The sequence below is a fragment of the Cornus florida genome, unplaced genomic scaffold (assembly GCF_030987335.1).
Source record: "Cornus florida cultivar Cherokee Brave unplaced genomic scaffold, ASM3098733v1 CherokeeBrave_3.0.0_Hap2_Chr07, whole genome shotgun sequence".
Classification (NCBI taxonomy): domain Eukaryota; kingdom Viridiplantae; phylum Streptophyta; class Magnoliopsida; order Cornales; family Cornaceae; genus Cornus; species Cornus florida.
In genome coordinates, this window is record NW_026775577.1 from 30,609,997 (window position 1) to 30,682,085 (window position 72,089).

Genomic DNA, 72,089 nt, shown 5'->3' on the forward strand with positions numbered 1-72,089 from the left:
TTTTAATTTAAAATTTAATTCAATGACATATATTACATTAAGTTTAATCAATGCAGGTCCCTTTTGGCTAGTATTTTTAAAAGTCAAACATCAAAAAATATATTTGTTTAAAATCATCCGAAAAGAAAAGAAGTAGAAACATTTTACATGTAAAAAGGTTTTCTTGAAAATTATTTAGCTTGAAACAAATTAACATAGCCTTTATATATATATATATATATATATATATATATATATATATAATATAAAAGCAAATTTATTCACAAAAAGAAACGAATGTACAAAGGGAAATATAGTGTAAATTGCTCGAATTAAACAACTTATTGTCATACTAGCATGAAACTTTATGCCACGTAGAGTCATGTAAGGAGTCTACATTTCATAAAGTTTCGGGAACACTCGTACACTTTGCATAGATGTATAGGATCAAGATCGGATGCAGGGCTCTGGTGGGGGCTTGAGCCCAAAAATAAAAAAATAAAACCATCCAAAAAAAAAAAAGAAAAAAAATTACTAGTACTAGACCACTTCAAAATATATTAGCCTACCCCAGAATATATTTCTAGATCCGTCCTCGTATGGGTTTCTCTTAAATAGTCTAAAATTGTACATTATGTAGATATGTTTAGCATTGTAGAGATATTCTTTGGAGTATTCTCAAACCCAATTCTAAAATTCTTCCGACACGTCTGATGTTGGACATGTAGATAGAGTCGAGCTATTTGTGGTAAGGCGGTTAATCTATAAATAAGGGTGGTAGCACATTTGCTCAAATAGTTTTGCGATTATCGCAATTTGTTTAGTGTGGGTTTGTTGTTTATTGGATCTGATCTCCTTTTCCGGTGTGTTTTTGCGGATTGGTGGGTGTGGGTTTCTTTTTTATTGTTCTTGTGGGTTTTCTGTACCATATCGGTGTTGGGTGGGTTGTTCTGTCATTGGCCTATGGCGTTGATCTATAGCTACTCTCGATTTCGTTTTTCCCTCGCTAACTTTACCATCTTTGTGTGGTTTTGGTGGTGTTTTCTTCCATTGCTCCGTATTTTGGTTTATTTTTCTTCTACTTTTGGAGTTTGGTTCTCTACTGTGAGGAAATTTACCATCTTAGTGTGGTTTTGGGGGATTTATGGTGTGTTTCTTTGTTGCTTGGGTTTGGGTTGGTTTTGGGTCTAGACGGGTCTTCTTTTGGTTTTAGGTTGGATGCTGCTGCTTTGTTCTCGTTGCCGTGATGAGTGGAGGTGGTGGTCTCCCGATAGTTTGTCATGGAAGGTGTTCGGAAATGGTTTGTGAACGGTATGTTTTTGTGTCTGATTATGTGTGTGTCTCTGTTCTCCGATGGTTGGTTAGGGTTCTGTTTGTTTCCTTGTTTAGGTAGTTGTCTTGGTGGGTTCCATTGACACCGGACAGCGGTTATCCCGTTGTTATGTAGTTGGTCGAAATTTAGTGTTCTTGATCCTCCGGTAGGCATGTGTGGTGAATTTCGGCTAGGTTGGATGTGGTGGTCCGCTTCGGTGTGTTTGGGGGCCGACTTGGTGACGTTAGGAGTGACGTTTTGTCCAGATATTTTTACAGCTATGGGTTGCGTGCGATGGGGATCTGTCTTTGACTCTCTTTCATCATGGTCTTTACAGGTGTTTTATCATGTGATGTCATGTATGCAGTATCTTTCTACTTTTTTCATTGCTAATGTGTCCTTGCTGTGGGGTCATATTTTTGACTATACAAATGTTGTATCTAAGTCGGTGATGCGCCTCTGTTTCCAAGGATTGAGTCTTACTGTGTTGCAGTCTTCTTTTTTCCCAACTGGTTTGATGTGTATGGCTCTCCTGGAATGGCGTCTTGGGCACGCTTTCGACTTGGGTACTTTGGCTCTTATTTATCGGTTTTATTATGTTGCTTTTTGTGTTTATCTCGGTGTCTGCGTTTGTTACTTGTTTCAACTTGTGTTTTTCTTTTTGTTTTCATCTTTTGAGTCTTCGGTTTGTGTTTTTAAATGGAAAGGGCGTTATCAGTGGGTGGCTATAGGGTCTAGTGTGTTCTTTAGTTTGCTTTTTGGTTACAGGTTCGTGATGGAATCAATATTCTCACTCAGTTTAAAGGTTTGACTTTAACTTCGAAGGAACGGGAGCCTATTCAGTTGACGTCTTGACGATGGAGGATATTGCTCAGAGTGACAAGCTTTGTCACTCTAGTCTTTTTGGGAAAGTTTGGGCTTCTAAAAAAATGACTTTGGCTGTTCCTGATGTGTTTCCATCAGTTGATATGGATGCAATTGGTGTTGATGTTGGCCTGCGGTCGGAATCCTCTGGGGCTCAGTTGGCGGACTCTTTTACTTCAGAATCATCTCAATCTTTTGCGCCTCAGCTAGCTTACTTGTGGGAGTTGTTAACCCCACACCTACTGACACTTTTTAAAGTCTGTTTGTTGTCAAGACTACGATCTTGACATTCGTGGCAGTTTGTTTTGCTAGCTTTTGGTTTGCTTGTGGTTCTTGTTATGTTATGTTGGCTGTTATGTTGGATGATCCTTGCCTTATAGATGCCGTATGGCTTTGGTGTTTGTTCTTGCCAAGTTAAAAAAAAAAAAAAAAAAAAAAAAAAAAAAAAACACATTTGCTTAGATGACCAAGTTGTGAGAGTTGTTCCACACCAATCCAAGTATTTCATTTCGTTATGGGTTTAAGTATCCAATGTGAAAACCATGATACCAAAAAAAAAAGTTTGAAAAAGAATTGTTTAAACACTTGAACTAAACAATTCTCTTAGTGACGATCGCAAGGCTCCTTGTTATAGGATGGTTTCTTTTAAATAATTCAAAATAGAGGAAAAAAAAGTATGACTCGAAAGATATAAGGGAGATCCAAACATCTTGAATTATCCCAATATAAAAAAAAAATAAAATAAATAAAAACAATTGTCCTCATTATTTGTTGTGCTAATTAGATAACATTGTATTAAAAAAAATTGGGTTAACTTCGGTTACACCCCCTATAATTTGTCCAATCTTCAAGGAGACCCCCCACATTTGCAAAAATTCAGTCAGACTCCCTATCAGACATTGTCGGCTGACAAAAACAAATAAATAAATGTAATGACTAATTTATCCTTTTTTTCGTTTTCGTATATACACTTGACCAAACAGTCAATCTCTTGAACCAAACATGTTTTATAACTCTCGGTTAGCTTTATCTCTTAAACCAAACAATTAATCTCTCTCATCCCTCGTATCTCAGTAGCAGAGTTAAGGTTACAAAAAACTGGGTTTGGCTCGCCAGAAAGCTCGTCGTCGACGAGCACCTCCATCACAATCGTATCCTTGCATCACAGGTGCAGTTCATCTTTGCTGTCGAGTTGTAACGACCAAGACAATCCATCATTAAAGAACACATTTGAGCCCTCTTGAGCCATTGTGCCAAACCTAGTTCTGAAAACGAAGGGTACTTCCATGCTGACCATGATTATGTACAAAAGCCCTACACTGATCAAAATTTGAATCGATCTCTGCCGACTCAGTGACACGAACACGTCTAACTTGGCTCTCTTCATCCCCAATTCTCCACAAAACCCTAAATTTTCAAAAACCCAACCTTAATTTGACTGCTCCGTGATCACAAACAAAACATAACTTTGTAGAGAGAGAAAAGAGAACCGTTTCAGCCCCTGCCGTTGCTGCCCGCCGCTGCAGCTCATTGCTGCTGCCTTCACTTTACCGCCGTCATCTATTGTGCTCGTTGGGCAGTAGCCCGTCATTTTAGTGACTTGGTCGTCAGCCTTTTCACCGTGTCCAGCTCATCGCCATTCCTCACCGACCTCATCACTGCCGCAACCGTAACATCCTCACAGTTCCTCATCGCTATCCTCTGACTCGCGCCAAAGCACCACCATCCTCACTGCCGTCATATGACTCGCGCTTCATGCGTCCACGCGCCACCTCTACGTCGCTGCCCTTTGCCGCCGCGGAGCAGAGCATCTCCGCCGTGGGTGGGTTCATCACCGCCGAGCAAAGCCTTGCTCGTTGTTGCAGCTATTTCACACTGCTTGTATTCTTCATCGATGACGTCTTCGATCCGCCGCCGATCGAAATTCTTGAGGGGAGAAAAACTTGCCTTGGGCTGTGGTGATTGGAGTTGCGAATCAATTGCGACTTGGCTTCGGAGAGAGCTGCCCGGAGAGAGGCGGTGAGGGTCTGAGAGAGAGTTTAGAGAGAGAAATGGGTCTGCAGAGAGAGAGTTTTGGGGTAGTGTTTGGTTAGATATAACCGTTGAGGGAAAATTTGGGCATTAAAATTTAATTTTTTGCTGATGTCGGCAAAGAGTGTCTCTGACCAGCTTTGACCATTGACCCGGGGGGGGGGGGGGGGAGATTGATGTGTGTCAGAAAAAGTAGGGTGTCTAACTGAATTTTTGCAAAAGTGGGGGAGTCTTCTTGAAGATTAGACAAAATAAAGGGGGTGTAACTGAAGTTAACCCAAAAAAAATTTATTTAAAGAATTGATATAGGGTCACTGGTGAGGATTTTATAATATATCTATTGAAAGAATTTAAATATCCTTAACTAGAGTATGAATATTTTGAACTACAATTTAAAACATACAAATATATCAAAGTTGAATTACTTAGGGGTGCCAATTCATGTTCGCGGGTCATAATCGTGTCGTGTCGATGTAAGGGTATTCTACTAAACAGTTTAACCCGAACACGACCCGTTTAATAATCGTGTCACGAACCCTCAACACTAACCCGACCTGTTTAGTAAACGGGTTACACGTCTAACCCGTTTAATGACCTATTTAATAAAATTAAATGTTTTATTATTTAAATTATTAATAATACTCGATAAAACATTAACTACTAGAAAAATATAAGTATTAATCCAACCAAATTACTAAATAATCTTTAATTTACAAAAAGAATAAATTATAAGATACAAGTTTAGATAGTTATTTTAGAACTTAAATAGAAATTTGCTTATGACACGTATAGTTAAACGGATATAAACAGGTTATGCGGGTTGAACTTCTTAACCCAAACACGACCCGATTAACTAAACGGGTTAATAGTATCGAACCGTTTACAACCCGGCTCCGTTTAAGGTCAACACAAATCCGTTTAACTCGTGTCGTGTTCGAATTATATTGGCGAATCGTGTCAAACTTTGACACCCCTCGAATTACCTATCCTCCTCTGATTGTAAGGCAAATGCAGCATCCTCTTCAGCCAGCAACACACTTTTTCGAAACTACTCATGTCATTCATTGTTTGCTCAGTCCAATGGACCGTTTGCCGACTTGTAATTATTCTCCTTCTTCATATATATATATATATATCAGTTGCTTGAAAATTCAAAAAAAAAAAGTTGTGTGCTCATGTGTCCATAGCCAACCTTGTAACTTCTCTTCCACGATGTAATTTTTCCATTCAGTCGAGCTCTCTTTTATTCACATGTCTAATTAATCTTTCTTAAGTTTTACTGTATTACTGTTCTCTTCTTATTCAGTGGAACATAACAACTTAGAACTTAATAGCACGACAAATCTTTGAAATATAGACATAGTATATGAATAGGAAATTTCATATCTTACTACATTCGGTATTAGATATTAAAGTTTGTCTAAAATAAATGGTTAAGAAAAAGCTTTTTTGGTTTAGAGATTGGTGTAAAATTTTGAAAAATGCATATTACTAACCTATTATTTGAAAAATGCTTATTATGTGGATTGTGGATGCCTTTTTGTTTCAATAAAATAAGGTTTTGAAAGATTTTATGAGTCTTGTCTTAAAAACGAGAAATATTTATTATTCTTATTTTATTAATGATATGATATAACGACATGTATAAAAAAAAATGTGGCGAGCCTTCATTTTTATAGCAAGCCAAACAATCCCGTGTGGAGCTAGCCAAAACACAGACCCACACAAAACTAGCAGAGAGGCTTGTAGTGCTCTCGAATTTGGCCTTTTAGCTGATTTTTTTTTTATTATTTTATTTTTTTTATATATATATTTTAGAAAGGTGCCGTTGCAAGTCTCTTTGCCACAAAAAAAAAAAAAAAAAAAAAATCCCAAAAAGTGACCAGCTCAGTCAGCACCGTACCTACTGGCTAGGCTAACCACATATATGAAGCTCCACGTCAACCCACATTGGATGCCCTAAGCATACTTATAAAATAGGATGTTAAAATATTTTTGGGATCATATATATATATATATATATATATATATATTTTCTTAACAAGAAATTCATACACTCATTTGTTCCGTAAGAATTTAAAATATCATCAAATATTTTGAAAAGTAAATAAGATAATCACCAAACTATAATGTTCTTAATGGAGCTCCATTAGTGTATCCCTTCTTTGTAGCAAGAAACTTTTTTTTCTTACTCTTCTTAATAAGAGTACAAAAGAACCTTTCTAGGAGTATATATCTATTTATTTATTTTTCCGTTAAATAGGAGTGTATATCTAGTTTTATGTGCATCTAATTTTGCAGAAAAGATTGTCTTATTATTTTGCTCAAGGTTTTTTTCGTCTATTTTATTTCTTTAAGACCACGTCCTGCAATTCAATCATTAGGCATACATACAATAAAATGAAGTGGGTCACTTATCAAATCTATCTTAATTTAAATTGAAACAGGGTCAAGATTCAAGGCTCCCACAGGGCAAACATAAAATCGGATCATCCAATATTTACAAATAAGAACATTTCTTTTCTTTTTTTCTCCTTCTGCTACAACAACAAACAACGAATAAAGTGATGGTTTTTAACCATGAATAATTATTTGGACATAAGTCATATAATTTTTCTAAACGAGTGATGTTCTTATCTTCTACGTGCTCTTCTACTCTCACGCTCTGCATGTGCTTAGCTCTTGGTACCGGTGACTTAAATTTTATCGCTTTCACGCTGTGACTTAGATTTGGACCAATTTTTGTATGAACAATCCAGAAAAGCTCCTATCGAATATGTGGGAAACAAGTTTGTCTTGAACAATGTAGTAATAGACAGAACGACCAATGTGTAGAAATGTAACTAGAGATGCCATTTTCTAACTGATAAAAAAAATAAAATAAAAAATAAAAAACTAGTTTGATCTAAATGGCTGCAAAAAAATAAATGACTCTTTCCTAATTATTTTAAGTACAAATTAAGGTGGTTGTTTATTTAACGATATATATAATATAATTTAGGAAAGGACTTCTGAGATTGCAAACTGAAATCAAACAAAACAAATGTTTCAGGAAATTTAATGGGAAATTCTATATTGCTCTATCAATAAGTAGTATTGGAGTACCATTTTCAATGTTATGTCCAAGGAATCTCACCTTGGTTTGAAATAGTTATGTTTTCTTGGCAAGTACAAAAGGCCATTTTGTTTGATAATATTCAAAATTTTATTCAAATGTTCCCAATGTTGTATTATTTAAAAGCAAATGGCATTACATTCCATTCACAATGCCCAAAAGGAACGGTAAATGCAGTTTTAGAGTTTTATATCTATCATCTACTGCAATCTGGATTTGCCAAAAATCTATATTTTGATATCGAATTTAGAGTAGAATTTAACACTGTATAGTGTTCCTAAAAGATCATTTCTAAAGCTTTTGGATTCTTGCGAGAGAAAAGAAAGAAAATAATAATATTAGTCATAAGAGAAAAGAAAGAAATGAAATGTTAGGGCCTGTTTGGTTTGTAATTATGGAAATAGTTTTCTGAAAACAAAAAACTATATAAAAAACTTTGCTTGGTTCAGTTTTCGAAAAATTGTTTCCCGAGTTATAAATCAATCATGCCCTAATATTATTGTTTGGATAGATAGAGGAAAGAAAAGAAAAGAAAAAAAATGATTGTAATCGAATTACTATCATAATTTTGGCATTATGATAATTTTAGTGACCCACTCTCCTTTCCCTCCCAATCTTCTCATTTTTTGAGGGATACAATATAAGAGATTTATAGGGATAGGTATCCTTTCAAATCCTTTCTTTTCTCCTCAAATCATCCCATCCAAAGGCACTATTTCTTATCCTTTCTTTTCTTTTATTTCCCTATTCCCCAAATCCTCCCATCCAAACGAGGCCTTAGGGATTAATTGTATACTAATCTATTGTAAAACCCTTTTTTTATTTTTTATTAGGGTTTATAATTTAAAGCCAGTCTTGGAACCCCCCTTTCAAGCTCATCACTTTCGTTCACATAAAATGCTGGACAACTTCAAGGGAACAATTTTTACGAATCAAATTTTTATCCAATAATTCTTGAATTTCCTCCTTACAATATTCAAGTTATAATTTTTTATTAATTTGTATGGGCCTAACTTTTGTAGAGATTTTTTATATATATTTTTTTTGAAATCTTTTTCACCTCCTTTCAAAAAAAAAAAAAATGTACGAGTAAATTGTTTCTATGTTTATGAAATGTATCAAATTGGCCATGAATTGTTGGATTAGTAGTAAAAGAAACAAACAAGAATCTTCTTGTGATCTTTAGAGACTTTAATATTTTTCAACTTTTCACCCGCAGGATTGAGGCAGAGAGAATCCGTTTAAAGGGGTCATGGACCGATGGTATTGCTAGTTGTCAAACGCATGCCAAAATCCTCATGTGTTGTTTTTAAAAAATTTGTACACGCAACTTTAGTATAAAAAAATATAGGAACGAAAATAAGTAACAAAAAACAATTTTTATTAATTATTAGGAAAAAAGATACAATCTTTTGTAATCGATTCTATTAAAACATAGAATCTCTCTCACATTAAATCTCCTTAAAAAAGTCTGCATAAGGACTACAAGCGCTTGATTTTGAACTGGTAGTTGAATGCTATTTAAGTTTTTCAATGTTGAAAAAGACTCAAACGAATTTTTGAACGAGGGTCGACGAAGCTTGATCTCAAATGATGTGTTAAAGGCATTCAAATAGGTACGATGCATTGTGCTTTTTGTTCTTAGGCTTCAAAAAAATTCGAAGTGTTAGTCGAGTCAAAGATTCAGCATAAGTTTGATGTTTTGTTCATCTCTCTATATCCGTCTATCCTAAATGTACAAGCTATTTTTTGGCAAGTTTACTCAATTCATTCACACTTCTGCCTAGGTCAATTTGAAAATCATGTCTCATCCTCCTGCAAATTAAACAACCCAACGGGTAGAGTTTCCAATTGATGAAGAAGAAACCTCATCTTTATAAGCTAAAGGATGGGATGCTCAATTTGACAACTCCCCACTAATTGTGTTAATTTTCATGAATAAAATAAAATTGTTTGTTTTTATATAAAATAAATTCAAATTCAAATTTGAATTAATCACATTTTTTAAAAGTTTTAACCTTCAGTGTGTGTGTATATATATATATATATTACGTGTATCAATTCCATAACAGACACACATTTAAGAGTGTGATTCGAAAGCAAAATCTCAAAAACTTATCTCTTGAATTATTATTAACACAACTATCCCTCGTAGACCTTCAATAGTTAGATACATGTTCATAGCCCACATTCATGATATTTAATTAATAAAAGTCTTCGACTTTGGATGGTGATCTTGGTTGTAAACTCAGTATTATTTTTTTATTTCCATCATGATCCACTTGATGCAGTATTATTTAAATGGCATTTTTTAGTTGGATGGCTAAATAGTCCACCATTTAATCTCCTTTTAATCTAAATTTTAATTCAATGATACATGTTACACTGTGTTTAATCAATGCACGTCTGTTTTGGCTAGTATTTTTAAAAGTCAAACATCCAAATATATATATATATATATATATATATATATATTTTAAATCATCCCAACACTATAAAGGAAAAGAAGTAGAAACATTTCAGGTGTAAAAAGTTTTCATGGGAATTATTTAGCTTGAAACAAATGAACATAGTCTTTATGTGTGTGTATATATATATAATATAGTGTTAATTGCTCGAATTAGACAACTAATTGTCACGCTAGCATAAAACTTTATAACACAGGCATAAATATAAGAGTCTACATGGCATGAAGGTTCGGGAACACTCGTACACTTCGTAGAGAAATGTATATGATTCTCTAAAATAGTCTAAAATTGTACATTATCTAGATATGTTTAGCATTGTAGAGATATTCTTTGCAGCATTCTGAAACTATCCAATTCTAAAATTCTTCCGATCGTCTGATGAAGGATATGTAAATAGATTCTAGCCATTCGTGATAAGGTCCGTTAGTCTATATATAGGGGTGGTAGTTTATTTGCTCAAACAACCAAGTTGTAAGAGTTGCTCGACACCAATCCAAGTATTTCATTCAGCCGTGGTTGTAAGTATCCAATGAACAGAATTAGTTTGATTGTCTTCCAGCAAGAATACGTAATTCATTTTCGTCGATACTAATTAAGCCATTAATGATAGTTATTAGTTCAAAATTTGAATTTTAGTTTTTTTTTAGTCCAAAAGCCCATGTAATTATCCCTATATTTTAGTTTCTTACAATTTTGAAAGAAAAAAATAAAAATAAAAAACACACACACTTATTCATACTAAAAAAATATGTTGGGCAGAAACTGAAAAAAATAATAATAATTCGCTCTAAATTTATTGGGGGTATGATATGTATGTGGTGAGTCATTGGTTGGTCAATGCATATTTAAAAATATATATATATATATATTCAAATACAATGTTTGTAATGGGGCGGCAAGTCTAATTGCTCCGTCAAAAATAATAAGTAGAAATTAAAAATTAATATTAATAATAATTCTCTCTAAGGGTCAGTTTGGTAGAGTAGAAAAGGGAGGAAAGGAAAGGGAAGGTGATGGAGGGGGATTAAAAATGTGTGTTTGGCAAAAATTGTTGGAAGGAAAGGGAAGTGAAGGGAAGGGTTTGGAGGGTTAGCTTGTGCCTTCAACAGTAGATTTCTTAACCTCCCAAAAATGGGAGGAAATGAAGGGAAAGGGAAGGAGAGGCTTGATGGGTGATTTCAGATGCCAATTTTACCCTCAAGATTGCAGAGAGAGAGAGAGACCGCCGGTGATTGAAGCTTGGAACGGCGACCCGAACTGGAACAGCAGCCATGGAAACTGAAGGATATGGGTTTTGGATTTTCTGAACAATCTGAAATGATACATCGATACGGGTTTGAACTTTTGATTCTTGCAAACAGATAGATAAACTGGAAATATATGGGTTTTGAATTTCTGATTCTTGTAGAGAGAGAGAGAGAGAGAGAGAGAGAGAGAGAGAGAGGCCAAGTTCAGTGTTGAGAAGGAGTTGCAGAGATGGAGCGAGATTGGGGAGGCTTTGTCCTATTTTTTTATTTTTCTTTTCTTATGGCCTCAAGTTAAAGACTTTATATATATATATATATATATATAATAGAGATGGAGGATTAGGGAGGCTGAAATGATTTGCCCTAATTTTTATTTATTTATTTATTTATTATTATTATTATTTTTTGGCAAGTACATGAAACTATATATATATATATATATATATATATATAATATAAATATAAAGGGGTATAATAGTCCATATGTTAAAATAATTCCCTTCCATTTCTTTTCCTTTCTTTTCCCAAACATAATTATTGTCCTTCCCTTTCTTTTCCTTTATTAATCAACCAAACGCAATGGAGGTTTAAAATTATCCTTCCTTTTCCTTCCCTTCCCTTTCCCTCATAACTAACGTTATCCTTCTTCTTCAAGCCCGCTGTACCAAACAAAGCCTAAGTTTATTGGTAGTATAATATGTATGTGGTGAGTCTGGTCAATTCATATTATTAAAAAAAAAAACAAATATAATGTTTATAATGGAGTGGCCAAAAAATCAAATATAATGTTTATAATGCAGGTGAGATTTTGTTATGAATCCTAAATTGTAGCCAATGAACAACTGGTACAGGTTTTAGCCACCTGCAATACAAGTCGCCAAAAGGGTATATAGTGAATGAACACAAAGAGTGAATAGTAGAAGGAGGAGAGTAATTAAAAAGAGTAGAGAGATTATTTAGGGTCAAAAAGTCAGTGTATCCTTTAAGAGTAGAGATTATTTATATCACTTGTAATTTTTTTTTTTATTATTATTATTTTTAATACAGTAAAACGTGTGATTCTTCAGTCCTATGTAAAATTTTTAAACGAATTAATTTTTAACAAGCTATACCAATATTGATACCGAAAAAATTAATTCATAATAGTGTTCATACTTTAAACTTACAAACTTACTCAAGGTTACATATAGCTAGTTTTATATGCCCTATATTTTTTATTTATTTTTATCTAAATATGCATTACATATTCTCCCAACATTTGTCCCTTAAAAATGTCTAATTGTTTGCTCAAGGTTTTTTTTCATTTAACATCACCTTCTGCAATTCAATCATTATATCTTTAAAAAAATAAAAAATCATGTAATATGTTTTTATTATTCATACATGCAAAATACTTTCGGATGTGTTCTGCTGTATGAACTTAAAATCTTAAAATTAAAATTGAAATTGGAATTGGAATCGGTAGAATTTAAAAAAAAAGAAAAAAAGTTCAACTTTCCTGGTTATTTTTCTTCAATTTATCAATTCCAATTTCAATACCCTAATTCCATGCAGAACATGACCTCAATGAAAGTAAATTATTGCAAGTTGATAGAAGTATCAAATCTATCTTAATTTAAATTGAAACGGATTCAAATCTCTGACAAGACAAACATAAAATCTAATACTAGTAATCTAATTCATGACTTTTGTTGGATTGGGCCGTGGTCGTTTGGTCCCAAAACTGGGTATCTAGTTCATGGGCCATTCTTTTGGGCCTATCTTTGTATATTCTTCTCTTCTCTTGAATGAAGTGCTTTACTTTCCAATTTTTTTTTTTTTTTTTAATTTTTTTTTTTTGAAAACAATAGGCCTCTTTTCTTGATGAATGTTTTTTTAATTTTTATTTATTTATTTATTTTTTTCCACTAAAGCTAAGAAAAAGCAAGAATGAACTATTGTTACGACAGCAAACAACAAACAACATCGTTGTTTAGCTTGTTGGAATGTGAACGTAGAATCGGATAAATGACCACCAAGTTGAAGAAAAGCCTCTCTAGTAAATAGTGAATTCTATTCAGTTTAGATCAGGATGTTATTTAAAAGAAGGCTGGGATATTTGCAAAACATAAGTAAATATTTTAACCTTTTTGTAAAGAACATTCTAATTTTTTTGAACCGGACAAAACATGATTCACTGTTTCATTAGAGGCGATATTTGTCCACCTATGAAATGGATATGGTTAGAACACGATACTGTATTATATCTTTATATATATATATAAATTGATTTTTGGTCAAATATTATGAATCTGAAGGCAACATTAATATAACATATAAGTTAATTTCACTACACATAAAATAAGCCTCCATTTAAAATGTGTTATGAAAGTATCTGATCGGGAAGAAATGAATACGTATAAAAAAAATTTAAATATATTTTAAAATTATGGATATGTTTAAGAAATATCTGATAACTATTAATATTCTATACATATTCAAGGTATCACTCTCATAAAAGTATTTGTGCTTTCTAACTAGGTACATTTGATGTTTAACAAGGGCGAGCATGCACGGACCTAGTTAAGGACCAGTGGGGATACTTGCCCCACTAGAATTTTTTTTATTTACATTATTAACTATAATTTTTGTTGAAATTTTAAAATGCCCCTACCCCATTTGTAAAAATTTCCCACTTAGCATTCTTGCCCCTACTTATTTTTGTTTTGATCCAAAAGATAATCAACTCTCTTTTTCACTCCCCCTACATTTATGATAATCAATTCTCTCTCACACTCATTTTCCCACTCTATTCTCATTTTCCCACCCAACTTTTGAAAATACCCACTATATATTCATGCATCCATTGATATTTTTAGTCAAAAAGAAAGTAAAATAAATTGGTTCTCTTGTTGAACAGTTAAAATGTCAAAAAATCTGGATCTCACACTGACACAAATTGAACATGGCTCGGCACATACCCTTGCTATTTCCTTTAATAAGTTGAGAACCATCGTAAGCAGGAAGAAAGTGCAGTGATTCTTCTGCAGAAACCTCTGCATGGCACAACAAAGGTCTATCAACCATGGAAAGGCTATTTGGACTGAATTTTTAAGTGTTCAAGTGATAATTAAAAGCATTCCGTTTTCAATGATATTCAAATTGCATTATTAAACTCACTTAATTGGATCAGCGCTTAATCATTTCTTGATTAAGCACTGAACTGAGATGAGATATAAAACTATACCTGAAGGAAAAGGAAAATCAGCCTAATTGGAACTAACTTTTAGACAAATTTACAGCTTAATTTAACTTTTTTCCCGATTACTCATAAATTCTACATTTCATTCAGCTGTATATCCTCAGTTAATCTATCTGTTATCATGTCTTTCTTTAATAACATTAACTACGTTAACTTCGATCTTCCTCTTTCCCTAGTACGTATTACAAAACGAATATAGTGTTAGGCATGCAAGACATAGTCAATCAAATTGAGTTATTGCAAGAGGATGTAGTACCAAATTTATCTTGATTAAAACTGAAACAGCATCAATATTCTAAGTCTCAGCCACAGTTTTGTCTGGGCAAACTTAACAGTCGATCATCTAATGTTACAGGTAATGAACAATAGGCTATTATAATAAGTTAGTTCATCTAAGGCAGCACAGTACAAGATGAATGAATTTTTATTTTTTATTCTAACGAAAAGGAAAAGCAACAAGAACGAATTACTGTTACAACAACAAACAACGAACAAAGGGGTGGTTTAGCTTGCTGGATCGTCGAAGCAGAATCGGAAATATGCCAGCATAGTTAGAAAACTCCACCAAGCACATTAGATGTCTGCCAAGGGCAAGTGCGATTTGGAGAGCTAGAAGAGCATAATGAATTGCCATCAGTTAGCTTTCCCCTTAGTAGTTCCTTCGGTACCTTTAGAGCCATCATAAGCGGAAAGGAAGAAAGTGCCCTGATTCTTCTGCAGAAACCTGCATGGCACAGCAAACGTCTCACAACCGTGAAAAGGCTTATTCAGGCAGATTTTTAGATGACCAATCCAGAAATACTCCTATAGAATCTATGGAAAACAAGTTTGTCTAATGCCAAAACCACCTATGTTACGTGTACTAAGATACGTGTGTCGGGTGCGGGTATGTATCCAAGCATTAGATATATCAAATTTTAGAAATAGAAAGATAAATGGACGTTGCTAAATATTCATATTATTTAATATTCCTATTTTAATTTATACTTAAAATTATTTCTTTATGTTACATAGTGTCTACTATACGTATTTCACTCGTTTTAAAGCAAAAAATATAACGATATAAAATTATGTAGTATTAGATATGCTTTTTAGGTGCATATCCAACCAAAAGAGTTGGACACATATCCTATACTCATGTCCAAGTATTCTGCATTTGACACGGATAGATCACCTACTTTTGAAGAGTCGATGTAACATAGAAAGAAACTAGAGATGCCATTTTCCAAGTGATAGCAAAAACTAGTTGGATCTAAATGGCTGCAGAAAACAGATGACTCTTTCCTAATATATTTAAGGACAAATTAAGGTTGCTTATCTAATCATATATATATATATAATTCAAGCATCAACAATATATAAAATATAATTTACGACAAAAAATGTATAAATAATAATATCCAATCACCCTGAAGCACACCCAATAATGTCTCCAACCTGTAAGCTCAACCAACATTTACTGGTGTAGAACAGACAAAGTGGGTGTCCTCGAAACAAAATGCAGGTATCCATGACACTGGCTAATAATATAAACAAAAATGGAAAACCCTGAACCTGAAGCACGGTCATGGTAAAAAAGACATGTAAAAAATATTTGTGCAAATATGGAAAGCCATTTCAAGGTGGAATGACTTCAGATGATCAAAAAATGAATTTTTAATAGAGTATCTCATAAAACCAAAAAAAAAAGTTTTCACGGGGACACAATTATGGTGAAAATTATGTACCTAGTCATCCCACATCAAACCAATGGTTCAAGATTCAATCGAAAATATGACTACAATCATGGAAGTTCTTTTAAAACCATTCTCTATTGAAGTTTCTTCTAGGGACATTCCAGTCACTGTGCTTAATTTTTTATTTATAGGTTTTCACATTCAAATTAAGTTTTTAGTTCATAGTATCATCAACAGAAGTAGGAACAGCATAATCTATTCAAATAGCACTTGATATAAAGCAAAGCATAAAGTTTATACTTGAGAAAGTCGAGTAATTTCTGCTGCAAACGAATCAAAGTCTCCTCTTCAATGTTCACATATGCCAATAACTCAGGCAACTTAACTGCAAACATCAGTAAACATATTAAAATCATGGTAGAATTTAAAAATTGAGGAAAAAAAATATTTAGTAAATGACCTTTGTACTTAACTAAGAAGTCAACACAGATCGCTATATGTATAGAGAGAGAGAGAGAGGGAGGGGGGTTAGAGTGTTTCTCAATTTCATCATAGTGCTTTATTCAAGGTGGAGAGATCTTCAATTGAGGTCATAGTGATTTAGGGGGAAAAAAAAAAAATTTGAGGTCATAGTGCTTTATTCAAGGTGGAGAGATCTTCAATTGAGGTGGACCTATGAAGAGATGCTTGTTCGAGGTGGAGCACATGAAGATAAAATTTTGAGCCAAGGTGGAGATTGTTAGAGTCGTAGCTCAAATTCTGGTAGAGAATTCTATTCTGGACAAGCGGAATAGGTCGCGTTTTAGCAAAACAGGCTGCGCTTGGGCAAAATGGTTGGATCAATATTTGAAGAAGCGAAACAGGTTGTGTTTTAGCGGAACCAGTTGCGCTTGCCTGATATGTGCGAGAAATAGCTTCCTAATCAGTTTTGGAAGCCAAAAGACTTGGGAAAAGGCTGAAGATTTGGGGTAGAATTTGTGCTTGCTATTTTAGAGTTGAAGAATGATATGGTAACTCCTCGTAGGTAAGTTGGGGAATACTTGTCCAACAAGGAATTGGGTTTGAAGACTTTGTAAATAAAGATGGGTGTGAGAGGGTTTAGAGAGAGAGAGAAGAGAGAAAAGATGTAAGGGGTTTAAGGGTGAGTGTTGTAAGGAGAGGAGAGAGTATATGTAATTCCCGAGTGTATACATGTAGCCTCAAAAGAGATGATGAGTTAGTGAATGGGGTTTTGACATGTGGTTGCATATTCTCTTCCTTGATTCATAATAGTGAAATCTCTCTCCATGGACATAGCCCTAGAGTTGGGTGAACCATGTAAAATATTATGTTTGTGTGTGGATGTGTATGATTGTTATCTCCATATATGCTTGTGTTGATGTGGTGTGATGATGCTTCCGCTATGTGTGATGAAGGTGAAATTTAACTCCCAACAACAGCCGACCGTTGAGTGAGTTGGAGGGAGTTAATTATCCCCAATGCGGGCCGGGGGGGTGGTGGTGGTGGTGTGCTAGCTCCCGTGCTTGTGCCTTTGCCGATGTCATCAGTCCAATTCTAGGGCCACAGGAAGCCTCGCTCGTGCTACGACAAGGTGGTGACTATGCATCCGCACAAAAGCGGCTCAAGGTATTGCGGGGGAATAAAAAAGAGGAAAAGGGGGGTGCAGCACATTAAAAAATAATAATAATAATCTTAAAGTTCATCATAATATAAGACTCAATGTGACAACTTATTTATGTAAAGGTGCTAAGTGGTCCCTTTTGAGATTCAACCAATTTTCAAAATTTTCCCTTCTTAAATTGCTTTCTTGTAGAGTAAACTTGAACTGCTTATGCCCTGCATGACTCTTGTGTGAGTGGTGCCTAGAGTGCAATATTGACTATTCATAAGTCAAAGAAGAAAGGACAAAATATCATGGTTGGTGTTGCAAGCATAAAAGGGTGGGAGTAAAATGTTAGTGTGAAAATTAGTCACCTCCTGGCTCATGCCTCACTGCGAACTTTACTTGGCTGATGTTGAGTTGTCTTTGTTTGGTGTAACGCGGGTTAAATTATGGTTGGTATGAGACTTATTGGATTATTGGAGACTTTGTGTTCCAGAAAGTGCTAAGAAGATTTGGGACGGCCCCAACGGATTTTATGTAGAATATTTGGAAGAAGAGAATGTAGACATTACCAGAAATTGAAGTTTTTGATCATTGTTTCCCTTTTACTTTGGCTTTATTTGTTGGCCTTTTTGTCCACATAATCTTTTCTTAAGTATTTAGGTGATATGTATTTCTTAAATTAAGTTGGTTCTCACACCATACTTCCCCTGCACTTGGGCCGATTCCCTCTTTCTAGTGCTATTAATTGAATTTTAGTTATTAAAAAAAAAATAAATAATAATAATCCAAGAGAAACTACTCTAGATTTGACCAAGGAAAATTACTTTCCAAAAAGACGCATTTATTGGGGTTTTTGAAACAAATATCTTCTTCAAAGGACGCTCTCAATTCATCCTTAGCATATTTTAAATATGGATCACAGCATTTATTGCATGTTACAAAAAGGTGTAACATGATGCATGCTTCTTTTTAGCTAATAATGACGGAATTTTCTTCAAGAGAGACCATACATCATCATTGTTGTAACTTCAGAATGATCTGAAAGCATCACTGCTCAATTTCAGATAGCATAAAACTAGCAGTTAGTGTACCATGATCATAAAAACCAAAAAGGAACTCAACACCCTAAAGATTAAAATGCGTAAGCATCTGAACATACCAAAGAGACGTAGTAGATGTTCAGCACCATATATACTTGATGGAGAGACTTTATCTGCAACTGCATCATGATATTGTTGTCGTTCTTTCTTGTATAAAAGAATAACTGGCAATGCTTTGTCAAAGTAACAGCGTAATCCATTCAAAATTTCTTTGACCGAATCAGTCATCCTGTACCCAAGAAAAATGTAATGACGATAATAAATCCTGCCTCCTACAAAGTGATCCTAATTCCAAGAAATCAGATGCATGCAATCATGGTGCCAGCAAAGGCAAACACAGAAAGAGGGCAAGGCAAAATGCCTCCCTGGATTAGGAAGAAATCCACACCGAGTGCATTGTCACCTGCCTATCAGGGGTAGTTTAGTTGAACAGGTACAAAACCTAAAATAAGAAAATAAAGAAAAAAAGGTGCTAAATGTGCTATGTCTTTTGAACTTAATGTGGCAACTGGTTCCAGTTCGGTTCGTTATTGATTTCTTAGAATAAATCCGGTTCGACACAATTTTAGGTTTCTGTCCACCTCAGAGGTAATCAACCTCTGAAAAGGTAGGATTCAACTCGTGTTGGGTCTTAAGCAATCAAGTGTGGGAAAAAAGGTTGGTTTTGTCAATGAATGTTAGATGTCTTATTTCAATAAAATTATATATATATATATATATATATATATATATATACTTTTTTTTGTGAATGAAAGCAACAGAGCCAAAATTCTATATATATATATATACTTTTTTTGTGAATGAAAGCAACAGAGTCGAAATTGATGGAGAGAATCAAAATAGATGAATGTCTATCTACTCATTTTCCTTTTAACTATGTTAGAAAAATAGGATCAACAGATATGGGACAGAGAGTTGCCAATTTCACTTTGGAGGTTTTTTTATCTTTTCTTTTTCTTCATTAAAATGTTATAATAATGCGCAAATAATTTGAAAAAAATTGGATGGTTTGATATTCTATTAAATTGTAATTGACAAGAATTAAGATTCTAAAGAAAGGCAAGAATACTATGGAGATACTTGGTAGTAACCTTTGGAAATAATGACAGTGGCTAATATTTTTGTGTTTATGTTACTACTTTTTGACTATTGATTCCCCTCCTTCCTCCTTATATCATCCCATCCCTGCCCGAGTTATGTACACTAAACCTCAGAACAAAAATATCATAAAATTTGCATCTAGAGAAAACTTGCGTGCTCTACATCTATGCATGCAAGAAGAGAGACACCAACAACTCAGGCTGCAACTCAGTAGGGCCCCTTCTTTGCTCGTGTTCTACATAACTTGTGCAACCATCCCCAAAGATCCACTAGGCTATGGAAATCCTCAGATTTCACAAGCCACAATATCAAAATAATTTTGTTCTTGCTATAACAAGTTCAAGTTGTCCACATAAGTCAGTACTATCCCTTGGAAGTAAATCTATCAGCAAATAATTTTCAACAAACCAACTAGGTGGAAAAAATCAAGTTCTGAATGGTGCAGTTATCTAAGAGCTATACTTACTAAGCAAGCTTTGAACAGGATCAATCTATGATTTTTTGCACAGTTTCTCCCCAAAAGCCATATATAATTCCAACAATAATTAGAATAGACAAGCATGTAGTTACAAATGCATTACCTAGTATATGTCGTTCCTATACAGTGTGCTGGGAGAGAAGACCAGAGACAAACCTAACCTTTATTTTACACAAAGTGGCTACTCTCAGACTTTAGACATGAAACCCCAAATTTGATGATCTAAGTTTTTTTACCACTGCACAAAAAAATGACCCCTAGAATAGACAGCTACATATATAGAATAAAGTAGCAATTTCAACACGAGTGATTGGATGAAGGTAGCTACAAAACCAATCCCATATCAACATGAACTTGTTCAAGTATTTTGCTAGAATAGTGTAAATAGATCTAGACAATAACAAAGGTCTTGACAGTCTAAGTTGAGTGGCTCTAATTCCCAAATTATATGGAGATGTCAAAGGTCTATGAGTTTATTGATTTAAATCAGGAATGATGATGGAAATATTAAGCATTGTTTATCTATTCCAGAACATAAATTAATTTTTGAACATGTTTTTGTAAATCAGAAATAAAGAAATATTAAGTCCAGTTGGATAGAATTGTGGATCTCCAATCTAAGGGGCGTGAAAAGATTCCACTACAAGGTGACAGCTGAAACCTAATAAAATGAAACTGAGCAAGGGGATCTGGAAACAAGAATCACGAAATGTCAATAGATAATTTCAGCAATGTTATATATCTGCCGTCTAGCCCACCAAAATCTGATTGATCCAATTTAAACCTTATAAAATCTAGCAATATTGTAACAAGCAGCTGAAACATATGTTCCGTTTCCTAAATACTAACATCTTACTAAAACGTGGTCTTTCAAAAGGAGACTGAGTGTATGAAAAAATGGCAAGTCAAATTCACAAGCACAACACCAGAAGTTATTCTATCAATTAAGTTAAAAATGAATGCATGCAATCCAAACAGGAGACCAGTAAAACTTACATGCCATCCTTCTTTGACCTGTATTCAAGGTACTTTGTCAATATATCATCAACATTAGGAGAACGTGGAAGTTTAACAAGCTGCCAAAAAAAAAAAAAAGAAAAGGATTCTCCAATTAATTGGCATTTAAGTAATCAATTACATTCAGTAAAAATATGTAGACATGACACAAAGGGGCCAACTTAAACAAAATTATGTTAGCCTTGAACCAATAATAGATTCGCAATTTTGATGATCACAATCTATTAATGCGATATTTAATTATCTGCTTGAATATGTTGCATTTCAGAATAGCTCGATAGGTCAGGATCATCAAGTATCAAGATGCTGGTCTCTGATAAGGAACTCAAGCTTTGACAGATTCCATGATAAATGCATATATGAAATTCCTGGTCTTTATGAGCAAGGAAGCGAAAAATAAGATCAAAATCAAAACCACAGTCTGGGTATATTAAGTGGGTGAGAGCTAGAATTCTTGCACTGGAATTGATATTACAACTTGATTCTAAAAGCTCAACTCTTGACCTTGACAAATAGAATACATCCTATACCAAACCAATGATCCAACCATCTGACAGTTATTGAGCCATTGATCTACTTGACCAGGTCTTCAGTTAAATAGAGTCATTGACTATTTGACCGAACCAAAAAGTTTATATCTTTTCTAGATCACCCTCCAGCATTCAATTATTATACTTGAAATTCGAAATTAAAAATGACAGAAGGATAGTCTGGTAATTTACCCCATTAAATGCAAGTCATTTTTCCATTAAATGCTTTAGTACTTTAGTATCTTAGGATTAGATCTCAAAGATCCTTTGAATAGATTTCAAATACTTATAAAATTAGATCTCAAATATCTATAGAATAGGTTTCAAAATATCTAAAGCTAGATTTTAAGTATCTTAGGATTAGATTTCCTCTGAGCATATCAGATGTAATGATCTCTTTGAGATTTGTTTTTCCAGCCAATACGTGAAACACGTGTCTAAACAAACCAAGACATCTTACATACAGGGAACCTAAAAATTAGCCTTGAAAGTATCAAGAGAGAAGACGTCCTCATGTCTTAAAAATGACGTCTCTTAAAACAAATACTTGCCCCTGTCTCTTATAAATAGATAAGATTTAACCCCTTATAGACTACGAAAAACAAACAAACAAACAAAAAGACTGAAACAAATCCCTTCAACCTCTACACAAAGTCAACTCACAAACTTTCATCAATGAGAATGTTTCTTGATCTCCAACAACTACACTTACACTCTGAGCTCAAACATTTTTATTTCTCTTTTCAGTGCTCACTCACTCGAGGAAAAGAGCTGCTCACTTAACGAACTCATTTGATTTGTGAGACTTTAATACACCCTGCCTTGAGTTGAGCTTTGAGCAATTTGTTCTACCATTTCCTCAAGGCTGAAAGAGCTGTATTTTTCTTTTTATTTTTCCTGAGGACACTGGTTATGGTTTTCAAACACTGAAGAAGTAATAGTTCTGTGTGTTTGAAAACCCAAAAGAAGTCTCAGTGAGGCACTCACTGAGCAACTGTCTACGAGCTTGAGAGCTGCGTTAAGGGTTACTCTTCACCTTGATCGAAGAATTTGTAAGGGGGTTTGCTTTTCATCCAAAGAAGAGCATTTTGAGTGAAATCTCGAGAGGTGCTCTTGAATTGTAGAAATATGCAAGAAGGGCTTGCCAAACCAGTAAATCCTGGTGTTCTTATGGTTGTATTTCTCTACCCTATCTTGCATTACTTTCATATAACCTGAACACTGCACGTAACTTTAAGAGATTAACTAAATCTGCTTACATCATTTAGATAACAAAATTGAAAACTGAAAATTTTACTATAGCTTGCTAAAAGACCATATTCAACACCCCCACCCCCCTTCTCTATCTCTAGGGTTCTTGTTTGGGCAACAAGTTAGAATATGTACTTGAGCACCATGCCACTAATACAGATAATCTTAAATGAAAGAATAGTTCACTGGACCAACAAAAGATAAAGAATACAGATCTTTGCACTTCAAATGGTTGCACAAAAAACGAATGCATCATATAGACCAACAAAAGAACGTCCCACGCCTAAGAAAAATAGCACAACAATACTTGAAAGTAGACAAGCCGTTCAACAACCTATAATCCAAAGAAATTAATAATATACAAATAAATGAACACTATGAAGGGAAATAGATCTTCATAACCCATTCCCATACTTTTGAGTGTTGTGACTGGCTAAACATAAAAATGACCAAAATCTACGAGTTCACTGGATGATATTTGGATATTCCATAAAAGGTATTATAAACCGTCTGATTGATATATACTTGCAACGAAAAGAGTTATAATCCTCATAAGTTTATCAGTGGCTTGCTAGTAAAATGCACTTTTAATTGATGGATCCATACAAATTATGGTCAAGTGAATCAAAGAAATAAATCAAGGTCACATGCAATGGTGAGACAAAGTTGTAGCAAACTAAAATCTCAGGAGCCAATAGAAAAGGAAAGGGAAAAAGATTCCCATAGTAGCAACAAGCAAAACAATAGTAGCCTAGACTGTGAAAATCATTTGTGGCGAAGTAACAGAAGCATTTTTGGCAGCGCGGCAAAGCAGAGGAGTGCAACACCTTGGACCTTGGACAAGCACGGTCCAGTAGCAAAGATTATTACTAATTTATTCTTTGGGCAAGGTAGCATAGGGTGGAACTCTTCCTGAAAAAGGATGAACAATGCTCTTACTTCAAGAAAGAAATCACGGGTCTCTTCAGTACAAATAGTTGATAACTTGATCAAATGATCCCCAAATTACATAGCGATTACCAAGAAGAATGAACTGATGACTTTCACATACTACACATTTTCTGCAATAGATGTAGAGTTATCTAATTTGACTTGACAACATTACTAAGACAAGAGGTAGAATACTGGACAGGGTTTAAGTGAAGACATGATACTTGAGCTTGAACAAATAGATAAGGTCCTGGATGCAGATAGCAAAGAAGATCTCGTGATCAATCCAGACACGATAGGCTAAGGCTAGTCCATTTATGGTTGAGTTGAGGAACAAGGCATTGGCCTTCAAGTATTAGCAATAAACAACTCAATGGATGCACCAAAATAGCTATTTGCTCTATAAATACAATACAACTTTTATTTTAACTCCAAGAAAGAAAAAAAATACATATATATTTTCAAGCATCATTAAATGACAAGGTTACTAAGTGATCAATCCAAACAGGATAGGCTAAGGCTAGTCCATTTATGGTTGAGTTGAGGAAAAAGGCATTGGCCTTCAAGTATTAGCAATAAACAACTCAATGGATGCAACAAAATAGCTATTTTCTCTATAAATACAATACAACTTTTATTTTTAACTCCAAGGAAAAAAAAAAAAAACATACATATATATTTTCAAGCATCATTAAATGAAAAGGTTACTCAGCGTCGAACAGCTATAAGTAGATTACCTTATCCTGCTGAATAACGAATTCCCAGTCATCAACTAGTTGCTTCTTTAGAGTTGATGGAATTTGAATCTTCACAAGCTTTTCTGTTGATATATTATCCTTCTAATAACAACAAAACCCACAATTTGCCCATAAAGATCAGAAGAAACTTACTAACAAGCTTAAAAAGAGCTGCAAAGAATATTTTTCAATTTATAGATGAAGTATAGCTGTAATTGTATATGTGCCAGTGCGCACAATTTCGCCTCGATTAAGAGAGGATAAACACAAAAACCAATTCACAAAACAAGAAAAGTTCCTGTTCCAGTTCCAGTGAGGCCTAGAACTATAGGAGGAAATTCGTTTTTCCATATATAATAAAATTGGGGATTGAGGCTATATAAGTCTCACACATCTATGTGTATTTGTGTGTATGCATGTACATTTGAATGTATGTTGAACAAATTTTCACTTTCTTAAAGCACGGTTTATCATAAATTCAAGCAGATTACACTCTGAATTATGTAAAAGCTAGGAGCAAAGAGACACCAACTATGTTGAGTTCAGAAAAGAAACAATTTTTAACCAAGTTGGAAACACATAAAAGTATAAAATCATGCTACCATATGCATTTGTAATAGGTGACTCGGTCAGAGAACAGGCATTTATCTCACAAAGTCAAGCCTTGCAAAAATTTTAGACCACAGCCTGATTTTATAAAGACCAATAGATTTAATATTAATTTTCATACTGATTGAGAGGTAATAACGAACCATATTCATATTGACACCAATAATCACCCTCATGAATGACATCTAAGTCTACCCAATAAGAACCAGCATATGCATTCTTTCTGGATCTGAAACTAAAAGCCACTTAGTACGATGAAATGGATCAGATAAATAAGGACACGCATATATCAGTCTTCGTGGGTCTGCGAGTACAGGCCACTTGGTTAGAGCATATTTTAGTGCAAACATGAAAATTCTTTCCTTGTGTCTAATCTTTCTGAACTTAATGTTTACCCTATTTTTTTTCTCTTAAGTGAATTAGCAAACCAGTGGAAGGAGACTCAATGTTTAAAATGCAGCTGACAAGCAAAAGCCTTGGTAAGCTTTTGACACTGAGAATATGTGACAGAATAGTTGTAAATTGTAATACTAACACATAAGCCAGAAATATAGTTTAATACTTTTTTTATATGGTTATTCATCCTTTAACCACATTGATATGAAAAAGGAAATAAAATAAAAATTCTTGATTTTTACTGGGGAATGTCTACTTATCTGGAATTCTAATATATCCCTAAAGTCTGTCTCATAAGAACTATTTTATGGAATCCAAGAGAATTTTCATTAATAAATTAAAAGAAAACTTCATTAAGAGCCTTATGGACTGAGTTTAACAAGCTGTTTTATTAAATAAGTCTGCTTTCCAAATCACGAAGCCAAAACTGAGTTAAGCATTAATCAGCTACCAAAGATGTCAATTTTGCAAATATCATTAGATTTCTTTTTATCATAGCATATTTTTGACAGCATTTGGCACATCAGCTTCCTTGAAAATTTTAGGATCAGTAAAAACCAGCACCAAACTCAAATATTTCATGAATTAACAGAATCATACCAAAGAAATTTGTTGACTCTCCCTTAAACAATTTACAAAATGAAAACCGACACAGCAGTTAAATATCAAACCAGAGAATGAAAATAAGTGTTTTGAGATGCAATATGTATTAATAGATGAAAGCATACCTCAGCACCTGATTCGCTCTTCCGCTTCTTCCCTTTGGCCACTGCACAATATCAAAATAAAACTAAGCATGTCAATTTTCTACAATAGGTTGAAAATTGGACAATTTGGAAATCACAAATACTGTAAACCTTTGGCAACCACAAAATTCAATTTACATATGAGGATGATAGAATGTAACTCACGAGCAATATCTAAAGCATGTATTAGACAAAAGTTTAGGTTTATTGTGTAAAACAACATAGGATGACAAAAGGTAGAGAAAGACAGCTAAAGTAACCTTGGGACCACACAAGGAAAATAGAATCATAAAAGTATGACCACCCCTACATAGAATACACTTAGAAAAATTTATTCCCACCTGTAGAAAATAGAAATAAGAGGTCAATAAGTGCTTTCAAATCTACAAAACAAACATTAAAGGATGAGGCACAAATAATTTACTCACTTACTCCCGATACAAATTCAGAGCTGAAGCCTCATGTTGGAAAGGGAGAAAGAAGGAACTTACTTCACTAATGCTCCATTTGGAAGGAGGGATGGAAAAATGGATGGAAGGAAGAGGGGGAGGGATCGATGAGGCATGTCTAGAGAAGGGATGGTGTCTGCCTCACTTTTTGTTTGGTAGGACGGAAGGAATAATGGAAAGGATGGACAATGTGACACCTTATTTTGTTTGGTTGTAAGGGAAGAAGAGTTTTTATAATTTTGTAGATAATTTAAAGCTAAACATGGTATTTTATATGCATCAATTAGTTTTCCTATCTTCTCCTCCTCTCTTCCGCCCAATTTTGGGTGGATGAGAAAATGTGGGTTAGGAGGGATGCTTCATCCCTCCTTGCTTCCTTCCTCTCTTCCCTTCCTTCCAACCAAAGGTATCATAAGAGAATAGGAAAGCAGAAAGCTGAGGTGGAAAATTTTCATCTCTAAAGTAAAATAAAATTGGACACAACCTACATAAAAATTTGTAACATGAATTTCAGCTACGATAACCTACAGGAAAAAAAAATAAATAAATAAAACCCAGCTACGATTACGGTCTACAGATTAATATACTCCATGGATTTATAGAGATCAAAAAAGATCATATCATTAAATTGTTAACCATTGTGAGTATTTTTTTGATAAGTAATCCAACCACTCGGGTATTAACCATTGTGAGAATTAGAACCTAGTGTAGGCAAATTTCGTAACAAAAGCCGTAGTTTGTATTTTTGTTTTAACTTTTGGTTAGATTTTCAAAAGTTAATTTAGTTAGTTAGTTGGTGGTGGTACCCATCTCCAAGCTCAACAAAAAATTTGGAAAATAAGTAGGAAGTATACTCAAATGAACTTGACTGAACAAAATTTATGTCAGGTCTAGTCAATATACACATGAACAAATTGCAGCGCAGGAGGCAAAAATAAATAAATAAATATTGCAGCTTAGCCAATACTTATTAATAAATATTTTTTAAATAATATATATAATTTAGAGCCAAGCACTTCTTCTATTATGTGCAGGTTAACCAAATTACCCAATGGTTTTCAGATGAGATCAAGATTCATTTATTGTTCTAGAAAATATTACGCAAAGTGCCAGTTTTTCCTTCTTTTTATTTTAATTACAATAATATTAACTTAAATCTGACCGATTCTGAAATCATACTCCCAATAATTATCAACAAAGTGATTATATATGAAACAAGTTTACCGGAAATACAAAGTAGGAAATAGATACACTTTTGAAAGATAACCAGGACCCCAATCGAGAAAAATAACTTGAAAATGAAGTAGCTAAAATCTAAACAAAAGGAACAACAACAATGACCATTGACATATCATAATGATCCAGGTCATTTTTAAAATTAAATATTAGAGAACAATAAGTCAACTATGAATAAGAAAAACAATTAGTTAAAATTTAAAAAGAAAGAAAAGAAATAAGGAAAAAATGCACTACCGTTATTTTTTGTGTCATCTTTATCCGCTTTTACATCTGAAAATTCCAAAAAAAGAAAAGTTATCAACATGGGAATTTACAAGAAGATGCACTCAGCATAAGCATCAACTTTCCTATAATTGGCACTTTCAGACTAAGGAAATGAAATAGGGAAAAAGTAAAAGTATAATTTTCTGCATGAATTCAATGTGTATGATGGCAAATGAAAGAAAAGAAAATTTGTTTGCATAAACTGGTAAGGACACAATGAAAAGGCACAACCTTAATCTTAGAAATTCAACAAAGAAAATTACTTTGATACAGTGAAACATGATGCTTTAAGTAAAGACAGAGACAGGTTCCAAGTTCCCATCATGGTGGTTGTCCAAAAGTGTAGAAATATCAGCAGAAAAGAAGATTTTTTTTTAGAGAAAAAAAAAAATCTACCAGTGTGGTTAACACTCACTAATGCCACCTGCGCTCCTTGTTAATTTAAAAGACTCTCTAGGTGATCATCTTAGTGGTGAGCTTCCATTAGATCGTGGCTAAAATTATCGCCGGATGGCCCATAACTCCCTAAGATGATAGTTAAAGCTCCTGTTTCCTGAGAAACAGATGCCTTTCCAACAGTTCTATTCTACAACACGAATGAAGAACAATGAAAGTACCCTCAGTGAGTGTAGTATTATCACCGAGATAACTACAATGAAGAACTACTGAAAATGATTGGATCATGTGTTGAGGAAGAAGAGGTTGGAAAAAAAAAAAAAAAAAAAAGAGAAGAAGAAGAGCCTTGGAGAGGAAGTGAATAATCGATATCAAAGGTCTTCAATCCCATAAGAAAATTCTTGAAATAAAAACTGATTGACCTCCCGAATAGCTTAAAACATTGTCTAGGAAGCAATGCATGTGATGTTGTGGCCCGAATTTGGTGCTAGGTCGCATTGTGGCCCTCTTGCGACCCGACCACCCGTTTTGCTCATGGGTCGTGGACCCTAATTAGTACTCTCATGTAGCCCGATATATAAGGGCACTTAGGGTTTGGAGTGTGATGATCAACAGACACTGAAAATCATACAGATAGAGAGTGAGGGGCTGAAACTTGTAATCTCCGATTTTACACATAGTGAAGACTTTCGCCGAATCTCCACCGTGGACGTAGGCTTTGCTGAACCACGCATAAATCTTTGTGTTCTACGTGTGGTATGTTTATTTTCCTGTCGTGTTTCGTAATTGTTGCTTGGTTCGCTACATTTGTCGTAACAATGCCCTTTGGTTCAATAATCTTCTAATAAGAAAATAAAATTAACAAGCATGAGAACTCCTAACGAATAGTTGTGTCAACTTCTAACATTTCATAAAAAGCTTCCACAAGACAAGACTTATGTTGATTGTGCTTCAGAAATTTCTGAGTGTCTAAGATTAATTTAGCAATTCTAAAAAGATACATGCCTACAAGGTCCGACATGCCCAAGTCTTCTTTTAACATGGACAAGCATTATAGTGGTAACAATCATAATTGGCCACCGCCAATCCACTGCAAAAGCAGAATTCAAAATTATGGCACACAGAGTGCAGATTTAGGTTTGATAGAACAAGGCCTGAGAGGCTTCATCGCAGCAATAAAGGAATATTAACAATGCTCAAATATTCTAAGTAAAAAAATAAAAATTTAAAAGGAGAATTTGAGTGTGGTACTGAAGATCCACAATGGGGCTATTGACTTATTAAGACAATTAGTTGAAGAGTGTAGGAGTAAGCAAAAACATCTACATATGATTTTCATAGATTTAGAAACAGCTTATGATAGGGTACCATGAGGTATACACAGTCACTAACATGCACTCAAACACATGAATACACAACCCTAAACCAGAATGAATATGTGCAATGGTAAAACTACTATTGGAACACCTAATAAACGGATCTTCAAGTTGATCAGGAGTAGAGCTACCAGTCGAGCTTTTCGGCCTTGTTTGTGTTGAGCGCCCTGATTTTGGATTCTTGTCCACACCCTGTTTTTTGTCTAGGGCCTGCTGCTTCAGGACATTCTCATCAGTATTTTTCATCAAGCGATCCATGCCTACCCATTCATCCCAACTGTTGCCAAGATATCCAAGCTTCATTAACTATTTTTCAGAGCTTTTGTCAATTAACAAAATTCAATCAGAAATAAAATTGCAGTAGCTTTAATAGGCATAAACTCAATAAACCCCAAAGAATTTTGTCACTATTGGGCATAAAGTGTAAGAAGGGATCCAAGATATTCTTGGTTTTGTGCATCTAATCCAAGATCCCCTTGGCCTGCAGGTACTAGTTCTTCCTATAATTCTTTTTTGAGGTCAAGTAATCCCATAACTTTCTTTGCTCTTTTTCACAAGTAAAAATCTAAAATTAGTTATGTTGTTTTGCAGCAAATTCTTAAGGCGGCAGGACATGTTCATTAGATCTGGAACATTGAGTTGCTATTCCTAATGAGAAAACTTTGTTCCATTTGCATACTGTCCATAACACGCATTGGAATTTATACATGATAGCTGCAAACAACCAAGCAGGGAAGAGCAGAATTATACCTAAATGAACATAATTTCCATGCAATTGGTTATGCATAGTTAATGTCATATAACACAGTAAACATCTTTATGTTATAAGTTATATGTATTGAGCAAGAGAATTACAATACTTTTTACCATAAAAAGTGTTAAATAGAGGAACCAAGACACTAGATGTGTTACATGTGTAGAGGCAGGTTAGTTAATGAAATCCCTTAATGTTCAACCTAAGTGTAGATCAATAGCATAAAGTGTTGAAAAAAAAAAAACCCATGGCTGATTATTATTCTGTCCATCCATTCCAATTTGTTAATCTTTCCTTCTTTGGCTATCAGAAAATACTTGTCCATTTGAAAAGTCAAGGTGAGATAATTGCATCTTTCCATAAACACCCTTTAAGTTTTAAAAAATTTCCCAACTTGACTATATATATATATATATATATATATAAACTTCAAAGGGTAACTTGGGAATTTCAAAAGACGACAATGTATTTCCCCTTGAAAAGTTAGAATACCAAAAAGTGACTAATAAATTGGAACAGAAGGAGTAATTAAGAAACTGCTACTGCCTATAATCCCCAGAAATTTGGCTAAGTATCACAGGGTGAGGGGTTCCTCAAACCAGAGAGAAACCCTGCCGATTATAACCTACATATGTATTTGGGGCAAAAGAGATTCTTTTGGCATCTCTATTTGCACTAATTTTGTTAAACAAATGTAATATTGGTAACGAACATAAAATCCTCGAAGAAAAAATAAAAAAATAATATATATAAACTTGAATTGATCATGTGAAGTGAATAGTGTAGTCAGACAAACAATAAGAAGACTAAAAGCAACACATATTTAAGACAATACATCAGAAATGTGGGGTAAGTGGTAACCTCACCTAGATATCGCCCAGCAATTAAGGACAGTTTGATTTAGACAAATAAAACTCTCAGTATCAATCTGGGGATTCAGTCAAGCTTTATTTAAACCAAACACTGAAATTCAGTATGACAACCAACCCCAAAAGCCCTAAATGCAAAATAATTGGTAGCAGGACGACTATGTACAGGTTCATTGGTTCACTATGCAGCAATGGCTTACCTGAAACCAATATTCATAATGACAAAACATCAAAACCTATATACAAACACACATGCAACACAGGGATAGTCGTTAAAGGCTCAAGGCGCCAGAGCTCTTCTAGAGCCTAAGCGCTAGGCGCGATATAAGGCGAGCCTAATCAATGTAAAGCATGTGTGTGATATTAGTGCATACTAAATATAAGTAAATGAAATAAATAAGCTATGCAAAAAGAACTAGTCAATAGCTGTTTTATATAATTTACAACATTCTATCCAATAAAGTATGGAAAGGCTTAATAGCTGCTTTATATAATCTACTTTTCGATTTTAGAGCATGTGGGGGTTACATAGATATGCCAAAAGCACTCCTCTGTTTAAACCATCCTGCTATAGTTATATGATTAACATTAAATTCATATTCTACCTCTTTGTGAATAATCGAATAGGTGAGAAAAACTTTTACATTTTACCATACCAAAACAAAATCCTGTGAAAAGCAAAATGAAACCCACCAAAAAAAAAAGAATAGGAGAAGGAACTTTAAGACAATAAAGCTTGGAAATATTAGAAGATAAGGACAAAGGATGACCTTTAGATCTTGCATTCTCTTCCTAATTCAGTGCTAGAATCTTTCTGAAATTCTGTAAAAATAAGACAAATAGAACAGAAAGCATACTCACTTTTTATTCCAACCCTGCAAAACATAAAAGGGTATATCACTTGATGCCATACAGGGAATTACTTTATTTACCCTACAAAAAAACAAGCAGAATTTAGGCTAAAATATAAAACCATTGCTCAAAAGAGTTACCGATGAATTGGCTTAAAGAAGGGAAGGGGGAAAAATCACACTTACCAGGTAATGAACGAAGTATCTCCATTCTGTCTTCCAAAACTCAGCTTTTTGAACCTTACAAATAAAAAGCATAAGATGGATTAGAATGGGTCTTGACATTAACCAATACTACATTGCATCAATGAAAACAATTTTCCATCTTCAGCAACTTCAAAGAGAAGCCACTTTACAAAACTAAGTCAACATAATGCATAATGCTTCCCCTCTTAACAATTCTGCAAAATCTGATGCCACAATGAGGTAGTGTAAAAAAAAATTAATAATTACTGAACATATTGCCAACAACCCTCTTATAATAAAATTATGGAGTCCAAAAGTAACTTGCTAGTCGAAACTACAAGTATATTAGCAAAACCGAGGGTGGTAAAAAGAAGCAAAATGGAACAGCAACTATTGGCCCCACTAATGAAATAGTTAATGGCACAGCACTGCCAACCAGATAACTTAAAGGTTATACCTCTATAGAGCATATTTGGTGCAAAATCTTAAGTATGCTCTATAAAAAAAATCAAATGATATCGGCTTCAAAGTAGAAGTGAGTACCACTCCACAAAAAAGGCACTTTTTCATCATCACACTGCTTAGCAAAATTAGCACGAAAAAAAACTTACACAACATATTCTGTTTATGAGAAAAACACATATGATGTTGAATTATCGCCAATTTCATCATCCTCAAATTTGAAAAGAACTTAAGTTACTTAATAGCAAAATTCGTTAATACTCAAGTTAAACTACCTGAAGAAATCTGCAATCGATATGTTTGATAGCAATTGAGATACAGGCCGTTGCTTAAGGCTCTGATATGTCAAAGTACGCTAAGCTCAAAACAGATCGAGATGGGTGAATAGAATTTGTCCGATTTTAACCAACAATAACTGCTTTTTAAATTCTAGCCATTTATTTAAAATCGGTAATATGAATCATTTAGATATAAGTATTTAAGTATAGAGTGAAAAAAATAAAATATGAAGCAATCACACAAAAAAAACACACCAGGTGATGTAAAAAACCTAGATGGAAAAAAGACCAAGTCCAGGTAGATCAATCTACTAACAGGAAAAGGTAACACAACCCCTACACTTCACTCGAGCTTTGATGTCGACAGTCAACGAATATGCTCCTTGTGTGATCTGCTCTTCAATCTATGCTTTGATCTCCTTTACTAGTCATCCGATCCGACCCTTGTGTAATCTAAGCTCCACAAGTTAATGAACAAAACTCTGGATAACAACTCACCATCTACTGCAAGATGATGAAAAGAAAAATATGCATTCTATGTGCCTATATACTCTAAATGCACCGCTCTAGATGTGTATGTATTCTGTCTTCTTCCTTTTTCATAATTTATGTATTCTGTCTATCTTATTATTATTATTATTTGGACAAGTATTCATTCAAAAGCGCCCAAAAGGGGGGCACAGCCTGGAACAATTGCACGAAAACTATAGCCTCAAGCTATCCACAAAAGCCACAAAATTCTCCATAGATTTACAATTACAACCTTGAACCCAAAAGAATAAAGAACTAAGCACAGAACATCTAACTACCCCCAAGGAGACTCCACCCCATCGAAGGATCTACTATTCCTCTCCTTCCGAAGAGGCCACCACAAGCAAAGGGGGTTGCTCTACAAACACGGCAATCACCCCAAGAATCAATCAGGCCCACCACAGACTCAGGCATGGCCCACTGGATCCCAAAAACAGTGCAAAGCATATCCCAACCATCCCTAACTCTGGGACAATGAAGGAGCAGATAATCCACATACTCGCCAGCACGCTTGCACATACAAAGTCAGAATGGGGAAATGGGATGATCCAGATTTATCACACCCCGATTGACAGTAATCTAACGTCTCCTTCCCAGATTGTAAATGGTTAGGATCCTCCCCAAAGCCGCTGTCCAAGCAAAAAAAGCCACTTCAGGGGGCCTCACAAACGCCAAATTCCTTTCCACGAAAAGGACACCCCCTGAGAATCCATCAGCCAGCAATAGAACGAGCAGACCTCAAACCTCCCGTGACCCGTCCCTGCCTAGAGCCACTCATCTGTCCCTCTCCAGAAACCGACTGACTATAAAGAACAGCCATAAACCAACCATCTCCTCCACCTCTCAATCCTCCAAAAGCCTCTCGAACTGCGCATTCCAAGACAATCTCCCGCCATCAAGATGGCAGGAGCGAGCAACTAACACCTACCTATCCCTTGCAATCCCAACCAGTCTCAGAAAGGCTCCCACAAGCGACCTCTCTTTGTACCAAACGTCTGTTGAGAAATGGCTATTTTAAAATTGTGGAAGCATGTAAAAAATCCCAAGGAGGTGTTGTCATCCCAAAAACTGACAAGGAACCCACTCTCTTTTTTTAAAATCATACTCTACACTAACTATAAGCATATAATATATTAAATAGGAAATTAACAGTAATTAGAAGACTTCTTCTCTTAAGTTTCCAAATCATTATTTTCTTGATTGATCGATTGAAGCAAAGTTCGAGCAATCGAATGTATTTCAGTAGCCTTTGAGTCATGGGACCAACAAGTTCGATCAATCCATACAAGAGCTTATTCCAGCGAGGTTCGAGCTCGCTCAAACTATCCCTTGAAGCATATTGTTTTTCAATCAACACCTATTCAAAAATGTCGAATCGATCCATCATAATTTCGATCAATCAATGAGCTATATATGGATCACTTAGGTTATTCTGATCAAAAAAACGTTTATACATTCAAAGCAACTTTTTGATGAATCAAATTATGTATGCAATGAGCCCTAATATGAATAATGATATTGTTAGCATATATGATATCCACAATTTATAGAATGACTTACCATAATAGCAGAGATTTGACTATGCATATGTTAGCATATATGATAGCCACAATTTATGGAATGACTTACCATATTAGCAGAGATTTGATTATGCTATAGAATATGCCTTAGAATATGTTGTGATTTGATTTAGATCTAATTTAGTTTCATTTCTTGTAATATGAGCATGTGCTCTTTCTTTTCTATAAATACTAGAGTTGTGAATGAGTGATTCATCTCATTCAAGCCTTTACATAATTCTCTCCTTTTTCTTCTTTTTATATTTCTACTGATATGAATGCATAAAATAAAAACCAACAACTGGCGGAGTCTGTAATTTTTATTCTATTCAGAGTGCATTAATCCGAAGTAAATTCTAACCGTAACTAACTAAACCCACTTTTGAAAAAAAAAAAAAATATATATATATATATATATATATATAGAGAGAGAGAGAGAGAGAGAGAGAGAGAGACCCTGTCTTTTGTAACAAAATTAGCCATCACTAAGTTCTAATATTCTCACACTATCCTTATAAAAATATGTAAGGAGAAATTTTTTTTGAGTGTTAAAATACTACATCTTGAGTTCTCTATTGTTTTGTATTACAGGGTGGCAATGTAAATCTGTGGAGGACTTTGTAATTTTGTAGATAGTTTGAGATTATTTGAGATTATAATGGTTTATAGTGGTTTTAGTGCAGATTTTTTTGGGCGAGCTCCCCTTTGAGGGTTCTTTAATGAAATCATATTTATCAAATATATATATATAAATATCAGGAGAAAAAGAGAACCTCCTAGTGTCCAGGAAGTATCTATTTGGTTCACTTCACAAAAAAATGTTTCCAAGAGCTGCATTCTGTACTGAAAGAACTGAAAAAAGAAAATAGTATGAACATTTGTTTGATTGACTGTATTCTGAAAACTATTTTCTGAATTTTCAGAAAACAAAGACCATAATTCATATTTTAGTTCATTGAAAACTGTTTTTTTCTTTTCATTGTAATTGACAGATGTAAGATTCTGAATTCTAAGTTACAAAGTTAAGGTGACTTTGCCACATTTTTTACTAACTAAACAACATGAAACCTAACCTAAAACTTTCTTTTACTTGTTTCAGTGCCAGTAACCAACCAAACAGGGGTTAAAATTATAAATTCAAATTTCCAATCAATCGATCAAGTATAACTGTTCATTCTAGCAAAATCAAATCGCAAATACTATAAATCACAATAATAGAGATAAAATCAGGAAAGAAAATAAAATGGGCTGAAATGAAAATTGAGCAAAAACGAAAGTCAAAGTCAAAGAAATAGATGCAATGCCTTGGCTTCATAGATGCGAGGGCCGTGATAGGCGAGAACTTTCTCGCCTTCGGAGAATAGGCTGGAATTGGAGTCGGGGACGTCCCCGCCGGAGTTATCGCCGTCGGCAGCTGAGTCGTCCTTGGAGCTCCCCATTTAGGGTTGTTCTAGGGTTCCGAGAGGGGTCTCTTTGGATGAGAGCACCCTTAGAACCTTCCCTCCTTAGATTCTTTACTTTCAGTCTTCTGCTCGCTCTCTCAGCTTTGGCTGCAGACGAGTCTTGTGTTCGCGCACGCAGTAGTATGTGTTCTCGCTTTCCGCCTGATTCAAATGAAGGCCCGCATAGTTTCTCTCTATCGATAAAACAATTTTTATTTTATTTTGATAAGCATATGGGTAAAATATAAAAAAACAGCCAAGGTTTACAATTTTTTTTTAAAAAAAATATATCTTTTTTTTTTTTTTATTAATAAAGCTATCAAAAAATTACGGTAAGTAAAAAATATATTAGAGCCCATTTGAGATTTGCTTCTCTACTGATTAAAAACATTTTATTTTAAAAAATTATATTTAGCTGTGATTGGTAACCATTACGAGGCTTTTAATGGTTACCAACTATAGTTCAATAGAGTATTTGAAAGAACCTAGAATTTTGAGTTTTTAAAGCTGCTTATGAGTAGAGATTGAATATTTTAGGTAACTCTTTTCATTATACAATTTTATAAGTATGGTAAATTTAAAAAAAATAAGGCAAAAAAGGGCTTAATGTTTATGATATGTCACATGACCATGCTAACTATAAAATCTCCAAAACACCCTCTTCCTCTCCCCAAAATACCTAAGTAATCAAAGTCCTACAATAATATGATGTTGTTCTTCCTTGGGCATTTTTAGTCTTTTTATATTTAGTTAGTTTTTTACTTTTTTTTTATATTACGTATAGTAGCCTCCTCAATTGACAGTAGGCCCTTGTCTACACTAATGCTACGTTTGATGTATAGGAATGGAATGGAATACCCATTACAGCCATTCCTTTATTTGATATGCAACTTAAAGTGAGAATGACTATTCTATTGGAATGAAAATTCATTCCACAATTAAACCTATGGAATGGGCATTCCATTCCCAAGTAATTTATTTTAAAAAATCGACTTCCCAAAACACCCTCATATTTCAAGTCCAAAAACCACTATTACATTCCACCACAATCATCTTCGCCTTTCACCACCACCACCACTACCACTGCCTTTCACCACCGACTTTCACCATCGCCCACCACTTTCCACCACCACTACTGCCACCGCCTTTCACCACCGCTACCGCCACCGTTTGCCGCAACTACTGCCGTCGCCTTTCACCACCAACACCGCCACCGCCACCACTGCTACCGCCGCCACCACCGTCGCCTTTCACCACCGTTATCGCCACCACCGTCGCTGCCTTTCACCACCGTTTGCCACAACCACCACCGCTACCGCCTTTCACTACTACCGCTGCCACCGCCACCTTTCACCACCACCGCCGCCACCGCTGCCTTCCACAACTACCAACACCGCCGCCATCGCCTTTCACCACCGCCATCGCCTTCTACCACTTTCCATCACCACCGCCGCCGCCACCACCACCGCCTTCCGCCACCGCCACCATTATCACCACCACCGCCGCCTTCCACAACCACCACTATCGTTAATTTAATTTAATTTATTTGTTACCAAAAGGGATATTTTAGATAATTCAATTAGAAATTTATTCCATTCTAAATTTTAAATTGGTCCAACAAAAAACTAGAATGATTATTATCATTTCATTCCTACACATTTCATATTTACAACCAAACAATAGAATGAGAATGACCATTTCATTCCATTCTTATTCTCATTCTCATTCCATTTTCACTTACATTCCATTCCATTCTTGCACACCAAACGTAGCATAAAAGAAAATGTTATGGGGTTTTGAGAGCAAACAATATGAGGTGTTAAATGCATGCTACCCTTATTAGATATACTTGGAGTATCCAATACCACTTTTATTTTTTATAATATTATGTATTTCAACAAATATGAAGAGATATCACTATTTCAAATATTTAATACTATTTTTTATAATATTATTTATTTCAACAAATATAAAAAGATATCATAATTTCTTAACTCTTCGATTCCACCTTGGAAAATTTTGTAACATGAAAGAACGGGGTTATGTCAAAAAAAAAAAAAAAAAAAAAAGGGGAGAAAAGAAAAAAAGGAGAAAATTTTGTAACAAGGTAGAGCGGGGTTATGTAAAAAAAAATAATAAAAATAAAGTGTTGGAGAAGTTCGATTTTTTTTTTAAAGATGAATAAGAGCAGTGATGGGCACTACAGTGTCATGTATTACTATTTGTGCCTTTGAGGGGCAGGGGTGGAGCCATGATTGTAAAGTAGGGGAGTTTAAAGATAATAAGAAAATTTGAAGATGAACATAACAATTCTTATGATAAAGATATGTTTTATATATATATATATATATATATATATATATATATATATAGACTAAAAAAACGATGATGTTCTCGTATATCAAATCAAGTTTTTCAGGGGTATAAAAATTAAAAATCACTTACAAATAGAGTTTACTAATCTCAGAGAGATTCTTCTCCTTCTACATATTCTCTTCACTGATTTTTTAATCTATATTTGTTCAAAAAGATGAGAAATTGGACCCCCTCTCAAGTGTCTACAATTTCCTTGTTAGACCCCAAACAGACCAAACCCTATGAGGAAAAATACCACTGCGTGTTAAGAGGAAGTGGCCGAAGAGCAGTAAAAATTGAATACATATTACGTATGATTGGGCTGATAGGAAGAGGAAAAATAGTACTATGGATTGGGCTAAATTGAGCTAATAGGAAGAAAAAGAGTATTACTAAAAATTGAACACATATAGACTGGGCTGATAAGAATAATAGTACTAATTTTTAAAAAAGAAATTAGACCTGGGCTATAACCTAGGTTAGCCATTAAAAGCTCCGCCCATGTTGAGGGGACTTAACAATGTGATCCATTATCGCCTTATATATTTTTTCTTGTGTGCAAAAGGATTTACAAAGTTGCTAAGAGCAACAGTCACGAGTGAAATCTTTACCAGAAGAGCAGTGATATTTAGGTTGAAATTTTATAGTGAATTGTCTGACTTTGATCGGTCATGTTTCATTATACAAGAAAATGGAGGGGCTCATTTTCTTATATTTTGCATACATGACAAATCAAAACTTTTCGGTCAAGAATTTTACTCTAACTCTTAGGCCTTAAAATCATTTTCGTAATAGGAATCATTATTTTCATATGCTCTTTGTTGATGACTCGCCAACGTTTTGTAAAGCAATTGACAAAAAAATATGTAAAATAAAGAATATTTTGAAATGTTATGAAAGGTTGACAAGTCAGATGGTAAATTACGAAAAGTCTTATTATTTTCAATGCAAATATGCCTAGTAAAATATTAGGGTGGTGGCTGGGGGAAGAAAATATGATAAGAATTTAGGTTTGCCACCTGAAATTGACAAATATTAAAAATAAGTATTTCAGTACTTTGAAGACATAATGGTTGATAAAATAAAAGGGTGAAATGATTGTTTTCTCTCTCGAGCTGGGAAGAAAATTCTTCTTAAAAATGTGCTCTAGGCAACCAAATGGGGCCTTCAATATGACATTCTTAGGTTTGATAGGAATTTAGGTTTGTTGCTTGAAATTGGCATATCTTAAAAACAAGCATTTCAATACTTGAAGATATAATAGTTGATAAAATAAAAGGGTGAAAAGATTGTTTTCTCTCTATATATACCCATATCAGTTTCCATCTGGATCCGATGTGGTGGGACAAGTCTCTCCTTAAAACATTTTCCCTTATCCGAACTCGTAATGCTCTCGTTACGGTCAGGCCACCCTTCCTGTCCCGGTTGCCCACCCAGACGCTTCCGGATCGGCACTTGGTGTGACACCTGATCAAGGATTGGATCTGACTCTGATACCAGCTGTAATGGACCAAGTTGTTGGTCCTTGTGTTTCTCAGTGTTTGCTCTTTTAATGTCAAATCCATCTTTCTCAATGCTGCTAATATGTTTCATCATCATTCCTGTTGTACTTGGTGTTTTATAATGTCTCACAAGGGTAGTTTAGTCTTTTACCATCTTGTGATACACTTTTATGAAGCTTAAGGATGGTACACTGTGCTTGATACTCAATTCTCAGGCCTTTTTTTTGGTTTATATGAGGTTTAAGGTGTGATATTTGGTTGCAGGCTTGTCTAGTGGCATTGATGTCTTTTTACAGTTGCATTAGACCTTTTTCACACTTGTCTAGTATGATGCATTGTATTGATCATCACATTATTGAGGTGCATTGCAAGTTTTACTGTGATACCCCCTAATTTCGAAACACGGGTTGATCAAATTCGCTCATAAAATTAGGGGATATCAAAACAATTAAAGTATTTAAACAAGCACATAATACAAAGATGAATAATAAAGAATAAATAAACCACTAAAGAAAACTAATAAATAAATATTTCATTAATTAATAATTCTCCAACAATTACAACTCGGGAATCCCGTAACTCAAAAACCCCTTGAAACATTATCCAATGATCCAATCTACTATAAAAATAAGCCTATCATCCTACTTTGAAATAAACTAAAAGAACGGATAAGTCCTCCAACTGCAGATCCTAAACCTTGAGACTTGAACCTCTAATAACCTGAAAGATAAAAATAAGTGGGTCAAACCCACGAGCAAGTTCTCTCTACCAGGTCTCCGAAAACTAATAAGTAGATCATCTCTGATCAAAACCAAACCTAGCAAAGTTTTTATTTTTAATAAACAATGATACACATATATATAAATAATTATATATAAATAACACAGTCACATCTATTACTAGGTTCATTAATTCCAAAACTATTATCAATGATTAAATAATAATCATACCTAGACCAATCCACCATTTCTTTTTAAAGAAAAATTCCTTAACCTCAATCCCATCATAAACAGTTAATTAATCATTGATAATGGTTTTGGAATTAATGAACCTAGTAATATATGTGACTGTGTTATTTATATAAGTTTGTATCATTGTTTATTAAAGATAAAAACTTTACTAGGTTTGGTTTTGATCAGAGATGATCTACTTATTAGTTTTCAGAGGCCTGGTAGAGAGAACTTGCTCATGGGTTTGACCCACTTATTTTTATCTTTCAGGTTATTAGAGGTTCAAGTCTCAAGATTGAGGATCTGCAGTTGGAGAATTTATCCATTCTTTTAGTTTATTTCAAAGTAGGATGATAAACTTATTTTTATAGTTGATTGGATTATTGGATAATGTTTTAAGGGTCCTTAAGTTATGGGATTCCCAAGTTGTAATTGTTGGAAAATTATTAATTAATGAAATATTTATTTATTAGTTTTCTTCAGCGGTTTATTTATATCAACCCGTGTTTTAAAATTAGGGGTATCACAGTTGGTATCAGAGTATCGGAGGATTTTATTTTGGGATTTTTAATTATTATTTATTTAAGGATTATTAAGTGAGGATTTATTATTTAGTTCCCTTTAGCTTATTATTATTTTTTATTTCTTTATTATTCTTTTTGTATTCAAATGTTTGTTTAAATATTAATTATTTGATATCCCTTGTATTCTGTGGTCAAACTTGATCACCCGTGACTCTAGAATCGAGGGGTATCACAATTGTTATCAGAGCTAGGAGGAAACAAGATGTATCAGTGTTTTATAATGTCTCACAAGGGTAGTTTAGTTCTTTACCAGCTTGTGATACACTTTTATGAAGCTTAAGGATGGTACACTGTGCTTGATACTCAATTCTCAGGCCTTTTTTTTTTTGTTTTTATGAGGTTCAAGGTGTGATATTTGGTTACAGGCTTATCTAGTGGCATTGATGTCTTTTTACAGTTGTATTAGAGCTTTTCATACTTGTTTAGTATGGTGTTGAGTAACAGTTTTTATGCATTGTGTGACAAGTGGCATATCCAGGGGTATTTTTGCCTTTATACCCAAAGGCCTGGTATGTGACACGTAGCAGTGGTCCTAGAGTGAGAGTATATACTCAGAATTGCAATTCTTGAGCACTAAGTTTGGATAAGAATGGCGCATGTGCCTTATATTGTGAGCTATGATTTTTCAATTCCGGAATAAGACAAAACAACTGAGTTGGCAACGGCATTATGGTTTATTCATTGAGGGAATGTCAGAATATTCTCTGGCCAATGATTAGTTGCAGGTGTCGGGTACATATCCTCATTGGAATAGGACTTGGATTGATTGCTTGTGTATATATAGACTGTTGTAGAAATTTTTGCAAAGTTTGAGCCCTTTAACAAATCCTAATTTAAACTTGCATTGTGAGTCCCTCGAGAGTTTAACATGAACCAACTTTTCTGAGATTTTTGTGATGATTTGAGCTTAAAATCCACTCATAATTGTTAATAGAGTAATCACAGTTGTATAGTTTATCATGGCCTTCGTTTGCTGTCAGTTTTCTAGTGCAGAGGCTAGTTTGGAGGTTCATTTTTTATTTGAGCTTGATGTGGTGTCAAAACAAGGCTGAGATAGTGTAGAGACTGGAAAAAAAATTAGTTATTCTATTTATTTAGTTATTTGCTGTGATTATTTATTTATTTATGTTAATGTGTCTTATGTGATAATAATTTTTAGTAGGTAATGATGTAGTTATAATGGATCAGGGAGGGAAAAAAAAAAAAAGATATATAGAATGAATATATGTGTAACTCTATTATTATACAACATGTGTATCTTGGTATCTGTAACAAGGGTCATTTGTCCTACATTAGATCCAGCTAGGAAAGTGATTGGGTATAAATGGGTGGGTATGCAGCACTACCCAATAACTTGAACTTTTGGATAAATGGGCAAGTATCCACCCGTTACAGTTGGTATCAGAGCCAGATCAATCCTTGATCTAGTGCCACGCTAAGCGCCCTGCCTGGAAGGCGTCCAGGTTTTCACCCTGAGTAGGCAGGATGGTTCGACCACAACGAGGGCGTTGCGTGGGTTCGGGTGGAGGAGAATGTAACAAGGGTCATTTATCTTACATCGGATCCAGATGGAAAAGTGATTGGATATAAATAGGTGGGTATACAGTACTATCTAATAACTTGAGTTTTTTGGTAAATGGGTAAGCGCCCACCCGTTACAGTATATATGAACCTGATCATATGGAAGGGAAAGGAAAAAAAAGAATTAAAGGCCTAAGTCACGTGACTATTAGATGTGTATAGTAAGAAAATAATAATAATAATAATAATAAAATAAAAATAAATAAATAAATTGAAAGATAAACTTAGAGCATCCACACCGGGCTCGTGGAAGCCCTTTCCTCTAGCCAAATGGCCCAGTAGCTCTCCACCGGTCTTGCGAAAAATAGGCGGGCCCATAAGGGCTTGCGGGCTGGCTCGTGGTATTCCGCGAGCCCAAGCCCAATTGATGTAATTTTTTTTGTCTTATTTGCTACCAAAACAACTTCGTTTTTGGAGGAACGTTTTTCTTTGCTGCAAGTTTTTTTGGAAAAAAAAAAACCAAAAAATGGATTATTTTGAGCTCCTTTTTAAAAAAAAATAAAATTCATTAAATGAAAAATATATTGTTTAGGCACTGTTTATCCAAAAATAAATTAATTTGGGCCAAAAATAAATTAAAAAACCTTTTCTTTTTTGTTTTTTTCCTTTAAAAATTAATTTTTTTAACTTTTTTTGCTTTAAAAAACTTTTAATTAATTTTTTTGTTTTAGTTCATAATGGATAATGTATTGTTTAAAGTTATAATATCAATTCTAGTTTTTTTAATAATTTGCAAATATATTGTTTGATTGAAAAATATTACTGTTGAGAAACAATTTCATCATTTTTTATATTTAAAAACTATTACATAAAATATTAAAAAACAATTACATAATAAAAATTATAGTACACGAAATAGAGCCGTTACAACCATAACCGTTCGAAATATAGTGGTTAGAAATATAGGCGTTATGAAAAAGTTTAAAAAAACTTTTAATTAATTAATTATTTATTTATTTTTAAAGCAAAAATCCGGAGATCCTGATAGAGTGCCTATTTCAGGAGAACGGAAGCTATTGACGTGGCTCTTGGAATTGCTGACATACATTTGCACCAGCCTCTCTGGATTTTGACTCTCCAAAAATGTCACTTCAGCTTTTCCAAGAGCCACGTCAGCAGCTTTCGCTTTCCAAAAATAGGCACCCTTTCAGGCTCTCCAAATTTTCGCTCTCAAAAAAATAATAATAATAATAAAATAAAAATAACTTTTTCCTAACGGCTATATTTTTTTATTTTTTTTCTTTTATATAATGAACACTCATTATATGAATTAAAAAATAGAATTAATGTTATAACTTTAAACATTACATTATCCATTATATGAAAAATTAAAAAAGATAAAGCAGCATGGAATAGTTGTAGATCTTCAGCTCAAATTGTGAAATGGGCAGGTTTAATTTGGAAAAAATGCAGGCTAGAGTCATTTTGTGTGATGTTATTATTCTTCACAATAAAAATTTGTCATTTGTGAGTCTACAGAAAAGAGGGTTACAAGTAGTCCTTGTCTGTCATAATTGTTATGCAGGAGCTGATACTAATGATCACTTATTTGCCTCTTGTGAATTTGCTTCAAGGATTTGGAGAGAGATTTTCGAGCTGGTTCACTTACAGTGTTCTAGATTTATGTCTTTGAATCAAGTGGTGGAGTGGTTTACTCAGTATACTGTGATAAACTCTACCAAAGCCAACATTCTAATTGGTATTTTTGCAGTGACACTTTGGAAAATTTGGTCTGTAAGGAATAATGTGTTACATAGTGGGATTCAAGATCAACATACTCAGGTGGTGCAAGCTATTATTTGGGATGTAATTACATACCTGAATATTAGTCTTACTGATTTTTTGATAATTTTTGGAGGTTAAGATATTTCTTTTGAAATGGAAGTTACAGGGCAGTAACTTCCAGGTTCAGGGTTTGAAGTTCACGATTTTGTTCAATTTTGGGGATGTAATTTGAGAGTTTGAAGACCAATGCATTACTGACAGAATTGTTCTTTCTCTCAAGTGTATTTTTCTGGTTGATTGCAGTTTGACAGCAGACTTGTTGTTAAGGATTGTTTGTGTTGTGTTGACAGGCTGTGTTTGATTGACAGAATGGTTGAGGATTGGAGAAGCGGATGTTTTGTTTCCTTGGGGTTCTTGGCTAGATCAAGTGGAGCAAGGCAATTTGTTGCTTTTGTGTTTATTTGTTTATGCTTTGTTTATCTAAGGTTATGACATTTTTTTTTTTTTTTTTTTGGTTGTATTTGGACTTAGTTCAATTACCTCATTTGTTTTGGAGCTCATTCTCCTATTGTAATTGTACTCTTTTGAAAATTTTATATAAAAAAATCTCATTCAGGAAAAAAAAAAAAATTTAAAAAGATACAACTAATATTATAACTTTAAACAATACATTATCCATTATATGGTTTAAAACGGTTAGGATTAATATTACACAAATTTAAGAGATACATCATCCATTATATGGATTAAAAGCTATGATTGATGTTATGCTTCACGATATGCCAGCAATTTTCTAACTCAAATTCAGCATCAGTTTAACTACGAAACACCTCTTTAGCTTCCGTCATTTACAAAAAAAAAAAAAAAAAAAAAAACCCAAATATTTAAAATATTTACGAGTTATATTTAAAATAGTAAATAACTGTAATACCCCTAGTTTTCAAAAGGGTATAATTGAAATTTTAAATTTTTATTTCTTGTGCATTTTTATTTGATTATGTGGCTATATGTGTGTTTGATTGATTGTTTATTTGGATTATGTGTTTTAATTGTGTGTCAAATTGTGTTTAATTGTGGAAAATTTCTTGTAATGTATTTGTTAGTTTTAATTGATTAATTGTTTTATTTTTAATTTTAATGTTAATTTTAAAATGGAGCTGGATTTGGGATAGTAATAATGGACCAACCGTTTGAGTCACATGGATTATTTGGATAGGAGGATAAATAGGTACAGTTTTACTCATGGATGAATATACATGTGTATATGGGTATATGTGTATTTTGGGTTTGTTTAATTATTAGAAATTTTTAATAATTAAATTAGTTTCATTATTTATATATATATAATATAATGTGTTTGGGTTTTATATGTATTCATTAAAATTGCCGACTTATATACATATATGTATTTTATATTTTTGTTCTGTTTTTCTTTGACGACTCCTCACATGACTGAAATTAGGTTTTATTTGAAGCCTATATATATGTCATTATAAGTCTGCCTAGGGTCAAGAAAACCCTATTTATGTATACAGAGAATTCACGACCAGTGAGGTTTGAGAGAAAAACAGAGAGAGGGAAAGTTAGGGTTTGGCTAGGAACAAGGGCTGAACCGAGGAGGGGTATTAGAAGCTTGCTTGTAGGTTGAACCAAGAACAATAAAGGAATTAAGAACAGTCTCGAATTGTCGGGAAAATTAGGAAGATGACGTTAATGTTTCAAAACTGAAATCAGAGGCAAGTTCTATTTCTTGTTTTTTTTCCTTTGACCTGTGTTCTGTGCATGCCTAGGTAGTCTTCAGAAACTAAACGGGTATTAAAAGTGATTAAGTATGTATGTTAATTCAGCTTTTAAACTGTAATATATGCGTTGATTAATTGAATTTGATTTACTGAATAACTTGTTTCTATTTATATTTTAAGTTTTTTGTAACGATGCATACTGGGTTATGTTATTCTGGATGATACGGGACATAGTTGGACCTTTAGGATCTTAAACTGAGACATTATAGAGGGTTTTTAACTTCGTTAGAAACGAAGACGATGACAGGAAGTAAGGACAGAGCCGGCTCTCAAGGGAATGGAGCCGGTTCCCAAAGATTTTTGCCCACGACTCTCTGTGAGAGAGAGAGCCAGCTCCATAGAATTAGGGAGCCAGCTCCCTTGGTCACAGAGCCGGCTCCCTTGGTCACAGAGCCGGCTCCCTTGTGTGGGAGCTTGCTCTCTCATTTTTTAGAGCAAGCTCTCTTGCATAGTAACCTACGAGAATTTTTCTTAAGTATGGTTTTGGTATTTTTGGAGTTCCTGGACTGTTCTGGATTGTTATGGAGGATTCTAAACTTTGTTTTATGATATATTAAAACACAAATAGCATAATTAACATCTGTATGCTAGGGAATTTAAGAATATGGAAGTTTAAACAATTTTTGCATGCTATTAACGGATGTAAATGATTTAATAGTCTAATCTTCTTTTAGTAGTTTAAATGACTGGAATATGATTTTTAAATCTGTATTGGACGCATAATAGGGTCATATGCTTATTAGATTGTATTATGCTTACCCTGGATTTTAATTGATGAACTATTAAATTTTGTTCTATCAATTACATGGATGTTATTTTGGATTCTAATTGATGAACCATTAAATTTTGTTCAATCAATTACATGATGTTATTTTGGATTTTAATTGATGAATCATTAAATTCTGTTCTGTCAATTACATGGATGTTATTCTGAATTTTAATTGATGAACTGCTTTATCTGTTTTATCAATTATTAAATGTGTGGATTATATGCACTGGTATGGGATATACACAAGTTATATGACTAACTGGATTATTTGCTATTTATATTTAAGTAAGATCAGCTGCACAAGTTGTATGACTAACTAGATTATTTGCTATTTATATTTAAGTCAGATCAACTGATTAAATTGATCAACTAGGTGAATTACTTGTCAATTCTATTTAAGTCAGATCAACTGAACAAGTTGAATGACTAACTAGATTTTTTATGAATGGATATGATATGATATTTATATATATGATTATGGTACCATGATATAAACTTGAGTCTTAGGATCAATGGTTAGGGAGTATATATGCATTGGGATGCATAACTGGCTATGATAGTAGAGGTGTATCATGTTAGGTCTAGGTACTCATGTGTAATACCCCTAATTTTAAAAGGATAGTCTTGGCATTTTTATTTTGGTTTTATTGCATTTTTGTTTAATTAATTGATTATTTGCTAATTGTTTGATTGTTTTATTAGTTATATTATTTAATTGTTTAATTGTGTATTTAATTGTATTTGTTTGTTTGTTTGGTTGTTAATTGATTAATTGTATTTTATTTGTCTATATTGTAAATTAATTGTATTGTTATTTGTTTTTATTGGAAATTATTGAAAATTACTTATTTTAATTGTATTAAATTAGTGCAATGGTTATAGCTTTAAATTAGAATTCACGTATTAGCCGACTTAGCTTACACATTTAATTGTCATCTTTTCCTTCTCGGATCATAATTAGAATTAGGGTAATATTTTACTAAGCTTATAAATATATCATTACGGTGACTTAGGGTATTAAACACATAATCATAGTCTGTTCACGTAAAGAGAGGGTTGAGAGAATAGATACACAATTAGGGCTACCAAGGAAGAAAACAAAGAGGACCAAGGAGGTTGATTGTGGATTTGAGCCGGAGCAGTAGGAGGCTCGACGGTATTCAGTATTGCCGGAAACTTAGAAACGACGCCGAGATTTCATAACTGAAATCACAGGCAAGTTCTTTTCTTTCTCTCTCCCGTTGGTCTGTGTTCTATGCACCTAGATAGTCTCTAGGAGTTTAATTGGACATTAACTGAATCTTGCATGTTTATTATATGTTAAATTGATTTTCTGTATACGTTGAATTAACTCTGTTACAGTTCTTGCAAATCTGGGTTTCAGTTTAGTTTTTAAGCATGTTAAATTGGTAGCGGTTTTAATCACTGTAATTAATTCCAACTGTTGTAAAAAAGTCATTGGGATGCTACTGGGTATAAATAAGACTCTTAGGTTCAGTATTAAAGAGGAACAGAAGAGTTGGAATGGCCGGAGACGAAGCAGATGGTCAGAAACGGAAGAGAACTGGACTGGAGGCTCTCAGAGAGGGAGAGAGCCGGCTCCATGGAAGTGGGAGCTGGCTCCATGCATTAGGGATCCTGCTCCCAAGTTCATGGAGCAGGCTCTCTCATGTTTGCGCGTTCTGGACTTTTCTGACGGTGCTGTTTAATACTGTTTGGACGCTTGGATCGTTCCGATTAATTTTGGGACTTTACTGGGGGTTTTTAATAATTAACTTTAGGTGGTATCAAGGTCTCTAATTGCATAAGTTACCCCGTTATATTAATGGAATTAACAGTGTGCAATTTAACAACTTTGCATGTTGTTAACGGTTGGAAGGAAATTAATTGCTTAATTTAAATTTGGCGATTTAATGAGCTATGGTATGATTTTAAATCTTGTTTTAGATGCACAGTAGGGTTATTTAATTAACAGATTTGACCTATGCATGCTCTGGATTTTAAATTGCTGAAATATTAGTTCTTTTCAGCAATTACATGAATAAAGGATTGGATTTAATTGCTGAAATGTTTTACACTATTCTGCAATTAACTAGATAATGGTTTTGAGCTGGATTATGGTTTTAGATTTTAATTGTTGAAATATTATACACTATTTTGCAATTAACTGGATTATGGTTTCGAACTTTAATTGCTAAAATATTATACACTATTCTGCAATTACATGGATTTTGGTTTTGAACTGGATTATGGTTTTGGACTTTAATTGCTGAAATGATACTTAGGTTCTATAATTTACATGGATGATGTGGATTGTATACACCGGTATGGGATGATGACATAGTAGGGATGGTTTAGCTCAGAACGCTAAGACATACCCTATGGGAATAAGGGAATGGATTGTAAACATCGAATCCTACTTATATTTAGGTCAGATCAATTGAGTAAGTTGAGTGACTACATGGATTAACTGTTGATTATAGTTAAGTTATATCAACTGAATAAGTTGAGTGACTAATTGGATTATAAATCGTATGTCATATCAATGAAAAATTGAATGACATATTCTGGTTTTGAACGGACTTTAAATATATGATTATAGTATCACGAGATGAGCTTGAGTCTCAGGCTCGTAGATTAGGGTACGTATATGCAGTAGATGCGTAGTTGGCTATGATAGGTGGAAGTGTACCCTGTTAGGTCTAGGAACTTATGCCCACCTTTGGGTGCATTTTGCATGTTACCTTCTATTCAGGTTTAGACCCCTTTGTAGTCCAGTGAATGTCCCATAGTGTGGATATATATGTATTTATGGACTAGATAGATATTGTGAGATATGTAGGATGTATCTGCGTATTAGGTCACTGTATGGATTGCAGATATATTAGAATTTGTTCGTGGGCCTGACCCACTCTCACATTTTTTTTAGGTACGGGACGGTTCCAGCCTTGGAGCTTGATCGTGCTTATCGGAGACAGTCACTCATTCATTTGTTTACGTAGGATTTCTCTCTATGTTTTAGTTTGGGATTTTATTTTCAGTTATTCAGTTCAGTTAGGATTTTTGTTTAGGGGTCCACTAAATGGGTTCCCGAGTTGTACTCTTGGAGGTTTTGGAGAATTGGGTTATTATTATTCATTATCATTTGGAAGATTTTATATTTAATAATTCTTACAACTTCATTATTTATTTCTTAAATCTTTTTATATTCTGTATTTGTTTATATATTAATTGTCTGATATTCCCTCGGGTTTGGGTTTGGGCCTGATTAACTCATGACTCGGATTCGAGGGGTATTACATCATGCCCACCTCAGGTGCGTTTTGCATGTTGCCTTCTATTTAGGTTGGGACCCATTTGTTGTCTAGTGAGAGTCCTTTAGTGTGAATATATGTATATATAGTTATGGACTATATAGCTATGGTTGAGGTTATCTAGGATGTATTTACGTATTGGGTCTCTATTTGGGTTGTAGTATAGTAGAACTTATTTGTAGGTCAAACCCACCTTTATTTTTCAGGTATTCGTTAGGAGTAGGGATTGTTCGTGTTGAGCAGGAATCATCTACTCACTCTTCCGGATTATTTACATAGAAGTTCTCTTTATGTTTCTATGTTCTGATGTAGTCACCTGTTCAGTTGGGTTTTTCTAGGGATCCACATAGTATGGATTCCCGAGTTGTATTAGTAACTGAGGATTGGATGTATCAGAATATTTTCTTATTTATAAAAATTTATTCTGAGGATTTTATTAATGGAGTATCATTCTAGTTTTTTTCAGTCTTTTATTTATTCTAGTTTATTTATTTTGTACTCTGTGTTTGATTATTGCCTAGTTGTTTTGATATCCTTGGATAATCGGGCGTGGGCCTGACAACCCGCATCCGGAAATCTGGGAGTATCACAATAACTCACCATATCATCAGTGTTGAAGCCACTTGGGCGATTCATTTCGATGTTAGTCATGCATCCAGAAAATTTGCTGATTAATTTGTTTTCCAACGATTCATCAAAGCTATTGCATTTCGCGAAGATGGAACACCAAAAGTTGTTGTGCATAACTTTTAAGGATTCGCTCCCTTAACTTTTTCTTACTTTGATTTGCCTCCATATTCACATCGGAGCTAATGGACATCCACGCCCAACATAAAGTCTCATTTTCAGCCATAGACCAATTTCAATTTTGGATAATCGGTTGTTGTGTGAAAGGTTGGAAGTTACTTGATCGAGGATCCATGGAATCGGATTGAGTTTAAAAATAATAGCTAAGATTGAGAAAATAAAAGATGAAATAGCTTGAATGGTAAAGAATAAAGATGGGTTAGATGTGATGAATGGTAGTAAAAGTTGGGGTATTTATAAAAGAGAAGTGAATTTTTTATTTTTATTTTTATTTTTTGAAAAAAGTTATAAAAAAATAGATTTTTTTAACTTTTTTTTTTTAATTTAAATTATAGCCGTTAAGGCATTGTTTGTGTCAGCCAAACAGTGCCTTAACGGCCAAATGCACTATTTGTGCCAGAAATTCAAAATTTAAAGCAAAAATAGTTTTTAAAAATCAATTTTTAAGGGAAAAACAAAAACAAAAAGGTTTTTTAATTTATTTTTTGCCAAAATCAAAATCTTTTTCGACAAACAGTGCCTAAATAATATATTTTTTATTTAATGAAATTTATTTTATTATTTTTTTAAAATGAGCTCAAAATAACCTATATTTGGGTTTTTTCCCAAAAAAAAGTAAGCTGCCAGCACTGTTCGTGACTGTTGCAACTTGAAATTTTTTAAAAAAATTGCCCAAATTGCGAAACGATTTAAGAGGAAAAAAAAAAAAAAAAACATATATAGAATATCATAAGGGAAAAAGAAAATTCGGCCGGTGGGAGGGGGGGTTTCTATATTTTTATGAAAAACATATATATTATAACAAAAGTATATATAAAATATAAGAGGGGGAGAAAATCCAGGGGTGCGCGTGCCCCTCTGGGCCTTAACTCCCTCTGTCCCTGGGACGGGTACCCGCCCCGCCCCGTTTAGAGATAAATTACTAAATTACTCTTATTTTATTAGTATATATAGTTAGCTTTAGAAACCTTAAGTCACAATCACTCACTTTCTCAACCGTTCTAGTGAGCGGCAGAACGCTACGAATTAAGAATGTTCATTCTCTTGAATTTTATGTTAAATTATTGATTGCCCATTTTTTATAAATTTTTTCAATAGTTATGTAATTGTATTTAAGGAAAAAAAATTAAAAAATGAGCAAAAATTCTGGGACTAAATGGGGCAGGGAGGGTGCCCGCGGAGGTAAAAAAGTTAAACGAGGCAAGGATGGGGTGGAAAGGTCCCCCTTTTAGGCGGGGACGAGGCGGGGGTTTCTAAACGGTTTAGGCAAGGGACAGGGTGGGGATTTCTAAACTGTTGTGGGGACGGGGGAGGGTACACCCGCCCAAGTTGCCATCCTTAGACTTGACAGCGGTAGCATGCATACATGAGAAGGCGCCGTTAGATGCGTATAGGAGAAAGCAAAAAAAAAAGGGGGTTGATTAAAAGGAGAACAGTACACTAGAGGGAAAACCTAAATTGAGGTAGTTTTCTTCTTCAACCTTTTTTCAAAATTTGGAGGTTCATTGGTGAGGTTTTGCAAGGGGTCCGAGAAACAAAATTTGTTATTCTCATCATTATATACGTGCCTACTGGTCGGAAATCTTAATTTGGAGTAGCTTTGAAAATTTGGTAAAGTGGGTCTAGCTTGTGAGGTAGGGGTGTACTAATTTGCGACACTCTTAATTTGAGTTTGAAGATTTCTGGTACAATTAATAATTGTCATTGGGCTATCAAAACATCGGCATTAAATTTAAATTAAAGTGCAAAAAACCCCCTTGAACTATTGGCCATTTAGCAGAAAACCCCATGATCTAATAATTTGGCATATAACCCCCCTAAACTAACCATTTTGTTTCAATTAACCCCGTTCGGTGATTAGTCAGTTGAATTTGATCGTGAAGAAGCACATGACTGGTCATGTGACAACCCAAATTTCTTTAAATGACCATACAACCCTTTATGAAGCTAAAAGACCACAATGCCCCTTTTAGTGCGTTAAATCCCAAATAGGTCAAACCCCTAAATTCCTCATTCTTCATCTTCCTCAATCAAATCCCAAATAGGTCAGAACCCAGTCAAGTCGTCAAGAATCGTTGGCTAACATTTACCCCCTTTCGTGAAGATGTGGGGTGGAGCTTGCTAGATACACAAAGGCTTAAAAGAATCAAGTTGGAGTTAATCTCTCTCTCTCTCTCTCTCTCTCTCTCTCACACACACACACACACACACACACACACACACACAAGGTATATATCTGAAATTTGGGGGAAAATGGAGGTGATGGTGCTGTTGTGGCGGCGGCGGGGGTTGAAGTCGGAGGAAAAGATAGAAGAGACGGATCATCATGGATAGGAGGTGGTGGTGCTGTTGTGGCAACGGCGACAAGGGTTGAGGTCAAAGGATGAACAGTGGTGGTGCTGTATCTGTTACAGATCCGACGAACAGGCAGTGCAAGGACATCGGCGGCTCGCGGTCACGATTCTCGAAACGGGAAGGAAGGAACCCACCGGCGTCGAATGAACATGGTGAGGAAGTAGTGGGTAGCGGCGGCAAGAAGTGATTCTAATCGGTGCGAGGGCGGAACTTCAGTGGTGGCGCTAAAGTGGCGATTGGGTTCTGTGATTGGGTTGCAATACTGGGTTGTGCTACATAATTTTTTTTTTTATTTTTTTTTATTATTATTATTTTTTTTTTACAGGATTCTGAAATCAACAGGTTTGAGCGAGAGAACGCTGAGTTACACTAAAGCTCTTCCTCCTTTCTCGGTTGAGCACGTAAGAGCTCTTACATCACATACAACATTTAGATGGTAAACGAGCTTGCTTGATATGGATTTTTCTCAGACAATAGGATGCTTCAACAAAGGCCGAGAGGGAGATGGAGGTTAGGGAATTTCCACAACCAATTGGTGGTTGCTGAAATTTTTAGTGAAACGACATAGTTTTATATAGGGGTAAAATTGTCTTTCATTATTTCCGTTATAACCAATTGGCCAGAGATGTCACATTGGGAGTTAATTGCAAAAATTCAATAGTTCAAGGGGGTAAATTGTAGTTCAGGAGGGTTAATTGCACATAGCCAATACTTCAAGGGAGTTTTTGCACTTTACCCTTATATTTATGTTTACTAGGTTGTTTTTGTCATGGATCAAATCTAAAAAATAAATTGTGAAGGCTCTCAATTAAAATATGATATGATAGTCCAGATTGAGATTTTTTACCTATTGGGTGTTTGGAAGCAAACGTTTTCATGTTTCACATTGATCTTGCAAAAGGTGAATTTGAATACAGAAAAAAAAACCCTTTCGGGCAACAATTTGGACAGAAAGATCCCTGAAGAGACTAAAATTCAACCATAACATATGAAATTACACCACATATAAAGCCCACTAACTGACAAAACATATGGACTACTGTTACCCTCTCATGGATAAGTTTCTCAGTACTCCCAATCACACCGTCCTCCTTTGGTGTCACGTGACCACCAGGCAAGGGTTTCATAAATTGATATTAAATTAACAAAATCTTTTGCAATTTTTTTTTTGGTGAATTGTACCACTAAATGCACACTCCTAGTTAGCCTATTTCAATAACAAAATGGCTCTTGATTATTCAATTTGCATAGATTAATCAGGTCAACTTTACAAAAATATATGAGTAAAAGGAAAAAGGCAGAATGTAAATGCTTAGATAATGGATTTGACAATTGTGAGTACCATCACCATCACCATTCAACCCGTCCAAGTCCCACCCCTATCTCGTATGCCAAGTATTAGTAAACACAATGGCCAGTAGTTCATTACTTCTGCATTTGTATAGGTCACACAAATGAGCTCACCTCTTTGATGAGTTCTAAAACTTGATATTCTAAAATTTGGCGCCTAAGAGCATCTTAACTATATATTTTCCTGGATCATAAATCAACATTTTGTTCTTTGAATTTTGCACCACAAGTTCACCATTCTTCCTGGAATATAAAGGCATTCTTGTAGTTGTCCACAAAAAAAGAAGGTCATGGTAATCAATAAAATCCATGATTCTGGCACACCATACTCTTTCATTGCATATACATTCAATACCCTAGTGACACATCACAAGAATACATTGCATTCAAAACCCCCAAATCAAGTAAAGTGGCCTAACTGGTGGAGTGTCCAGCTCCCCAAGCGGGTATATCCGTGTTCGAGTTCCCCTCCTAATTTGCCAGGATAAAAATAAAAAATAAAAAATAAAAAAAGTACCAAACACATTACCCAAAATTCGGTAGCATAACCTCTTCGAATTCCTCTCTTTGCTAGATCAACAATTGAAAAACACTTACTCTTTTTTCAACATACCAACCAAATGCTTTATTTTTATTGTTGTCGTAGCTGGTCTCTGTCCTCATTCTTTGCTGGATCACCTATGGTGACTCTAAACTCTCCACATAATAAGTAGTTGATTCAATACCAGATTTGGTGTCTATGAGCTCCTTAAATGTATTCTTTCTTGGATCATACATCAACAGTTTGTCATCTCTTACTTGCATCACAAGTTCACCATTCTTCATCAAATAAGAGGGGATCTTCACCCTTGTCCACACAAAACAAGGTATTGTGATCAACACAATCCAAGATGTTGACACACCGTATTCTTTCATGGCATACACATACCATCCCCTAGGGTTGTTATATATCACACAAAGCATTCCATTCAAAGCCCCCAATTCAAGCGACACCGATTGTCGCTCGAATTCCGGAAGCAAAATCTCTCCGAATTCCTCCTTTGCCAAGTCAAGAGAAGCAATGGTAGCACAAGAATCGCTATAACGAATGGCTAACCAGTGCAAAAATCCATTAATAAAAATCCCTCTTGCTTGGAACATATAATAGTAAGGGAAGTCTCGAATTCTTTTCCAACAATTTGTTTTCCGCGTATAGACCTCAACTTTTGTGAGGCCGTGTCCGAAAATGTGATTGTTTTCACCTCTAACGACCTTATAGTTATAGTGTCCATCTATAACCATGTCATACCCAAACCCGTAAAACATACCATACGCGCAATATGAAGATGGTGGTGATAGTTGCTTGTATTGTCTCGTGGTAGGGTTCCACAGAAAGAGGGAATAACCAGCAAGCAAACACAACAAGCCATTACAAGAGCCCGTGATGAAATGAGCAGGCATGTTCCATGGGAAGACACGGTCGTTAGTCGCAACAAAATCTCCCCGTGCTTCCAAGTCCATAGACATGAGAGATCCGAAGGATGACACAATGAGTCGATGGCGAGCATAGTCCAAGTGGTTCTTGAGAAAGTTCGAACCGGTTAATAAATCGTTCCATTCTCTGCTAACACACCTGCATTGGGCTAGAGACTTCACGGGTAGTAGCAACAGAATGTAGTAGATGATGTCGTTGGGGAGGATGGGGAGTGGTGGTGGTTGGAAGAATTTCATGAACCACTTTGCTACAAGTCCACATATGCCATGGCTTTCCGCCATGACGTGAGGGGGCTTGAAACGGATGACCGATACTTATCAAAAAGAATTGTATGACTTAAGGAAATATTTTAAAACATACCACTTTCTTAATATAAGAGGCTAAATTTTGATTTCTGATATACAAAACAATACCATTATAAGTCCTTTATTTATATGCTCTTAAAGGAAAATACTATACTTTTAAGAATTTAGATTTGTGATTTTATATATATATATGCTTATTTGGCTACTTTGCATATTTTAATAGCAAATTTTTTAATATAGGTAAGTTCTTAATATAAAAAAAGAAAAAAATAACAAAACTTGTTATTATAGAATCCAAGCCTAATATAACTCAATAATTTGAATTCAATTATGCCTATATATCTTTTGGATCTTCAAATAATTCCAAGCCTAATGAGTGATCTCTTTTTAATAAATTAGAATCCTAATTTACACAATTCATTTAAAACTTTTTATAATTATATGTATTTAATATGTATTTTTAAAAAGTGTAATATGTATTTTGTGTAATATGTATATTTTAAAAAAGATTGGATAATTTTACTTTTTAGTAATGATGACGTGAAGAAGAACAACCCTTTAATATGTGCGTTTTCAAATTGGGTAAACTGATTTAAAAAACCTTCTATATAAAAAAAAATGCAAGAAGAACCCCCTCTTTGTGGTAATTGCTCCATCATCGTCAATTTTGACCAATTTTTTTTAATAAAAATTTCAAAATACTCTTAAGGAAATTTAAGTATTTCTTTTTTTTAATAAATAAATAAATAGATAATGGATTTGACAATTGTGAGTATCATCTCCATCCAAGATTATGATATTTCCACGTCTTGGATTGCATACAAGCAAAATTTCAAAGTATTTGTGTTTATTTTAACAATAGAGGGTAATTTAGACATTGTATTTTCGAAGGGGTCAGGCAAATTAAACCAAACTTGAAGGGAGTATCAAAACAATGTTTACTCGGTTTAATCTAAAAGCAATAAACCCAAATCTGAGGGATTATTTAACCTTTTTATTACTAGCACAACATGGTAACATTAACTTAGAGACATCTTTAGCTTGTTAATCCAAGGCAAATACGTACATAATGACCCAACATAAATAATAATTGAAAAGATCAACAAAAATAATAATAATAATAATAGTTTTAGGAAATGAGTACTGTAAAACAAAGTAGACTATCAAACAGAGAACATGAATAGTGATCCTCAAACCAAGTCATCGACACTGAACAAAACAGGCCTCGTATCCCCAACTTTGGCGGACAACTCCTCCTTCCATTCCTTGAGCTCGCCCTTCTTGACCTGGATCGTCCTTTCCAACTCGCGCACCGCCTCCTCCTCCCGACTTATCCGGTCCCACAAATCTCGAATCTCACCCAGAAGAACCTCCCTTTGCTCATTACAACGGACCCTCTCAATCAAATTCCTCAGCCCACCGAACGTCAATACGAAAGCGCTTCAGATGTCAACCGAAGCACCAAGATACTCGAATCAGAGAATGAAAATAAAATCAGAGAATGAAAATAAACCATTATGGATCCTCTCCGGCCAAATCTCTCCTGGACTCTGCAGACCGGTCTAGATTCAGTCACATTATCATCTTGTTAACTTTCATATTAAGGGGCAGAGTCAGAAATTTTGATTTGGGGGCCGAACTAAAAATTCGAAAGTGACTGTAATGCACGAGACTCTCATTATTACGCTTGGGCGAACTAGTATTATATAATTGAAAATCTATTAATCAATCACAATATAGTTTTTTTTTTACAATATTATTCTTATTAGTGAATATATTGAGCAAAATACAATCCAAAAAATGATAAAATTATTAACCTAAATAGTTAGTAATGGAAAATGAAATGAAAAAAAATTAAAAATTTTGAGAAGATGAAATGATAAGTTATATATAAAAGGAGGAGTTGTAAAGAAAAAACATGGTTCAAGATTAAATTTTATTCAACAATTTTTAAAATTTTTGAAAATAAAAAATTTAATTACTTTGATTTCACTTTGTGAAAATATGTCATTGTTACTTTAATGAAATATTAAGAGAAAAATATAACATTTTAACAAAACAAAACACATTTAGCAGGAACTACATAGACAAGTGCTAAGAGAAAATATAATATTTTAGCTAACGAAAAAAATATTTAGCTAGTGAGAACAAAATATAGAAGTGCTTTAATAACTTATACAAGAAATAATTATAAAATATGTCATCAAACAAGTGACAAATAAAAATATTAGCACATATAATGACATTATTTTTATTGGCATTATTGTCAACTTGGCATCACAATATTTTAATTTTTACTAATACACATTCAAACGACCAGCGAGGAAGGCTCATCTATTTTTGTTAAATATGAGGGGACAATAATGAAATTTTTTCTTCCAGAGGGGGGAAATGAATATTTTTTATGAGTTTTGGGGGCCTAAAGTAGAGGTATTTATATAAAATAACAATTTATGTAGGGTATAAAAAAAAAATTGCTGGGGGCATGACCCCTGCTCGCCCCCTCTAGCTCCACCCTTGTTCAAATTGAAAAATCTGTTACAATCAAATTTGAAAACGGTAAAGTTGAACAAGATGATGACGTGGCTGAATCTGGACAACACAATTGAGGTCTGCTGAGTTCATGAGAGAGATTTGGCTAGAGAGGATCTTTATCCAAGATTGCAATATGTAAAAAATGGATGAAAGCATACCTTAGTACCTGTTTCGCTCTTCCGCTTCTTCACTTTGGCCACTGCACAATATTGAAATAAAACTAAGCATATCATATTTTCTACAAATTGTTGCTGCACTGCCAGAAAACCAATAAATTTTCCACCATTTTCTTCTTCCTCGAACAAAAACATCATATATATATATATGTGTGTGTGTGTGTTGTGTGTGTGACGTGTGTGCATGTTTGTAGAGTGCTAATCAACTAGAAGTTTATATGGGAAGTGATCCAATGCTTCATGGACGACCTGAACTCAAAGTTACCTCTCACTTATCTTTAATCATGATAAATTTGGAATTGAGCAAGAGCATCGTGCCATCGTTGCTTTATGTATAGTTAACATGTAAGCTTCAGCTTGAGAGCAACATAAGGGAACATTTCAGTAATGGAATTTTTTTTACATTAAACTAACTTGGAGACAGAAGAGAGTCAGTGACACTGTAAGAAAACCTCAAAATCTCTACTCCGGTCGTCTCACCTTTCCCTTGAAGAACAGTATGTTCAATGTTCATGTGTGTGTGATGAATAAAAATGAAATTAAAGTGAAACCTAAATACACAGCTACAGTTGATATTGTTAATTTTGGAATTAGCAAATAGTTGTCAAGAAGAAGGCGCTAAAAGTACATTACAAGTCTATCTGATAATAAAGTAGAGCCACACCAGCGTGTTTCGATAACTAGGAGGGAAAAGAATGAGATAATATCATTAGTTATGTGAGGGGAAAAACAGAACAAGAAGAAGAATAGCGTAAACATCTCTTCATATTTGAATAACTAAGGAAAAGAAGATGTGAAGAGATGTGTTTGGAAACGATAGTTGATAGAGAAGGAAATGATTATTTTATTTTTGAGTTAAAAAATAGGGCAAAATGGGTAATCACAAACCTCTTTAACTTCTCTTTTTTTTTCCTAGTTCTTGACTTTTCTCTTTATTTCTTCTCTTTCTTTAAAGGATAGAGAAAAAATTGTTTAAGTGCTAAAGCTATCTTTTCTTTCCCTCCTCTTCTTCCATCCTCATTTTCAAAACAAACACGATTTAAACAATTCTTCTTTTTCTTTTCCTTCCCTTTTAAAGTCCTTAATCCAAACGCAATCTAAAAGAGCTTAGAACACCAAAATTAATAGAAAAATCTGGAATATGATATATAAAATTCTCAATTATGAAGTGTTAGCTCAAGTATTTTAATCATAATAAATGAAAAGTTAAATGTCCTTTCTATTGGTGTAAATTCTAATGTAAAGATTAAAAGAAAATAATTAAACAATAATAATAATTCAAGAGAGAATACAAGAATAAGAAGATAAACCAAGTAGTTCTTTAAAGCATCATCGTCAATAAATAGAACATATAGTTGGTAAATACAGGGCGCACAAGCTTCAGATACAAAAAGATTGTCAAGACTTAATATATATATATATATATTTTATTTATAAATAAGAATGTATTAGAAAGCGATCAAAAGTGGATGGCATCCCAAGAGAATTACAAAAGCTTAAATGGGGCCTCTAAACTCTCAAAGAGCCCAAAAAATCAACTATCTTTTCTAAAGTTCTATAGTTTCTCCCTACAACCCAACAAAAACAGAGTGGTAATAATGGAGAATTTCAGCACATGAATAGGAGTTTCCTTTCCTTCGAAGGATCTCCTATTTCTTTCAAGCCATAAACACCACCAAACGCGCAAAGGTGTAGACCTCCAAATGTCCCGAACTTGGGCCCCCCACCATACACCCTCTCCAAGTCTTGATAAAACCCTAGAAGACCTGCACATAACCCCACTGAATCCCAAAGAATCTGAACAAGTCGTCCAAAATCCCTCGCCACGTGACAATGTAGAAGGAGGTGATCAACCATCTCCTCATCTCTAAGGCACATGCAGCAACAATTGACTATGATTTAATTTCTTCTCTTCAACTTATCCCGAGTAAAGATCATTCCGAAGATAGCAGTCCATGCAAAGAAATCCATGTTTAAAGGGGCTTTGGACTGCCAAACTGCCTTCCATGGAAACACAGCCCTTGGCATCTCACTCAGATCGAACAGAAAAATGCCCCTGGGATGAAGGAACCTAATATATGAAGCCCTTCAAATATTGTGGATGAGCCGCATGACTATATAAACTTCGGCTTGTGAGCCCAAAATATAGACACTTCAGATGAGACTTAAAGGGGATATAAAATGCCCTACTTGCCAATTGAAACATTAAATTGTTAGCCATTGCGAGGATTAGAACCTATTGTTGGCAACTTTCGCAACAAAAGCCGAAGTCTGTATTTTTTTATAGACTTTGATTAGACCATATATTCCCAATTGTTTTCAGATGAGATCAAGATTCATTTATTGTTATAGAAAAATCATATAATTACTTTAAATTCTCCAGGTTTAGATAAGCCTTAATAATTATGCAAAGTGCCATTTTTTCGTTAAAATCTAAAAATTATAATAAATATTTACTTAAATCTGACTCATTCTGAAATCACACTCTCAATAATTATCAACAAAGCTGAAGATACAAGAAATTTTCCCTTTGAAATTAGAAAGAACAATTCTACACTTCAAAATTTTCCAACCCCTTTTCCCTCTATTTCCAGCCTATTTATAGACTGTTACAGACCTTCTAGATATTTTCTCACTAACTTCTTGAGCTGAGCTGTTCTTCTGGGCTTTTCTCCATTATGGGCTCAATTCCTTCCATCCAAAACCGGGCTTCCAACCTAATTTCATGATCCTGGGCTTGATTAATGAAGACTTGGTCCAAAACTGTAGTCTTTATCCGACCCACTCACAACCACCCGGTTTGTACCCGGCCCAAGTTATTTTAGGTATCTTCAAAAGCGATTGTATATGAAACAAGTTAACCAGAGATAAAAAAAGGTATGAACTATACGCACACTTGAAAGGGTCTAACCATGATAGTAGTAAGGATGACTAATTATGGCAAATAAAAATGTGTAGCAGTATTACCTTTAGTATGCCTTCTGGATACAATGAGATATAGTCATATAGATAATACAACAAATTCCTACTAAAAAACCACAAGACAAACAAAAGTTTTCTTCATATTCTCGCTTTTGAAAGAAAACCAGGACCCCAATCGAGAAAAATAACTTGAAAATGAAGTAGTTGAAATCTATACAAAAGGAACGACAACAATGAACATTGACAAAGTATAACAATGATCAAGGTCATTGTTAAAATTAAATATGAGAATAAAAACTCAACCATGAATAAGAAAAACAATTACTTGAAATTTAAAAAGAAAGGAAAGAAATAAGGAGAAAATGCACCACCATTGATTTTTGTGTCATCTTTATCCGCTTTTACATCTGGAAATTCCACGAAAATATATCAATATGGGAATAAATAAGAAAATGCACTCAGCATAAGCATCAGCTGTCCTATAATTGGCACTTTCGGATTAATGAAATGAAATTGGGAACAAGTAAAAATAGAATTTTCTGGATGAATCAATGGGTATGATGGCAAAGGAAAGAAAAGAACATTCATTTATGCAAATTGGTAAGGACACAATGAAAAGGCACGACCTTAATATTTTAAATTCGAAAAGAAAATTATCTCTATACAGTGAAGCATGATGCTTTAAGAAAGAGACAGGTTCCAAGTTACTCATAAAATCATGAAGGTGGTTGTCCAAAAGTGTAGAAATATCATCAGATAAAGAAGATTTTTTGAGAGATGACGAAAATATTCCACCAGTGTGGTTAACATAATCAATAATGCCACCTGTGCACCTTCTTATTTTAAAGGACTCTCTAGGGGATCATTTTAGCAGTGAGCTTCCATGAGATCGTGGCTAAAGTCATTGCCAGAATCCCTAAGGTGATAGTTAGGGCTCCTATGTCGTGAGAAATAGATCCCTTTCTAACACTTCTATTCTCCAACATGAATGAAGAACTATTGAAATACCATCTGTGAGGGTAGTATCATCATCGAGATAACTACAGTGAAGAACTATGGAAATGATTGGATCATGTGTTGAGGAAGAAGAGCTTTGGAGAGGAGGTGAACAATTGATATCAAGGGTCATCAATCCCATGAGAGAACTCTTGAAATCAAAACTATTTGGCCTCCGTTAAAGCTTAGAACATTGTCTAGGAAGCAATGCCCTTTAGTTCAATACCCTTGTGATAATAAAATATAATTGAAGAGCATGAAAACTTCTAAAGCATAGTTGTGTCATCGTCAAACAGTCTATGAAAAGCTTTACTAGACAAAACTTACGTTGATTATGCTTCAGATATTTCTGATTTTCCAAGAATTTAGCAATTCTAAAAAGATACGAGTCTTCAAGGTCCAACATGTCCAAGCCTTCTTTTAACGTGGACAAGCATTATGATGCTAACAATTGTAATTGCCAGTCCACTGCAAAAGCAGAATTCAAAAGTACGTACGCAAAGTGCAAGAGTTACTCTAGATGAGAATCCTTGTGAAAGATTTAGGTTTTGATATAAGAGGGCCTGAGAGAGCCTTCGTTGCAGCCATAGAGTCATATTAACATTGCTCAAGTATGGAAGTAAACAGAAATTTCAAAAAGGAGAATTTGAGTGTGGCACTGGAGATCGCCAATGTAAGATATTTTCTTATATTGTGTGGCTCACATGTTTTGGACATGTGGTATATTTAATTAATTAGTGGTTAAGTAAATAGGTATCAGATTAATATTATATTATTAAGTCAACTTATAAATTACCTTTATGGTAATTAATTATTAGAGAAGTGTTTTCCTATTTATTCCTTACTTTGATGAAAAGTGGAATTAAAGTTACTAAAAAGGAAAACTGGTCCTCTCTCTACCTTTATAAAAGTGTATATATCCCATCAATTATGTACGATAATGAATACAACACGTATAATATTTATATGCGCAAAAGGCCAAGAGAGAGAAATCGGTTTCCATACTTTGGCTATTGCAGTTTATCTCGTTGTTCGTTCTGCAGAAAGGATCTCGAAGTTGGACTTGATCTTTACGTTATTTGCAATCACAGATCGAGGTATTTATATCTAATTAGTATTTATTTATGCATTATAGATTATGTGAAAATAATGAAGTTTTAAGATCTTGGAATTCATGTTTATTTGTGATGAATGGCTTAATACGAATAATTATAGTTTACATGTGATATCAGAGCCCGTTGTTTTAGAACTCATTATTTTTCATTATCTTTGCATAAATAATTTATGTAAGTTTAAATTAAAATTAAATAATTTAATTTATGAGATTTTGATTTATATGATCTATTGGATTAAGATACATTGTAATTGACCTCCACACATGTGTCAATAGTTATGACGCGATCCATTCATTTAAAACTGTTAAGTCTGCTGGTATATTATGTTGACTTTGGATTTATCATTTTTGTTGACTTCATTAATTGTGTTTCTTGAATTCTAAATTTATAGTTGAAAGTTATATATATATATATATATATATATATATATATATATTACTGTCCAGAATCTATTTGTATATATAATGATCAGATTTGTTAGCTTCACACTTGATGTTATATGTTGTGCCTCGTTTTACGTACTTATGTGTGTGTGTATATAATAAGACAAATCAATGTACATAATGAAACTTTTGATTACATGAGACAAATCAAGATACATAATGAAAAAAACAAGTCAGAATGTTATTTTCGTGCATAATAAATTTACAGAATGAAATTTATTATTTTTATTCCGCTACGCAAATTTGGCTGTTAATTGTAATGATGTTGTTTTGTACATGATTAAATAAAATAAATAAATAAATTATTAAATACATAAAATACGTGTATTTATTTATTTTATTAAAAATCTGAAATTCTAGAATAATATGTGAGTCTAGAAATTTAATTTGACCGTATTGGACATACAAATAAATGATTGTTTTGTACCCAAACATATATACAAGATGGAGAATCAATTTTAGATTGATTCAATTCTGATCTCCAAGTCCGAAAATAAAAATAATATGTTTTATTATATATATAAAGTAAAAGGATATTTTTATTGAATTTTCGGACTATTAAGTTTCTGGGATCGAACCTTTTTATACTATGATCGATCAGTATAAGTATGTATGTATAATGTTAAATGGGTAAATTAATGATTAATTAGTTACTAGCTAATTTAATATTCATATTATGTGAGGGTTAGTAGCTACCAAAGCGGCCTAACCGTAATGGTCGATGAATATTAATTTTAGTAGTAAATATAACTTACTGATGAATTAATCTCTATCTAATTTAATATTCATATTATGTGAAGATTGGTAGCTACCAAAGTGGCCCAATCATAATGATTGATGAATATTAATTTTTGTAGTAAACATAATTGATTATAATTAGTTACTATCTAATTTAATATTCATATTATGTAAAGGTTGGTAGCTACCAAAGTGGCCTAACCATAATGGTTGATGAATATTAATTTTAGTAGTAAATATAATTGCAATATTTAATGAATTATGATACCAAAGTGGCCTAATCAAAGGGAATTGATTTTCAAGTGATTAAATGAACATTAAGGGATTGTATGTATTTTTTTAATTGGGTAGATATAGGATATCCAAAGGTAACTTATCTGTTTAATTAAAAAAAAATGTATCACCAATAAAGGTATATATATAAATACATATAAGTATCATAATTAGTATTTTATAGTTGCCACCTAAAGGGGTACTATAGTTATACATTGTATTTATATTTTTAAGTTATACGTACGTGTTGTTAGCTCAAAGCATTATTGTTGTGAGTATTTTATCTTATCATGTTTGTTTTATTATATTTCTTAATTCGCATGCTATATCTGTTATGATTCTTGATAGGACTAACTTCTCATAATGAAATGAGTAAGTTGGGTTTAAAATTTAAATGTGTTAAATCTTGATTTAACATTTTAAATTGAGAAACTTACTGTTATTACTGATAAAAACAGTGAGGAAGAAAAGATTCTCCATAAAGCTTGGGAGAGATCGAACAGATTAAGCATTATGGTTATTCGAATAATTATTCCCCATAGTGATAGTGCTAAGGAATATTTGATTATAAGAATGTTTTCGTATTGTAGATAAATATTTAACACTAAATGAAAAAGTGGCATTGATGTATTGAACACTTTTAAAAAGATTACATAAAATATAAAGAATGATTCGACAAAGAATGGTAAGCTTTTGGCTTTTGTATATTTCGAATTACTTATTAAAATTCTTTTTAATACATGATAGGTTGACTTAAATACTAATGTTTATATTTTTAATACATGCAAGAATTTCTTATGACCTAAACTACAAATTCAAATAAGAATTTCTTATTATGATAATTGGGAAAAAAGTTTTGTTGAAACCATTGTGACATTATGTTTAATGTTAGACAGTGGATTTTATTTAAATTATTTTAAACTTTTTAGGTTTATTCAATTTCCTATAATTTGATTTTATTTCAAAACTTTATGTTAATGGTTTTTCATTTCAATTTGATAATGATGTTTATTTAAGAAATTCTAATTTGTGAGTTATTGTATTATTGTTGATAATTTCAGTAAATTCAAACTTGATAGTTTATTTATTAAAAACCTTTTGATCTTGCATCATAATGTTAGAATTAAGCATAGCTAAATTAATAGAAAATTTATCTTTCTTGTGGCATAAAAGACTAGGTCAATATCTAGTAAAAGGTTAGGAAAATTAGTAAAGGATGTGATTCTTCTGAATCTAAACTTTACTAATTTTAGTTTGTGTGTAGATTGTATTAAGGGTAAACAAACCAAACACACAAAGAAATGAGCCACAAGAAGTACAGAACTTCTTAAAATTATTCATACAGACATTTGTAAACCTTCTGATGTTCCATCTTTTGGAGGAGAAAAGTATTTTATTGCCTTTATAGTTGATTTTTTACGTTATGAATATATCTATTTGTTGCATGAAAAATCTCAAGCAGTGAGTATTCTTGAAGTATACATAAATGAGGTTGAAAAACAACTAGATAGAAAAGTGAAAATTATAAGGTCATATAGAGGTAGTGAATATTATGGAAAGTATGATTAAACGGGTTAATACTCTAACCGTTTGCTAAACTCCTTGAAATGTATGACATTTGTGCTCAATACACTTTGCTATACATGCTACAACAGAAGCGTGTAACTGTAAAGCATAATTGTACCCTTATGGGATTGGTTAGAAGTGTGTTAAGTAATTCCTCGTTACCCATAATGTTGTGGATATTAAGTAATCTAAAGGGTACAAGTTTTACTTTCCTAAACACAGTACGATAATTATTGAAACTAGTGATGTCAGATTCATTAAGAATGGTAAAGTCAGTGGGAGTGATAAAAATAAGAATGTGATCATTTAAGAAGTTAGGGTACAAATTTCTTTACCCATAACTTCTAAATAAATAATTGTTCATTCAGTTGTTGAACTGTATAACACCAAAGAATAATTGAATGATCAATAACTCCATGATGAGATTGTCATCAATGAATATATCGTAAAAGAATCATAAGGAATAACATTAAGACGATCTCAAAAAAGAGATCTACTATTCCGGATGACTATGTGGTATATCTGCAAGAATTTAATTTTGATTGATTTTCTGAATGGGAGTTTAGAAAGATGAAGTCTATATGGAACAACCTGAAGGCTTTACATTAAAGAGTAAAGAATACATAGTCTGTAAACTTAAGATGTTAATATATGAACTTAAACAAGCTTCCTGACAATGGTATATTAAGTTCAATGATACCATTATTTCTTTTTGTTTTAAGTAAAACACTGTTGATCAGTGTATATACTATAAGGTTAGTGGGAGTAAGTTTATATTTTTGATTCTATATATATTGATGATATTTTGTTTTCTAGTAGTGATCTTAATTTATTATTAGAAACTAAAAGTTATCTCTAAGAACTTTGAAATGAAATATATGGATGATGCATTTTACGTAATAGGAATATAAATATTTCATAATAGATCACGTGGATTTTTTAGAATTGTCTCATAAAGCATATATTAAAAGAGTTCTAGAAGATTTGGCTGAAGAAATAATATTATAAAAAGTGCAAAGTAATTTATTATTACTTTGTCTATTATGAATTTTTTAATTTGTAGCATGCTTTGAGGTTACAATTTATTGTTGCAGAATTTATTTCAGGACTTGGAGTTATGGGTACTATTTTCAGATTGCTGAAAATTTATGCTACAATTGTTGATCTTCTTGTATGAAAAATGATAGGTACTCTAAAGTTGAAATACTTTATCATTAAAGAAGATATTTAGAAACAAAGAATGTCTATTGAACATATAAATACACAATTTATGATTTCAATCTATTAACGAATAAACTATCACCCAAGACATTTATGGAACGTGTTGAAAGAATGGGTCTTGAATGTAATCAATGATGATTATTTTTTAATTGTGGATTGCTTAACAGTATTTATATGTATTTGACATTTTGCACTGATTAAATGTGTTTTTGATATTTTCTATTAATTAATGTACATGTACGTATTGCTTTAATAAATGGTAATAGGAATAGTTTTGGAAAAGACATTATTGTTAGATCATTATTTATACTTCTCATTTATAGATTATGTTGAATAGATTACTAGTGTTGTGGTACATGGAAGGAACTGTGTCATTTAAGGACATATAACCGCCATGACTCGCATTAGTAGTTTATTTACCATGGTATTTATGATGACCAATTTAATGAGTCAATCTGATTTATGGTGCACACTAATGACTATTTTACTAAACCGCTACCGAAGTTATCATACGGGCCAAGTGGGAGACTGTAAGATATTTTCTTATATTGTGTGACCCACATGTTTTGGACATGTGATATATTTCATTAATTAGTAGTTAAGTATATAGGTATCAAATTAATATTATATTATTTGGTCAACTTATAAATTACCTTTATGGTAATTAATTATTGGAGAAGTGTTTTCCTATTTATTTCTTACTTTGATGAAAAGTGGAATTAAGGTTATTAAAAAGGAAAACTGGTCATCTCCCTACCTTTATAAAAGTGCATATATCCCATCAATTATATACGATAATGAATACAACACGTATAATATTTATGTGCGCAAAAGGTCAAAAGAGAGAAATCGGTTTCCATGCTTTGGCTATTGCAATTTATCTCGTTGTTCGTTCTACAGAAAGGATCTCAAAGTTGGACTTGATCTTTACGTTATTTGCAATCAGAGATCGAGGTATTTATATCTAACTAGTATTTATTTATGCATTATAGACTATGTGAAAATAATAAAGTTTTAAGATCCTGGAATTCATGTTTATTTATGATGAATGGCTTAATACGAATAATTATAGTTTACACCAGTAACTTATTAAGACTATTTGTTGAAAAGTCTAGGAGTAAGCAAAAAAGATTTACATATGTTTTTCATAGATTTAGAAAAAGCTTATGATAGGTTACCAAGGTTGATAATTTAGTGGGTTTTACATAAAAGACAAATTTGTATATAAATGATTAACATTATTCAGGATGTGTACGTAAAATATAGAAACTAGAGTATGCATACAGGTGGTGAGACTAGTGTTTTTCATATAAAAATGGGACTGCACCAAAAGTCAACATTAAGTCCATCTTTATTCAGAATAATTTTACATGAAATTATATACCAGTTTTAATGGGACATTCGAAGATACATGTTGTATGTCAATAATACAGTACTATTAGTACCTCTAAATAAAATTTAGAAATAAAATTAGAAATGTGGAGAGATGCTTTAGAATCGAAAGGGTAAAAAATTAGTAGGACTAAAACAAACATATAAATGTAGATTTAGTAGAGTCGAATATTGATTATATAATTATCACACTTCAAAACCTACCGATTAGCAGAAGTAACCATTTTCAATATTTAGGATCAATTATACAAAAGGATGGAGAGTCAGACAAGGATATATTTAGTAGAATTGGAGCAAGGTGGACAAAATGCAAACAAGATAATGGAGTTTTATGTGATAAAGAATTACAAATACGTTAAAAGGAAAATTTTATAAGAAATTTATTAGGTCAACTAACCTTTAACTGCGCCGATAAGAAAAGTGACATAGTCCACATTGAGGGTAATACTAAGAAAAGAGTACGCCCAAAGTTACCGCAGGTAGGGTTAGTAAAGAAAGATATGATAACATGTCGATTGACTAGGAATATGGCCTTAAATAGAGCAGAATGGAAACATTGGATTGATGTAGCCAACCCCAAGTAATTGGGGAAGGGCTTAGTTGTTGTTGTCGTGTTTATTAGGTCGACTAAAAAGAAACAAGAACAATGAATTCAATGTGGCGAAAACAAGAATGTTAATATCAATGATATGAGTGACTAAAAGTGTAACAGTCCAATCCACCACATGGTGGGCCTAAGCCCGCACGAT

General features: G+C 33.7%; 2 protein-coding genes across 3 annotated transcripts; both read right to left on the reverse strand.

Annotated features, from left to right (window-relative positions):
• Positions 1-14,507: 14,507 nt before the first annotated feature.
• LOC132266942 (protein MRG1) lies at positions 14,508-37,296 on the reverse strand. Of its 2 annotated transcripts, none has more exons than XM_059767960.1 (11): positions 36,953-37,296; positions 32,819-32,872; positions 32,643-32,656; positions 30,290-30,435; positions 28,357-28,392; positions 26,417-26,457; positions 24,684-24,785; positions 21,215-21,294; positions 18,699-18,868; positions 16,234-16,318; positions 14,508-14,981 (listed from the first exon to the last, which is right to left on the reverse strand). In XM_059767960.1, the coding sequence occupies exons 1-11, from the start codon at positions 37,085-37,087 to the stop codon at positions 14,891-14,893; spliced, it is 954 nt and encodes a 317-aa protein (XP_059623943.1). In that variant the 5' UTR covers positions 37,088-37,296; the 3' UTR covers positions 14,508-14,890. The 2 variants fall into 2 exon arrangements, with proteins under 2 accessions (XP_059623943.1, XP_059623944.1); XM_059767961.1 differs by having other exon boundaries at positions 32,643-32,714; positions 36,953-37,096.
• A 19,566-nt stretch (positions 37,297-56,862) lies between these two features.
• On the reverse strand, positions 56,863-57,939 carry LOC132316535 (F-box protein CPR1-like). Its single transcript, XM_059815009.1, has one exon. It carries the CDS (start codon positions 57,937-57,939, stop codon positions 56,863-56,865), a length of 1,077 nt encoding a protein of 358 aa, XP_059670992.1.
• Between the last annotated feature and the right edge of the window lie 14,150 nt (positions 57,940-72,089).

What these genes read in the sequence shown, in the direction of transcription:
- LOC132316535 (XM_059815009.1), bottom strand. Translation starts at nt 57,939, where the DNA reads ATGGCGGAAAGCCATGGCATATGTGGACTTGTAGCAAAGTGGTTCATG.
- LOC132266942 (XM_059767960.1), bottom strand. Translation starts at nt 37,087, where the DNA reads ATGGGGAGCTCCAAGGACGACTCAGCTGCCGACGGCGATAACTCCGGC. An exon ending in CTCGCATCTATGAAGCCAAG is followed by an intron (nt 32,873 to 36,952) that starts GCATTGCATCTA and finishes TTTATTTGTAAG; the next exon opens with GTTCAAAAAGCTGAGTTTTG. An exon ending in TCGTTATTCAGCAGGATAAG is followed by an intron (nt 21,295 to 24,683) that starts GTAATCTACTTA and finishes TTTTTTTGGCAG; the next exon opens with CTTGTTAAACTTCCACGTTC.